This window comes from Pelophylax lessonae (genome assembly GCF_965119305.1).
Source record: "Pelophylax lessonae genome assembly, chromosome: 6".
NCBI lineage: Eukaryota > Metazoa > Chordata > Amphibia > Anura > Ranidae > Pelophylax > Pelophylax lessonae.
The window spans coordinates 2,270,961-2,327,837 of NC_138773.1; the positions used below are offsets into that span (position 1 = coordinate 2,270,961).

At 51.9% G+C, this 56,877-nt stretch overlaps 2 protein-coding genes across 2 annotated transcripts; one reads left to right on the forward strand and one right to left on the reverse strand.

Annotated features, from left to right (window-relative positions):
* Window positions 1-1,104: 1,104 nt before the first annotated feature.
* On the reverse strand, window positions 1,105-31,003 carry PELO (pelota mRNA surveillance and ribosome rescue factor). Its single transcript, XM_082262208.1, has 13 exons — window positions 30,838-31,003; window positions 22,751-22,843; window positions 22,516-22,666; window positions 17,678-17,768; window positions 12,700-12,863; window positions 9,985-10,045; window positions 9,650-9,811; window positions 8,275-8,321; window positions 8,036-8,109; window positions 4,447-4,518; window positions 4,291-4,365; window positions 3,001-3,032; window positions 1,105-1,468 (listed from the first exon to the last, which is right to left on the reverse strand). The coding sequence occupies exons 1-13, from the start codon at window positions 30,876-30,878 to the stop codon at window positions 1,380-1,382; spliced, it is 1,152 nt and encodes a 383-aa protein (XP_082118334.1). The 5' UTR covers window positions 30,879-31,003; the 3' UTR covers window positions 1,105-1,379.
* Window positions 31,004-51,372: 20,369 nt separating this feature from the next.
* LOC309559106 (claudin-4-like) lies at window positions 51,373-52,062 on the forward strand. Its single transcript, XM_082262245.1, has one exon. It carries the CDS (start codon window positions 51,391-51,393, stop codon window positions 52,033-52,035), a length of 645 nt encoding a protein of 214 aa, XP_082118371.1. The 5' UTR covers window positions 51,373-51,390; the 3' UTR covers window positions 52,036-52,062.
* Window positions 52,063-56,877: the final 4,815 nt, after the last annotated feature.

Below are 56,877 nucleotides of genomic sequence, written 5' to 3' on the forward strand. Positions count from 1 at the left end.
CAGCTGAAAATCAGTCCTAAAATATAATTTTTGATAAAAGGCTCCATGCATGGTGACGGTGATGTTCCTTAGTCTGGCTCTCTCGTAGGGTTTATGCTGTGTGCAATTTGGTTTATTTATTATGTTCTTGTTTTGTATAGTTATATTCAATTATTTTGTAAATATGTTATTTATTATGGTTTTATTGTATATAAGTTGATTGTTTGTAAGAATTTCCAATAAACAAAATTAACCCCTCACAATGGGCACAGCGGGTGTACAGACCCGGGAACTCAGCACAGGGATGGGGGGAACCCCTCATAATGGGCACAGCAGGTGTACAGACCCGGGAACTCAGCACAGGGATGGTGGGAACTCCCTCATAATGGGCACAGCAGGTGTACAGACCCAGGAACTCAGCACAGGGATGGTGGGAACCCCTCATAATGGGCACAGCAGGTGTACAGACCCGGGAACTCAGCACAGGGATGGTGGGAACCTCTCATAATGGGCACAGCAGGTGTACAGACCTGGGAACTCAGCACAGGGATGGGGGAACCCCTCACAATGGGCACAGCGGGTGTACAGACCTGGGAACTCAGCACAGGGATGGGGAGGGAACCCCTCATAATGGGCACAGCGGGTGTACAGACCCAGGAACTTAGCACAGGGATGGTGGGAACTCCTCATAATGGGCACAGCGGGTGTACAGACCTGGGAACTCAGCACAGGGATGGGGGGGGGGGGGGGGGAACACCTCATAATGGGCACAGCGGGTGTACAGACCCGGGAACTCAGCACAGGGATGGTGGGAACTCCTCATAATGGGCACAGCGGGTGTACAGACCCAGGAACTCAGCACAGGGATGGTGAGAAACCCTTCATTATGGGCACAGCGGGGGTACAGACCTGGGAACTCAGCACAGGGATGGTGGGAACCCCTTGTAAATAGATGAAGAGTCCGGGAGCTCAGCACAGGGACAGCGCCAATGAAGATATAGACTGTCAATGAGCTCATCTGGCCGGCATTCACCCAACAATGAATTATGATTTTCGGGGTGACAGAAGAACGGAGAGCGGGGCTCTCTGATGAAAGAATGACATTCAGATTACGGGGACACCGAATGCAGTCCAAACTCCACATCTTTTATTGTTGGACCATGGAAGATGACATCATGTGACTCATACACCAATGACATCACAATGAGAGCATTGATCTCCCCCAGGCACAGCGTCCGCCCCGTATCCTGTATAATAAATAACGGCCATTCAGTCAATTAGGCTTCTATTGTATCTCCGTGCAGAGCCACACAAGGACGGGGGAGGAGTCAGACATGAGAGAGGGCGGGTCTGTGTAAAGTCAGACATGGGAGGGGACAGGGTGAGTCTTCCTCAGAGCTTCAGTCTTCATCGGAGCTCGACTCTTCATCTGACCCGTCAGCCACTGGAAATCGCAGGATGGCCGCCACTCCTGTCAGCTGGTTCAGTTCTGAAAATCAGAAAACATCCCCCATTAATTGACATGAAACCCCTTAATTATACCCAGCACCCCCATATGGTTATCCCTAGTACTCCAGGTACCCCCCCCATATGGTTCAGCCTGTCCCTAGTACTCTGGGTACCCCCCTATATAGGTCAGCCTGTCCCTAGTATTCCGGGTACCCCCCTATATAGGTCAGCCTGTCCCTGGTACACAGAGAAATCCCCCCCCCCCCCATATAGGTCAGCCTGTCCCTGGTACTCCGGGTACCCCCCCTGATATGGATATGGACCCCCTATATAGGTTAGTCTGTCTCTAGTACTCCAGTGAACCCCCCCACCCATATAGGGCAGCCTGTCCCTAGTACTCTGGGAACCCCCCTATATAGGTCAGCCTGTCCCTAGTATTCCGGGTACCCCCCTATATAGGTCAGCCTGTCCCTAGTACTCCGGGTACCCCCCATATGGATCAGCCTGTCCCTAGTATTCCGGGTACCCCCCTATATAGGTCAGCCTGTCCCTAGTACTCCGGGTACCCCCCATATGGATCAGCCTGTCCCTAGTATTCCGGGTACCCCCCTATATAGGTCAGCCTGTCCCTAGTACTCTAGGTAGCCCCCATATGGATCAGCCTGTCCCTAGTATTCTAGGTACCCCCCCTATAAAGGTCAGCCTGTCACTGGTACTCAGGGTACCCCCCATATGGATCAGCCTGTCCCTAGTATTCCGGGTACCCCCTATATAGGTCAGCCTGTCCCTGGTACACAGAGAACCCCCCCATATGGGTCAGCCTGTCCCTGGTACTCCGGGTACCCACTATATGGGTCAGCCTGTCCCTAGTACTCCAGGTACCCCCCTATACAGGTCAGCCTGTCCCTGGTACTTTGGCTACCCTCCCCCCCCATATAGGTCAGCTTGTCCCTGGGTACTCAGGGTACCCCCCCATATGGGTCAGCCTGTTCCTAGTACTCGGGGTACCCTCTATATGGGTCAGCTTGTACTCCAGGTACCCCCCCCCCCCCCACACATATGGATCAACCTATCTCTAGAACTCTGATCCCCCCTATAGGGGTCTACTTGTCCCTAGTACTCGGATTACCCCCTACATGGGTGTACCTGTCCTTAGTACTCCAGTTATCCCCTTTAAGAATTGGCCTGTCCCTAGTACTCCCCTGAATTCAGCTTAATTTCTCTCCAGAAGGACAGTGCCAACTTTATTTAGGCATCATTCAGGGTCAGAGTTGACACAAGCATGTAAATTCTGCTGCCTCTGCAGTTCCTGGCGGTGTTCACAAATGTCTGACACAGATCAGCCCCGGCTGCAGCCTCTAACCTTGCAACCCTATAAGTCATTAGAAGCCCCCCTTCCCCCAACCGTGGGGCCCGTTATCACTATGAACTAATTCACGCAGCTTCTCAAAGACTTCCAACTCCTTTCCATCATTCCACAACCATCAAATCTAATCCCTTATTAACCCTCCTCACAGGTCCACTACAGACCATACCTGAAATGTTACCCCCCCCCCCCATAAGGCTACTTACGTTCTCCGGAGACGTGCAGGCTGGAGAATATCCTGAAACAAGATGGAGGAAAAGAGTAAAACTCCCAGAATTCACTGCAGTCATCTCATGTGACCAACTGCAAGCAGGCAGGCTCTAAACATCCAGCCCTGACTCAGACAACCCCCCCCCCTCCCCCAGACCATGAAATATCATGATGTACAATGATGTCACTCATCCAATACACAAAGCCCCCCCCCCATTACTGCCCCACCCCAAAGACGAACAGTGTTGCCTATTCTCCACCTACGTCATCAGCTCACCTTCTTCCTAATAGCTCCTGTGATGTTCTTTCATAACCCCCCCCCCCCCCCCCAAGACACACCCCCAAGGAGCATCTGCTCTACGATTTCCCTGCCAGCATCATCCACTCACCACCTCCTGCCCAATAGCTCCTGTGATGTCCCTACACAAAGCCCTGCCCCCCCCCCCCCCGAAAAACATATCCTAAGGAACATCTGCTCTATGGATTTCCCTGCCCGCATCATCCACTCACCACCTCCTGTGATGCAACTACACAAAGCTCCACCCCTACATTATGTACCCCACCTCCAAGACACACACCCAAGCAGCATCTGCTCTATGATTTCCCCGCCCACCTCCTACTGCCCAATAGCTCCTGTGATGTAATTACACGAAGCCCCACCTCTATGTTATTACCCCACCTCCAAGGCACACACTTGAGGAACATCTGCTGTATGATTTTTCCGCCCACCTCCTTCTGCCCAATAGTTCCTGTGTTGTAATTACACAAAGCCCGCTCAAGACACACCCCTGAGGAGCATCTAACCTATCATTACTCCACCCACGTCATCCGCTCACCTCCTTCTGCCCAATAGTTCCTGTGTTGTAATTACACAAAGCCCCGCTCAAGACACACCCCTGAGGAGCATCTAACCTATCATTACTCCACCCATGTCATCCGCTCACCTCCTTCTGCCCAATGGCTTTTGTGATGTCCCAACACAAAGCCCCGCTCCAAAGACACACACCTGAGGAACATCTACCCTATTATTACTCCACCCACGTATTCCAGTCACCTTCTGCCCAATAGCTCCTGTAATGTAAAGCCCCACCCCCAATTATCACCCCACCTCAAAGACACACCCCCGAGGAGTATCTACCATATCATTTCTCCCCCTACGCCAACTGCTCACCTCCTTTTGCCCAATGGCTTTTGTGATGTCCTTACACAAAGCCTCTCCCCCGATTATCACCCCGCCTCCAAAGGACACACCCGGGGAGGTTCTGTTCTATCATTTCCCTGCCCACCTTACGGTTCCTCCATTGTCTTTCACGCTGTCCACCAGTTTCACGTATCGGCTTCGTGTCGGCACGTCCTGATGTCTGGAGGGAAGAACACAGAGTCAGAGAAGCTGCGGCCTGCGCGACCAACAGGAGAGAACATGGGAGGTCAACCGCACTCACCTGAACAGCTCGTCCGTCACCAGCAACGTATCGATGGCCAGCGCCTCGTTAGCCCTCTCTACGTGTTTAATCCTAGAAATAAACATCAAGAGATGAGGAAGATGGCGGGAGCAGAGGCCAGGAAGGAACAATTCTACTGGTGTCACACATGACCTATGTCCTGATGGAGGGACTGGAGTTACCAAACTACGTTGATTTCCCTTGGGGCAAGACGTCCACCTCAACACTCCTGATGCCCCCTCTCCCAATGTAAGCCACAACTTTACATTTGGACCAGGTGACTGATACTGAAGAGACCAACAACCCTGAAGAGACAAGAGGGGTCAGAACTCCACTCAACCCAGAAGACTAGAATCCATCTTCCATTGTAGACCTATGTCGCTGGACTCCTCCCCTTGTGGGCGGCGCGCACGCCACCGGAGGCTCGCTCCCACTGTTTTCAGTCACAGCGGGAGTTGGGCCAGGGGAGGAGCGGCGGTGATCACCGCTGCTCTTCCCCGATTGTCGGGGATCGAGTGAGGAGATCCGCCCACTTGTGTAAACAAAGTGGGCGGATCTCCTAATTGATGGGCAGGGTCAGATTGCACTCACTCAACCCCCTCCCCCCACACACACGTCAGTAAGCACCAGGCATACATTAACCCCTTGATCACCAATAAAAAGGTAACCCCCTCCCTGCCAGTGTAATTTTTACAGTAACAGTGCATATGTATAGCAATGTCGCAGTCCTGCAAAAAAAAAAAAAAAAAAAAAAAAAAAATCGCAGATCGCCGCCATTACTAATTAAAAAAAAAAAAAAAAAAACAATAAAAATGACAGAAATTTCCCATATTTGGTACGATAATGATAGCTTTTGCGCAAACCAATCAAAATACGCTCAATGCGATTTTTTTTATTTTTTTTACCAACAATATGTAGCAGAAAACAAATTGGCCTAAAATGGCCATAAAAATACCACCAAAAGAAAGCTCTGTTTGTGGGGAAAAAAAGGACGTAAATTTAATTTGGGTACAGCGTCGCACGACTGCGCAATTGTCCGTTGATGTAACGCAGTGCTGAATCGCAAAATATAGCCTGGTCAGGAATGGGGTAAAATCTTCCAGAAAAGCGGTTAAAAATACGCTCGTTGACAATTTTTTTGTCAAAGACATGGAGATAAATACATTTTGGCCTAAATATATGACAAAAATTTAATATATTGGATATTTTTTAACTGTCAAAGTAGAAAAATATTGTTATTTTTTTCAAAATTGTCACGTTTTTTTATTAATATTGCAAAAAATGAAAATCGCAGAGGTAATAAAATACCACCAAAAGAAAGCTCTGTTTGTGGGAAAAAAAGGACGTAAATTTCGTTGGGTACGGCGTTGCATGACCGCGTAATTGTCAGTTAAAGTCGCACAGCGCCGAATCGCAAAATAGGGCCTGGACGTAAAGCAGGAAAATCCTCCGGTGGTAAAGGGGTTAAAGGGGGGACATCACCAATCCCACCACTCACATGCAGCTCCATAAGGAAACAGCGTCAGGATAGAAGTTTCTGAACCTGACCCTGCAGCTACATCAGCTTCTCCTGGGGCAGAACATCCACCTGAAGGGTATCCAGAAGCATTAAGTACTTCAATCTGATTGGACAATTGTACTTTACCAGCTACTAAATGGTGAGGTCTATCTACACAATCCATCCAATTTATGTCCAACCTGACCAATCACATGACATTGCTGTCAGTAAAGGAGATTGTACCAGAAGATGAATGAAGATCAGGAGAGAGGAGTGGTGTAATATGGACGGTCAGATGTTAGGATTCAGCCAATCAGGGAAAGGTGAGGAGATACTGGGCAGTTGCAGTGTTAGGAGGGCTATGAGGCCAGAAGGAAAGAGCGAGGATAGAGATATCAGACAAGTGCGGGGGTCTCATATCCAGTCCATGGAGGGTCAGAGCACTTATAGAGTCAATCTGGACACTCTGCTGATGGTGACAGTGCTGAGTGTTCCAGGACAGGGAAAGACTTCAGAGCAGAGCTGTGTTAGTTTTGGTGAAGCAGAGCGGGTGCAGACATGTTGGTGCTCTGGCAGGGGGTGAAGGGGGTTTTTCTCAGTACACCAGATGTTAGCTCTGCAAGGCAGGGTGGGTGCCCAGGACCAGTGCCAGGGATCAGGGTGCGGCGATATGGAGGAGCAGATAAGGATCTGCAGGTGAGAACGACTGATAACCCTGAGGGCGTCACATCTCTCATGACCCAACCTGCTCCCAAAACATGGGAAACATGAGACACAAACAAAACGCATGGATTTCCCCAACACAGTATGGCCTATTTATCATGAAGGAGATTGCTAACACATAGGACAGAGGCTGGAGGGACAGAGGGAGAAGATATAGGATGGAGGGACAGAGGGAGAGGACACAGGATGGAGGGACAGAGGGAGAGGAGATAGGATGGAGGGACAGAGGGAGAGGACACGGGCTGGAGGGACAGAGGGGAGAGGACACGGGCTGGAGGGACAGAGGGAGAGGAGATAGGATGGAGGGACAGAGGGGAGAGGACACGGGCTGGAGGGACAGAGGGTAGAGGACACAGGATGGAGGTACAGAGGGAGAGGACACAGGATGGAGGGACAGAGGGAGAGGACACGGGCTGGAGGGACAGAGGGGAGAGGACACGGGATGGAGGTACAGAAGTAGAGGACACAGGATGGAGGTACAGAAGTAGAGGACACAGGATGGAGGTACAGAAGTAGAGGACACAGGATGGAGGTACAGAAGTAGAGGACACAGGATGGAGGTACAGAGGGAAGAGGACACAGGCTGGAGGTACAGAAGTAGAGGACACAGGATGGAGGTACAGAAGTAGAGGACACAGGATGGAGGTACAGAAGTAGAGGACACAGGATGGAGGTACAGAAGTAGAGGACACAGGATGGAGGTACAGAGGGAAGAGGACACAGGCTGGAGGTACAGAAGTAGAGGACACAGGATGGAGGTACAGAGGGAGAGGACACAGGATGGAGGTACAGAGGGAGAGGACACAGGATGGAGGGACAGAGGGAGAGGACACGGGCTGGAGGGACAGAGGGGAGAGGACACGGGATGGAGGTACAGAAGTAGAGGACACAGGATGGAGGTACAGAAGTAGAGGACACAGGATGGAGGTACAGAAGTAGAGGACACAGGATGGAGGTACAGAAGTAGAGGACACAGGATGGAGGTACAGAAGTAGAGGACACAGGATGGAGGTACAGAAGTAGAGGACAAAGGATGGAGGTACAGAAGTAGAGGACACAGGATGGAGGTACAGAAGTAGAGGACACAGGATGGAGGTACAGAAGTAGAGGACAAAGGATGGAGGTACAGAAGTAGAGGACACAGGATGGAGGTACAGAGGGAAGAGGACACAGGCTGGAGGTACAGAAGTAGAGGACACAGGATGGAGGTACAGAAGTAGAGGACACAGGATGGAGGTACAGAAGTAGAGGACACAGGATGGAGGTACAGAGGGAAGAGGACACAGGATGGAGGGACAGAGGGAAGAGGACACAGGGTGGGAGATAGAAGACGGCATAGATCTATGGAGGGCAGAAGAAGGGTCTTACCCATAGAATGCCCGATCCGGCTCATGCTGCAGCATTTTGTAGAAGTCGGAGAGAGCTTTTATCTCAGCAGCTGCCTGTAATCATTAAAAAGAAAAGGCCATAAGTTGGCCAGTGTGCAGAGAAGGAAAGATGGAGGGTGACACGGGGGACACACAGCTGGAGGGTGACACGGGGGACACACAGCTGGAGGGTGACACGGGGGACACACAGCTGGAGGGTGACACAGGGGACACACTCACCTTTGTATCTGTTAGCCGCGCGGTGACAGCGGGATCGCTCAGAACCTCTGAAAATACAAATGTGAAAAGAGCGTTCGATTATCCTCCACAGAGAGAACAAAACAGACAAACTGCACCTCATGTGCCCCTAACTGCCCCCATCTTTCCTAATGCCAGGGCACCTTATATGGCATTCCACTGGGGAGGGGGGATGTTTGACACATCTGGAGTTGATGAATGAGAGTCAGCTATGAGAGAGAGGACTTGTGTCTGGAGGAGCTGTAGGAGTACCTGTGAGGGAGGACTTGTGTCCGGGGGAGCACCTGTGAGGGAGTACCTGTTAGGGAGTACCTGTGAGGGAGTACCTGTGTCTGGAGGAGTACCTGTGAGGGAGTACCTGTGAGGGAGTACTTGTGTCTGGAGGAGTACCTGTGAGGGAGTACCTGTGAGGGAGTACCTGTGAGGGAGTACCTGTGAGGGAGTACTTGTGTCTGGAGGAGTACCTGTGAGGGAGTACCTGTGAGGGAGTACTTGTGTCTGGAGGAGTACCTGTGAGGGAGTACCTGTGAGGGAGTACCTGTGAGGGAGTACCTGTGAGGGAGTACCTGTGTCTGGAGGAGTACCTGTGAGGGAGTACCTGTGAGGGAGTACCTGTGTCTGGAGGAGTACCTGTGAGGGAGTACCTGTGAGGGAGTACCTGTGAGGGAGTACCTGTGAGGGAGTACCTGTGAGGGAGTACCTGTGTCTGGAGGAGTACCTGTGAGGGAGTACCTGTGAGGGAGTACTTGTGTCTGGAGGAGTACCTGTGAGGGAGTACCTGTGAGGGAGTACCTGTGCCCGGAGGAGCTGTGAGAGTACCTGTGAGGGAGTACTTGTGTCCGGGGGAGCACCTGTTAGGGAGTACCTGTGAGGGAGTACCTGTGAGGGAGTACTTGTGTCTGGAGGAGTACCTGTGAGGGAGTACCTGTGAGGGAGTACCTGTGTCTGGAGGAGTACCTGTGAGGGAGTACCTGTGAGGGAGTACCTGTGAGGGAGTACCTGTGTCTGGAGGAGTACCTGTGAGGGAGTACCTGTGAGGGAGTACCTGTGAGGGAGTACCTGTGAGGGAGTACCTGTGTCTGGAGGAGTACCTGTGAGGGAGTACCTGTGAGGGAGTACCTGTGTCTGGAGGAGTACCTGTGAGGGAGTACTTGTGAGGGAGTACCTGTGTCTGGAGGAGTACCTGTGAGGGAGTACCTGTGTCTGGAGGAGTACCTGTGAGGGAGTACTTGTGAGGGAGTACTTGTGTCTGGAGGAGTACCTGTGAGGGAGTACCTGTGTCTGGAGGAGTACCTGTGAGGGAGTACCTGTGTCTGGAGGAGTACCTGTGAGGGAGTACCTGTGTCTGGAGGAGTACCTGTGAGGGAGTACTTGTGTCCGGAGGAGCTGTGCACTTGCAGGAACTTCCCTCTGTTTTCCAGGATTGTCTTCAGATCTTGTTTCACGGCTCGAAGGAAAAGGAACTCACAGAACTGTTCCCGGACAAATCCCGGAGACGCCACCAACACCACCTTCACCACTGAGGAGGATAAAGGGGGGGTGGGGGGAAGAGAGGGGTGAGATGGGAAAAAACAAGATGGAGGGGGGGAAACAACAGTCAGGCAGAGCTCAGACAAGATGGCGGGAGAGGGAGGAGGGGACAGACCAACAGGCGGAGCTCAGAAGAAGACTCAGGAAGTGTTGAGGACTTACCATCAAAGTTGATGTGACGGATAATTCCCTGCATGACCTGTTCATAGAACTTCTCCAGAGCCTGAGGGACAGAGAAGAGTGAGAGAGGCACAAAGATCAGATGGAGGAGCGAATCAAAGGAAGAGTCCAAGAGAGGCTCATGGGAAGACACGCTGCAAGACCAAATCAAGGGGTGATGGCCAAGGGAGGCTCCCAGAGATGTATAGTAACTTCACTACTGTACTAAGTACGGAAAGGCGGTATCTGTACTTTCCTAGAGTAGAATTATTTTCTCCTACTTCTACTTCTCTACATTTTTTCGATGATTTCAATACTTCTACTCCGATATTTTTTTCGTGCTGCATAGTTACTCGTTACTATTATAAAAATTACCACTGCCAGAACAGTAGATGGAAGTTTCATGAAGATCAGAACATTGTGTATTATCAGCGCATACGAAAATAAATGCTACTGTATGTATAAATAAAAGCTGCATTAGAAATAATAAAAAACAATATGATGTTCAAACTTTTGACTTCTTTCTTTAATAACTACATAACACAGTACTTGTACTTTTACTTTCAGTACTTCGAGTAGCAAAATTTAAAAAAAAAAAACTACTTACAAACTATTTACATAGTTACATAGTAGTTGAGGTTGAATAAAGACAATAGTCCATCCAGTTCTCCCTGTGTAGGTGTGTGTGGCTGTAATCATCTCACATACCCCTGAATGTTCTGATCCTTGAGATGTAAGTCTAATAGTCTTTTGAAAGCCACCATACTTCCCGCAGAAACCACCTCTTGTGGTAGAGAATTCCACAATCTTTGACCCCCTGCGTTGCCTGAGGTTAAATCTCTTCTCCTTTAATCGCATTGTATGCCCTCGAGTCCTCATGCAATCCCTTCGACTGAACAGCTTTTTTTCTATGCTGAGATCCCCATTGAGATATTTATAAATTGCTATCATGTCCCCTCTCAGACGTCTCTTCTCCAGGGAGAATAAATCGAGCGATTGCAGACGCTCTTCATAATCAAGGTCCTCCAATCCCCTAATCAGTTTAGTTGCCCTTCTCTGGACTCTCTCCAGCTCCAACACATCCCTCCTGAGGACTGGCGACCAGAACTGGACAGAATACTCCAGATGCGGTCGGACCAGAGTTTTATAAAGTGGAAGGATTATAGTCTTATCTCTGGAATACATCCCTTTCTTTATGCATGCTAATATTCTGCTGGCTTTGGCAGCTGCAGCTTGACATTGCATGCTGTTGCCTAATCTATTATCAACCAAGACTCCCAGATCCTTCTCCATTTTTGATTCCCCCAAGGGTTCCCCTCCTAACGTGTATTGTGCTTTTATGTTTCCGGTCCCCAAGTGCAAAACCTTCCACTTCTCCACATTAAACCTCATTTGCCATGTCGTTGCCCACTCTGTAATTTTGTCCAGGTCATTCTGTAGGATATCTGCTTCATGCTGTGCAGTTATTGCCCTGCCCAATTTTGTGTCATCTGCAAAAACTGATAACGAACTCCTGATCCCGTCCTCAATGCAGTTTATGAATAAATTGAACAAGGTTGGTCCCAGGACTGAGCCTGGGGGGACCCCGCTTACTACCTCAGACCAGTCTGAGTATGCGCTGTTTATTACCACCCTTTGGACACGCCCTTTTAAGCCAGTTCCGTATCCAAGAGCAAACCCTGCTGTCAATACCTGCAGACCTTATTTTATAAATTAAGCGCTTGTGGGGAACTGTATCAAACGCCTTAGCGAAAACCAAGTACACCACATCCACTGGTCTGCCCCTATCCAGGTACCCCACATCCACTGGTCTCCCCCTATCCAGGTACCCCACATCCACTGGTCTCCCCCTATCCAGGTACCCCACATCCACTGGTCTGCCCCTATCCAGGTACCCCACATCCACTGGTCTGCCCCTATCCAGGTACCCCACATCCACTGGTCTGCCCCTATCCAGGTACCCCACATCCACTGGTCTGCCCCTATCCAGAAACACCACATCCACTGGTCTGCCCCTATCCAGGTACACCACATCCACTGGTCTGCCCCTATCCAGGTACCCCACATCCACTGGTCTCCCCCTATCCAGGTACCCCACATCCACTGGTCTCCCCCTATCTAGGTACCCTACATCCACTGGTCTGCCTCTATCCAGGTACCCCACATCCACTGGTCTGCCCCTATCCAGGTACCCCACATCCACTGGTCTGCCCCTATCCAGGTACCCCACATCCACTGGTCTGCCCCTATCTAGGTACCCCACATCCACTGGTCTGCCCCTATCTAGGTACCCCATATCCACTGGTCTCCCCCTATCTAGCTCACAGCTCACCTCCTCGTAGAATGCTAAGAGATTGGTTTGACAAGAACGCCCATTTGTAAACCCGTGCTGATTACTGCTGATGATGTTGTTGTCTTTAGCAAACTCTACGATATAGTCCCTTATCATCCCCTCCAGAAGTTTACATACTATCGATGTCAGACTGACAGGCCTATAATTTCCCGGGATATGCCTCTGGCCCTTTTTGAATATCGGAATGACGTTAGCTTTCCTCCAATCCCCTGGTACATTTCCTGTCCAAATACTGTCAGAAAAGATGTATGTAACACGGGAGGACAGGAGACGCACGGGAGGACAGGAGACGCGCGGGAGGACAGAATAACAGGAAAGTGTTAGCAAGAGTCAGAGAAGAAAGAAAACGGCTGATCACTGGGCACCTTTTCATGTTGGGTGCAGTTGCCTCTCCTCTTGCGTGGGATGTTGGTCTCTATCTTGGCACGGAGGAGAGTCATACTTGGAGTGACGAGACATATGTGGGCGAGTCCTTCCTGCATGACCACTGCCGCAACGTCAGCGCTGAAGGCGGGGTCACAGGCCTGCTCTAAGGAAAGAGAGTTTATTAGAGGAAGGGTGGTTGGCACCCACTCATCATCTACCGGGCTCAGTACCAATGTATGCCACCCACTCATCATCTACCGGGCTCAGTACCAATGTATGCCACCTACTCATCTACCAGGCTCAGTACCAATGTATGCCACCCACTCATCTACCAGGCTCAGTACCAATGTATGCCACCCACTGATTTACCGGGCTCAGTACCAATGTATGCCACCCACTCCTCATCTACCAGGCTCAGTACTGATGCATGCCACCCACTCATCTACCAGGCTCAGTACTGATGTATGCCACCCACTCATCTACCAGACTCAGTGCCAATTTATGCCACCCACTCATCTTCTACCAGGCTCAGTACCGATGTATGCCACCCACTCATCATCTACCAGGCTCAGTACCGATGTATGCCACCTACTCATCTACCAGGCTCAGTACCAATGTATGCCACCCACTCATCATCTACCAGGCTGAATACCGATGTATGCCACCCACTCATCATATACCAGGCTCCGTACCAATGTATACCACCCACTCATCTACCAGGCTCAGTACCGATGTATGCCACCTACTCATCATCTACCAGGCTCAGTACCAATGTATGCCACCCACTCATCTACCAGGCTCAGTACCGATGTATGCCACCCACTCATCTACCAGGCTCAGTGCCAATTTATGCCACCTACTCATCTACCAGGCTCAGTACCAATGTATGCCACCCACTCATCTACCAGGCTCAGTACCAATGTATGCCACCCACTCATCTACCAGGCTCAGTACCAATGTATGCCACCCACTCATCTACCAGACTCAGTGCCAATTTATGCCACCCACTCATCATCTACCAGGCTCAGGACCAATGTATGCCACCCACTGATTTACCAGGCTCAGTACCAATGTATGCCACCTACTCATCATCTACCAGGCTCAGTACCAATGTATGCCACCTACTCATCATCTACCAGGCTCAGTACCAATGTATGCCACCCACTCATCATCTACCAGGCTCAGGACCAATGTATGCCACCCACTCATCATCTACCAGGCTCAGGACCAATGTATGCCACCCACTCATCTACCAGACTCAGTGCCAATTTATGCCACCCACTCATCATCTACCAGGCTCAGGACCAATGTATGCCACCCACTGATTTACCAGGCTCAGTACCAATGTATGCCACCCACTCATCATCTACCAGGCTCAGGACCAATGTATGCCACCCACTCATCTACCAGACTCAGGACCAATGTATGCCACCCACTCATCTACCAGACTCAGTGCCAATTTATGCCACCCACTCATCATCTACCAGGCTCAGTACCAATGTATGCCACCCACTCATCATCTACCAGGCTCAGGACCAATGTATGCCACCCACTGATTTACCAGGCTCAGTACCAATGTATGCCACCCACTCATCATCTACCAGGCTCAGTACCAATGTATGCCACCTATTCATCATCTACCAGGCTCAGTACCAATGTATGCCACCCACTCATCTACCAGACTCAGTGCCAATTTATGCCACCCACTCATCATCTACCAGGCTCAGTACCAATGTATGCCACCCACTTATCTACCATGCTCAGTACCAATGTATGCCACCCACTCATCATCTACCAGGCTCAGTACCAATGTATGCCACCCACTCATCTACCAGACTCAGTGCCAATTTATGCCACCCACTCATCATCTACCAGGCTCAGTACCAATGTATGCCACCTACTCATCATCTACCAGGCTGAATACCGATGTATGCCACCCACTCATCTACCAGGCTCAGTACCGATGTATGCCACCCACTCATCTACCAGGCTCAGTACCAATGTATGCCACCCACTGATTTACCGGGCTCAGTACCAATGTATGCCACCCACTCATCTACCAGGCTCAATACCAATGTATGCCACCAACTCATCTACCAGGCTCAGTACCAATGTATGCCACCCACTCATCATCTACCAGGCTCAGGACCAATGTATGCCACCCACTGATTTACCAGGCTCAGTACCAATGTATGCCACCCACTCATCATCTACCAGGCTCAGGACCAATGTATGCCACCTACTCATCTACCAGGCTCAGTACCGATGTATGCCACCTACTCATCATCTACCAGGCTCAGTGCCAATTTATGCCACCTACTCATCATCTACCAGGCTCAGTACCGATGTATGCCACCCACTCATCTACCAGGCTCAGTACCGATGTATGCCACCCACTCATCTACCAGGCTCAGTACCAATGTATGCCACCCACTCATCTACCAGGCTCAGTACCAATGTATGCCACCCACTCATCTACCAGGCTCAGTACCAATGTATGCCACCCACTCATCTACCAGGCTCAGTACCAATGTATGCCACCCACTCATCTACCAGGCTCAGTACCAATGTATGCCACCCACTCATCTACCAGACTCAGTGCCAATTTATGCCACCCACTCATCATCTACCAGGCTCAGTACCAATGTATGCCACCTACTCATCATCTACCAGGCTGAATACCGATGTATGCCACCCACTCATCTACCAGGCTCAGTACCGATGTATGCCACCCACTCATCTACCAGGCTCAGTACCAATGTATGCCACCCACTGATTTACCGGGCTCAGTACCAATGTATGCCACCCACTCATCTACCAGGCTCAATACCAATGTATGCCACCAACTCATCTACCAGGCTCAGTACCAATGTATGCCACCCACTCATCATCTACCAGGCTCAGGACCAATGTATGCCACCCACTGATTTACCAGGCTCAGTACCAATGTATGCCACCCACTCATCATCTACCAGGCTCAGGACCAATGTATGCCACCTACTCATCTACCAGGCTCAGTACCGATGTATGCCACCTACTCATCATCTACCAGGCTCAGTGCCAATTTATGCCACCTACTCATCATCTACCAGGCTCAGTACCGATGTATGCCACCCACTCATCTACCAGGCTCAGTACCGATGTATGCCACCCACTCATCTACCAGGCTCAGTACCAATGTATGCCACCCACTCATCTACCAGGCTCAGTACCAATGTATGCCACCCACTCATCTACCAGGCTCAGTACCAATGTATGCCACCCACTCATCTACCAGGCTCAGTACCAATGTATGCCACCCACTCATCTACCAGGCTCAGTACCAATGTATGCCACCCACTCATCTACCAGGCTCAGTACCAATGTATGCCACCTACTCATCATCTACCAGGCTCAGTACCGATGTATGCCACCCACTCATCATCTACCAGGCTCAGGACCAATGTATGCCACCCACTGATTTACCAGGCTCAGTACCAATGTATGCCACCCACTCATCATCTACCAGGCTCAGGACCAATGTATGCCACCTACTCATCTACCAGGCTCAGTACCGATGTATGCCACCTACTCATCATCTACCAGGCTCAGTGCCAATTTATGCCACCTACTCATCATCTACCAGGCTCAGTACCGATGTATGCCACCCACTCATCTACCAGGCTCAGTACCGATGTATGCCACCCACTCATCTACCAGGCTCAGTACCAATGTATGCCACCCACTCATCTACCAGGCTCAGTACCAATGTATGCCACCCACTCATCTACCAGGCTCAGTACCAATGTATGCCACCCACTCATCTACCAGGCTCAGTACCAATGTATGCCACCCACTCATCTACCAGGCTCAGTACCAATGTATGCCACCCACTCATCTACCAGACTCAGTGCCAATTTATGCCACCCACTCATCATCTACCAGGCTCAGTACCAATGTATGCCACCTACTCATCATCTACCAGGCTGAATACCGATGTATGCCACCCACTCATCTACCAGGCTCAGTACCAATGTATGCCACCCACTGATTTACCGGGCTCAGTACCAATGTATGCCACCCACTCATCTACCAGGCTCAATACCAATGTATGCCACCAACTCATCTACCAGGCTCAGTACCAATGTATGCCACCCACTCATCATCTACCAGGCTCAGGACCAATGTATGCCACCTACTCATCTACCAGGCTCAGTACCAATGTATGCCACCCACTCATCTACCAGGCTCAATACCAATGTATGCCACCAACTCATCTACCAGGCTCAGTACCAATGTATGCCACCCACTCATCATCTACCAGGCTCAGGACCAATGTATGCCACCCACTGATTTACCAGGCTCAGTACCAATGTATGCCACCCACTCATCATCTACCAGGCTCAGGACCAATGTATGCCACCTACTCATCTACCAGGCTCAGTACCGATGTATGCCACCTACTCATCATCTACCAGGCTCAGTGCCAATTTATGCCACCTACTCATCATCTACCAGGCTCAGTACCGATGTATGCCACCCACTCATCTACCAGGCTCAGTACCGATGTATGCCACCCACTCATCTACCAGGCTCAGTACCAATGTATGCCACCCACTCATCTACCAGGCTCAGTACCAATGTATGCCACCCACTCATCTACCAGGCTCAGTACCAATGTATGCCACCCACTCATCTACCAGGCTCAGTACCAATGTATGCCACCCACTCATCTACCAGGCTCAGGACCAATGTATGCCACCCACTGATTTACCAGGCTCAGTACCAATGTATGCCACCCACTCATCTACCAGACTCAGTGCCAATTTATGCCACCCACTCATCATCTACCAGGCTCAGGACCAATGTATGCCACCCACTGATTTACCAGGCTCAGTACCAATATAAGCCGTACTCATGAGCCCCAGAGTGTGAAGATCACAGGGACTATTCATAGTAACAATGTGTGCACTGTGAGTGGGGTGGGAACTCTCTTACCGATCCTCTCCAGCACAATGCTGTCCCACTGCTTCTTGGCCAGGGTGAACTTGCGGTTCAGTTCCAGCTCAATGGTGTGATAGGCCCCCATCTACAGACAAGAGGGGATGGATGAGAGACGGGGTCCAGACCCTAACAGGGGGTGGAGCACAGGGGGAGGAGTCTAATGGAGTGGAGCAAAGGAAGTGGAGTGTGAGGGGGTGGGGCACAGAGGGAAGAGGCTGAGGGGGTGGAGCACAGAGGGAGGGGGTGGAGCAAATGGGGTAGGGGTATAAGGGGTGGAGCACAGGGGCAGAAGTATGAGTAGGTGGCGCACAGTGGGAGGAGTGTGAGTGGGTGGAGAGTGAGTGGGTGGAGCACAGTGGGAGGAGTGTGAGAGGGTGGAGCACAGTGGGAGGAGTGTGAGAGGGTGGAGCACAGTGGGAGGAGTGTGAGTGGGTGAAGCACAGTGGGAGGAGTGTGAGAGGGTGGAGCACAGTGGGAGGAGTGTGCGTGGGTGGAGAGTGAGTGGGTGGAGTACAGTGGGAGGAGTGTGAGAGGGTGGAGCACAGTGGGAGGAGTGTGAGAGGGTGGAGCACAGTGGGAGGAGTGTGAGAGGGTGGAGCACAGTGGGAGGAGTGTGAGTGGGTGGAGCACAGTGGGAGGAGTGTGAGTGGGTGGAGCACAGTGGGAGGAGTGTGAGTGGGTGGAGCACAGTGGGAGGAGTGTGAGTGGGTGGAGCACAGTGGGAGGAGTGTGAGTGGGTGGAGCACAGTGGGAGGAGTGTGAGAGGGTGGAGCACAGTGGGAGGAGTGTGAGAGGGTGGAGCACTGTGGGAAGAGTGTGAAGAGGAGGAACATATTGGGCAGATTATGTGGTGGGGCCGCACAGGAGGAGTGTGAGTGGGTGGAGCATAAAGGGGTGGAGCGTAAAGGGGTGGAGAACAGGGGGAGGGGAGTAAAGGGGTGGGGCTCGGGGGGAGCACATTGGGAAGAGTGTGAAAGGGTGGAGTGGGAGGGAGAATGAAGAGGAGGAGCATATTGGGTAAATGGTGAGGGGGCAGCAAAGGAGTGTCAGTGGGTGGAGCACAGGTAGAGGAGTGGGAGGGGTGAAGCATAGGGGAGAAGTGTGAGTGGGTGGAGCACAAGGGGGAAGAGTGTGAGTGGGTGGAGCACAAGGGGGAAGAGTGTGAGTGGGTGGAGCACAGGGGGAAGAGTGTGCGTGGGTGGAGCAAAGGGGGAAGAGTGTGAGTGGGTGGAGCAAAGGGGGAAGAGTGTGAGTGGGTGGAGCACAGTGGGAAGAGTGTGAGTGGGTGGAGCACAGGGGGAGGAGTGTGAGTGGGTGGAGCAGAGGGGGAAGAGTGTGAGTGGGTGGAGCACAAGGGGGAAGAGTGTGAGTGGGTGGAGCACAAGGGGGAAGAGTGTGAGTGGGTGGAGCACAGGGGGAAAAGTGTGCGTGGGTGGAGCAAAGGGGGAAGAGTGTGAGTGGGTGGAGCAAAGGGGGAAGAGTGTGAGTGGGTGGAGCACAGTGGGAAAAGTGTGAGTGGGTGGAGCACAGGGGGAGGAGTGTGAGGGGGTGGAGCACAGGGGGAAGAGTGTGAGTGGGTGGAGCAGAGGGGGAGGAGTGTGAGTGGGTGGAGCAAAGGGGGAAGAGTGTGAGTGGGTGGAGCAAAGGGGGAAGAGTGTGAGTGGGTGGAGCAAAGGGGGAAGAGTGTGAGTGGGTGGAGCACAGTGGGAAAAGTGTGAGTGGGTGGAACACAGGGGGAGGAGTGTGAGGGGGTGGAGCACAGGGGGAAGAGTGTGAGTGGGTGGAGCAGAGGGGGAGGAGTGTGAGTGGGTGGAGCAAAGGGGGAAGAGTGTGAGTGGGTGGAGCAAAGGGGGAAGAGTGTGAGTGGGTGGAGCACAGTGGGAAGAGTGTGAGTGGGTGGAGCACAGTGGGAAGAGTGTGAGTGGGTGGAGCACAGGGGGAGGAGTGCGAGGGGGTCGAGCACAGGGGGAGGAGTGCGAGGGGGTGGAGCACAGTGGGAAGAGTGTGAGTGGGTGGAGCACAGGGGGAGGAGTGTGAGTGGGTGGAGCACAGGGGGAGGAGTGTGAGTGGGTGGAGCACAGGGGGAAGAGTGTGAGTGGGTGGAGCACAGGGGGAAGAGTGTGAGTGGGTGGAGCACAGGGGGAGGAGTGTGAGTGGGTGGAGCACAGGGGGAAGAGTGTGAGTGGGTGGAGCACAGGGGGAGGAGTGTGAGTGGGTGGAGCACAGGGGGAGGAGTGTGAGTGGGTGGAGCACAGGGGGAAGAGTGTGAGTGGGTGGAGAACAGGGGGAGGAGTGTGAGTGGGTGGAGCACAAGGGGGAAGAGTGTGAGTGGGTGGAGCACAGGGGGAAGAGTGTGCGTGGGTGGAGCACCGGGGGAAGAGTGTGCGTGGGTGGAGCACAGGGGGAAGAGTGTGAGTGGGTGGAGCAAAGGGGGAAGAGTGTGAGTGGGTGGAGCACAGGGGGAAGAGTGTGAAGGGGTGGAGCACAGGGGGAGGGATATGAAGAAAAGGGCACAGGGGGAGGAGTGTGAGTGGGTGGAGCACAGGGGGAGGAGTGTGAGTGGGTGGAGCACAGTGGGAGGAGTGTGAGTGGGTGGAGCACAGGGGGAGGGATATGAAGAAAAGGGCACAGGGGGAGGAGTGTGGGGGGTGGAGCACAGGGGGAGGAGTGTGAGTGGGTGGAGCACAGGGGGAAAGAGTGTGAGGGGGTGGAGCACAGGGGGAAGAGTGTGAGGGGGTGGAGCACAGGGGGAAGAGTGTGAGTGGGTGGAGCACAGGGGGAAGAGTGTGAGTGGGTGGAGCACAGGGGGAGGAGTGTGAGTGGGTGGAGCACAGGGGGAGGAGTGTGAGTGGGTGGAGCACAGGGGGAAGAGTGTGAGGGGGAAGAGTGTGAGGGGGTGGAGCACAGGGGGAAGAGTGTGAGTGGGTGGAGCACAGGGGTAAGAGTGTGCGTGGGTGGAGCAAAGGGGGAAGAGTGTGAGTGGGTGGAGCAAAGGGGGAAGAGTGTGAGTGGGTGGAGCACAGAGGGAAGAGTGTGAGGGGGTGGAGCACAGGGGGAAGAGTGTGAGTGGGTGGAGCACAGGGGGAAGAGTGTGAAGGGGTGGAGCACAGGGGGAGGGATATGAAGAAAAGGGCACAGGGGGAGGAGTGTAAGTGGGTGGAGCACAGGGGGAAGAGTGTGAGTGGGTGGAGCACAGGGGGAGGAGTGTGAGGGGGAAGAGTGTGAGGGGGTGGAGCACAGGGGGAAGAGTGTGAGTGGGTGGAGCACAGGGGGAAAGAGTGTGAGTGGGTGGAGCACAGGGGGAGGAGTGTGAGTGGGTGGAGCACAGGGGGAGGAGTGTGAGTGGGTGGAGCACAGGGGGAAGAGTGTGAGGGGGTGGAGCACAGGGGGAAGAGTGTGAGGGGGTGGAGCACAGGGGGAAGAGTGTGAGTGGGTGGAGCACAGGGGGAAGAGTGTGAGTGGGTGGAGCACAGGGGGAAGAGTGTGAGTGGGTGGAGCACAGGGGGAGGAGTGTGAGTGGGTGGAGCACAGGGGGAAGAGTGTGAGGGGGTGGAGCATAGGGGGAAGAGTGTGAGGGGGTGGAGCATAGGGGGAAGAGTGTGAAGGGGTGGAGCACAGGGGGAGGGATATGAAGAAAAGGGCACAGGGGGAGGAGTGTGAGTGGGTGGAGCACAGGGGGAAGAGTGTGAGGGGGTGGAGCACAGGGGGAGGAGTGTGAGTGGGTGGAGCACAGGGGGAAGAGTGTGAGGGGGTGGAGCACAGGGGGAGGGATATGAAGAAAAGGGCACAGGGGGAGGAGTGTGAGTGGGTGGAGCACAGGGGGAAGAGTGTGAGTGGGTGGAGCACAGGGGGAAGAGTGTGAGGGGGTGGAGCACAGGGGGAGGAGTGTGAGGGGGTGGAGCACAGGGGGAGGAGTGTGAAGGGGTGGAGCACAGGGGGAAGAGTGTGAAGGGGTGGAGCACAGGGGGAAGAGTGTGAAGGGGTGGAGCACAGGGGGAAGAGTGTGAAGGGGTGGAGCACAGGGGGAAGAGTGTGAAGGGGTGGAGCACAGGGGGAAGAGTGTGAAGGGGTGGAGCACAGGGGGAAGAGTGTGAAGGGGTGGAGCACAGGGGGAGGAGTGTGAGTGGGTGGAGTACAGGGGGAGGGATATGAAGAAAAGGGCACAGGGGGAGGAGTGTGAGTGGGTGGAGCACAGGGGGAAGAGTGTGAGTGGGTGGAGCACAGGGGGGAGGGATATGAAGAAAAGGGCACAGGGGGAGGAGTGTGAGTGGGTGGAGCACAGGGGGAGGGATATGAAGAAAAGGGCACAGGGGGAGGAGTGTGAGTGGGTGGAGCACAGGGGGAAGAGTGTGAGTGGGTGGAGCACAGGGGGAAGAGTGTGAGTGGGTGGAGCACAGGGGGAGGAGTGTGAGGGGGTGGAGCACAGGGGTAGGAGTGTGAAGGGGTGGAGCACAGGGGGAAGAGTGTGAAGGGGTGGAGCACAGGGGGAAGAGTGTGAAGGGGTGGAGCACAGGGGGAAGAGTGTGAAGGGGTGGAGCACAGGGGGAAGAGTGTGAAGGGGTGGAGCACAGGGGGAAGAGTGTGAAGGGGTGGAGCACAGGGGGAGGAGTGTGAGTGGGTGGAGTACAGGGGGAGGGATATGAAGAAAAGGGCACAGGGGGAGGAGTGTGAGTGGGTGGAGCACAGGGGGGAGGGATATGAAGAAAAGGGCACAGGGGGAGGAGTGTGAGTGGGTGGAGCACAGGGGGAAGAGTGTGGAGGGGTGGAGCACAGGGGGAGGGATATGTAGAAAAGGGCACAGGGGGAGGAGTATGGGGGGGTGGAGCTCTCACCTTGACATACTGGTTCTCCTGGATATTGGTGCCTTTCACCCGGAGCTGGCAGACCTGAGAGTCGAAGTCGATGGTCTCCACCCGGATGGTGAGTGTGGTCCGGACCCGGTTGCTGCCGACACTTCCTGTAGCAGACTCCGTCTGCACCTTCCTACAAGCAGACACAGTGACATCATCAACACCCCACCCAGGACCTGCCTCCAACCACAAAACTCCGCCCCCGAGGAGTACATACCTGATAGTGGAGGCTCGCAGACTATCCCCCACCTGCAGCAGGTTATAGGTGTGCCACATGTCCTCCGCCTCATCCGCCATCAACGTCACCTGACTGGGAGAAAGAGAGGGGTCACATGACACCATCCCATCCCCCAATACCGAGAATACAGGACAAGAGAAGTGGTACTGTGCAGTGAACTGTGTTATGGGAAGTTGTACTGTGGATGGGATGATGGGAAGTTGTACTGTGGATGGGATGATGGGAAGTTGTACTGTGGATGGGATGATGGGAAGTTGTACTGTGGATGGGATGATGGGAAGTTGTACTGTGGATGGGAAGTTGTACTGTGGATGGGAAGTTGTACTGTGGATGGGATGATGGGAAGTTGTACTGTGGATGGGAAGTTGTACTGTGGATGGATTATGGGAAGTTGTACTGTGGGTGGGAAGTTGTACTGTGGATGGGATGATGGGAAGTTGTACTGTGGATGGGATGATGGGAAGTTGTACTGTGGGTGGGATGATGGGAAGTTGTACTGTGGGTGGGAAGTTGTACTGTGGATAGGATTATGGGAAGTTGTACTGTGGATGGGATGATGGGAAGTTGTACTGTGGATGGATTATGGGAAGTTGTACTGTGGATGGGAAGTTGTACTGTGGATGGGAAGTTGTACTGTGGATGGGAAGTTGTACTGTGGATGGGAAGTTGTACTGTGGATGGGATGATGGGAAGTTGTACTGTGGATGGGAAGTTGTACTGTGGATGGGATGATGGGAAGTTGTACTGTGGATGGGATGATGGGAAGTTGTACTGTGGGTGGGAAGTTGTACTGTGGATGGGAAGTTGTACTGTGGATGGGATTATGGGAAGTTGTACTGTGGGTGGGATGATGGGAAGTTGTACTGTGGATGGGATGATGGGAAATTGTACTGTGGATGGATTGATGGGAAGTTGTACTGTGGATGGGATGATGGGAAGTTGTACTGTGGATGGGATGATGGGAAGTTGTACTGTGGATGGGATGATGGGAAGTTGTACTGTGGATGGGATGATGGGAAGTTGTACTGTGGATGGGATGATGGGAAGTTGTACTGTGGATGGGATTATGGGAAGTTGTACTGTGGATGGGATGATGGGAAATTGTACTGTGGATGGATTGATGGGAAGTTGTACTGTGGATGGGATGATGGGAAGTTGTACTGTGGATGGGATGATGGGAAGTTGTACTGTGGATGGGATGATGGGAAGTTGTACTGTGGATGGGATGATGGGAAGTTGTACTGTGGATGGGAAGTTGTACTGTGGATGGGAAGTTGTACTGTGGGTGGGAAGTTGTACTGTGGATGGGAAGTTGTACTGTGGGTGGGAAGTTGTACTGTGGGTGGGAAGTTGTACTGTGGGTGGGAAGTTGTACTGTGGGTGGGAAGTTGTACTGTGGATGGGAAGTTGTACTGTGGGTGGGAAGTTGTACTGTGGGTGGGAAGTTGTACTGTGGATGGGAAGTTGTACTGTGGATGGGAAGTTGTACTGTGGATGGGATTATGGGAAGTTGTACTGTGGATGGGAAGTTGTACTGTGGATGGGAAGTTGTACTGTGGGTGGGAAGTTGTACTGTGGGTGGGAAGTTGTACTGTGGGTGGGAAGTTGTACTGTGGGTGGGAAGTTGTACTGTGGGTGGGAAGTTGTACTGTGGGTGAGAAGTTGTACTGTGGGTGGGAAGTTGTACTGTGGATGGGAAGTTGTACTGTGGATGGGATTATGGGAAGTTGTACTGTGGGTGGGAAGTTGTACTGTGGATGGGAAGTTGTACTGTGGATGGGAAGTTGTACTGTGGATGGGATGATGGGAAGTTGTACTGTGGATGGGATGATGGGAAGTTGTACTGTGGATGGGATGATGGGAAGTTGTACTGTGGATGGGATGATGGGAAGTTGTACTGTGGATGGATTATGGGAAGTTGTACTGTGGATGGGATGATGGGAAGTTGTACTGTGGGTGGGAAGTTGTACTGTGGATGGGATGATGGGAAGTTGTACTGTGGGTGGGATGATGGGAAGTTGTACTGTGGATGGGATGATGGGAAGTTGTACTGTGGGTGGGAAGTTGTACTGTGGATGGGAAGTTGTACTGTGGATGGGAAGTTGTACTGTGGATGGGAAGTTGTACTGTGGGTGGGAAGTTGTACTGTGGGTGGGAAGTTGTACTGTGGATGGGATGATGGGAAGTTGTACTGTGGGTGGGAAGTTGTACTGTGGATGGGATGATGGGAAGTTGTACTGTGGGTGGGATTATGGGAAGTTGTACTGTGGGTGGGATGATGGGAAGTTGTACTGTGGATGGGATGATGGGAAGTTGTACTGTGGATGGGATGATGGGAAGTTGTACTGTGGATGGGATGATGGGAAGTTGTACTGTGGGTGGGAAGTTGTACTGTGGGTGGGAAGTTGTACTGTGGATGGGAAGTTGTACTGTGGATGGGAAGTTGTACTGTGGGTGGGAAGTTGTACTGTGGGTGGGAAGTTGTACTGTGGGTGGGAAGTTGTACTGTGGGTGGGAAGTTGTACTGTGGATGGGAAGATGTACTGTGGATGGGAAGTTGTACTGTGGATGGGAAGTTGTACTGTGGATGGGAAGATGTACTGTGGGTGGGAAGTTGTACTGTGGATGGGAAGTTGTACTGTGGGTGGGAAGTTGTACTGTGGGTGGGAAGTTGTACTGTGGGTGGGAAGTTGTACTGTGGGTGGGAAGTTGTACTGTGGGTGGGAAGTTGTACTGTGGGTGGGAAGTTGTACTGTGGATGGGAAGTTGTACTGTGGATGGGATGATGGGAAGTTGTACTGTGGATGGGATGATGGGAAGTTGTACTGTGGATGGGATGATGGGAAGTTGTACTGTGGATGGATTATGGGAAGTTGTACTGTGGATGGGATGATGGGAAGTTGTACTGTGGATGGGAAGTTGTACTGTGGATGGGAAGTTGTACTGTGGGTGGGAAGTTGTACTGTGGATGGGATGATGGGAAGTTGTACTGTGGGTGGGATTATGGGAAGTTGTACTGTGGATGGGATGATGGGAAGTTGTACTGTGGATGGGATGATGGGAAGTTGTACTGTGGATGGGATGATGGGAAGTTGTACTGTGGATGGGAAGTTGTACTGTGGGTGGGAAGTTGTACTGTGGATGGGAAGATGTACTGTGGATGGGAAGTTGTACTGTGGATGGGAAGTTGTACTGTGGATGGGAAGTTGTACTGTGGGTGGGAAGTTGTACTGTGGATGGGATGATGGGAAGTTGTACTGTGGATGGGATGATGGGAAGTTGTACTGTGGATGGGATGATGGGAAGTTGTACTGTGGATGGATTATGGGAAGTTGTACTGTGGATGGGATGATGGGAAGTTGTACTGTGGATGGGAAGTTGTACTGTGGATGGGAAGTTGTACTGTGGGTGGGAAGTTGTACTGTGGATGGGATGATGGGAAGTTGTACTGTGGGTGGGATTATGGGAAGTTGTACTGTGGATGGGATGATGGGAAGTTGTACTGTGGATGGGATGATGGGAAGTTGTACTGTGGATGGGATGATGGGAAGTTGTACTGTGGATGGGAAGTTGTACTGTGGGTGGGAAGTTGTACTGTGGATGGGAAGATGTACTGTGGATGGGAAGTTGTACTGTGGATGGGAAGTTGTACTGTGGATGGGAAGTTGTACTGTGGGTGGGAAGTTGTACTGTGGGTGGGAAGTTGTACTGTGGGTGGGAAGTTGTACTGTGGATGGGAAGTTGTACTGTGGATGGGAAGTTGTACTGTGGGTGGGAAGTTGTACTGTGGATGGGATGATGGGAAGTTGTACTGTGGATGGGATTATGGGAAGTTGTACTGTGGGTGGGAAGTTGTACTGTGGATGGGAAGTTGTACTGTGGGTGGGAAGTTGTACTGTGGGTGGGAAGTTGTACTGTGGGTGGGATGATGGGAAGTTGTACTGTGGGTGGGAAGTTGTACTGTGGACGGGAAGTTGTACTGTGGACGGGAAGTTGTACTGTGGACGGGAAGTTGTACTGTGGACGGGAAGTTGTACTGTGGGTGGGAAGTTGTACTGTGGGTGGGAAGTTGTACTGTGGACGGGAAGTTGTACTGTGGACGGGAAGTTGTACTGTGGACGGGAAGTTGTACTGTGGGTGGGAAGTTGTACTGTGGATGGGAAGTTGTACTGTGGATGGGAAGTTGTACTGTGGATGGGAAGTTGTACTGTGGGTGGGAAGTTGTACTGTGGATGGGAAGTTGTACTGTGGATGGGAAGTTGTACTGTGGGTGGGAAGTTGTACTGTGGGTGGGAAGTTGTACTGTGGGTGGGAAGTTGTACTGTGGGTGGGAAGTTGTACTGTGGATGGGAAGTTGTACTGTGAGTGGGAAGTTGTACTGTGGATGGGAAGTTGTACTGTGGATGGGAAGTTGTACTGTGGGTGGGAAGTTGTACTGTGGATGGGATGATGGGAAGTTGTACTGTGGATGGGAAGTTGTACTGTGGATGGGAAGTTGTACTGTGGATGGGAAGTTGTACTGTGGGTGGGAAGTTGTACTGTGGGTGGGAAGTTGTACTGTGGGTGGGAAGTTGTACTGTGGACGGGAAGTTGTACTGTGGACGGGAAGTTGTACTGTGGGTGGGAAGTTGTACTGTGGGTGGGAAGTTGTACTGTGGATGGGATGATGGGAAGTTGTACTGTGGATGGGAAGTTGTACTGTGGATGGGAAGTTGTACTGTGGGTGGGAAGTTGTACTGTGGATGGGAAGTTGTACTGTGGGTGGGAAGTTGTACTGTGGATGGGAAGTTGTACTGTGAGTGGGAAGTTGTACTGTGGATGGGAAGTTGTACTGTGGATGGGAAGTTGTACTGTGGGTGGGAAGTTGTACTGTGGGTGGGAAGTTGTACTGTGGGTGGGAAGTTGTACTGTGGATGGGATGATGGGAAGTTGTACTGTGGGTGGGAAGTTGTACTGTGGGTGGGAAGTTGTACTGTGGATGGGAAGTTGTACTGTGGATGGGAAGTTGTACTGTGGGTGGGAAGTTGTACTGTGGGTGGGAAGTTGTACTGTGGACGGGAAGTTGTACTGTGGACGGGAAGTTGTACTGTGGGTGGGAAGTTGTACTGTGGATGGGATGATGGGAAGTTGTACTGTGGATGGGAAGTTGTACTGTGGATGGGAAGTTGTACTGTGGATGGGAAGTTGTACTGTGGGTGGGAAGTTGTACTGTGGGTGGGAAGTTGTACTGTGGGTGGGAAGTTGTACTGTGGACGGGAAGTTGTACTGTGGACGGGAAGTTGTACTGTGGGTGGGAAGTTGTACTGTGGGTGGGAAGTTGTACTGTGGATGGGATGATGGGAAGTTGTACTGTGGATGGGAAGTTGTACTGTGGATGGGAAGTTGTACTGTGGGTGGGAAGTTGTACTGTGGATGGGAAGTTGTACTGTGAGTGGGAAGTTGTACTGTGGATGGGAAGTTGTACTGTGGGTGGGAAGTTGTACTGTGGGTGGGAAGTTGTACTGTGGGTGGGAAGTTGTACTGTGGATGGGAAGTTGTACTGTGGATGGGAAGTTGTACTGTGGATGGGAAGTTGTACTGTGGGTGGGAAGTTGTACTGTGGATGGGATGATGGGAAGTTGTACTGTGGATGGGAAGTTGTACTGTGGATGGGAAGTTGTACTGTGGATGGGAAGTTGTACTGTGGGTGGGAAGTTGTACTGTGGGTGGGAAGTTGTACTGTGGATGGGAAGTTGTACTGTGGATGGGAAGTTGTACTGTGGATGGGAAGTTGTACTGTGGGTGGGAAGTTGTACTGTGGGTGGGATGATGGGAAGTTGTACTGTGGATGGGAAGTTGTACTGTGGATGGGAAGTTGTACTGTGGATGGGAAGTTGTACTGTGGGTGGGAAGTTGTACTGTGGGTGGGAAGTTGTACTGTGGGTGGGAAGTTGTACTGTGGACGGGAAGTTGTACTGTGGACGGGAAGTTGTACTGTGGGTGGGAAGTTGTACTGTGGGTGGGAAGTTGTACTGTGGATGGGATGATGGGAAGTTGTACTGTGGATGGGAAGTTGTACTGTGGATGGGAAGTTGTACTGTGGGTGGGAAGTTGTACTGTGGGTGGGAAGTTGTACTGTGGATGGGAAGTTGTACTGTGAGTGGGAAGTTGTACTGTGGATGGGAAGTTGTACTGTGGATGGGAAGTTGTACTGTGGGTGGGAAGTTGTACTGTGGATGGGAAGTTGTACTGTGGATGGGAAGTTGTACTGTGGGTGGGAAGTTGTACTGTGGGTGGGAAGTTGTACTGTGGACGGGAAGTTGTACTGTGGACGGGAAGTTGTACTGTGGGTGGGAAGTTGTACTGTGGATGGGATGATGGGAAGTTGTACTGTGGATGGGAAGTTGTACTGTGGATGGGAAGTTGTACTGTGGATGGGAAGTTGTACTGTGGGTGGGAAGTTGTACTGTGGGTGGGAAGTTGTACTGTGGGTGGGAAGTTGTACTGTGGACGGGAAGTTGTACTGTGGACGGGAAGTTGTACTGTGGGTGGGAAGTTGTACTGTGGGTGGGAAGTTGTACTGTGGATGGGATGATGGGAAGTTGTACTGTGGATGGGAAGTTGTACTGTGGATGGGAAGTTGTACTGTGGATGGGAAGTTGTACTGTGGGTGGGAAGTTGTACTGTGGGTGGGAAGTTGTACTGTGGATGGGAAGTTGTACTGTGAGTGGGAAGTTGTACTGTGGATGGGAAGTTGTACTGTGGGTGGGAAGTTGTACTGTGGGTGGGAAGTTGTACTGTGGGTGGGAAGTTGTACTGTGGGTGGGAAGTTGTACTGTGGATGGGAAGTTGTACTGTGGATGGGAAGTTGTACTGTGGGTGGGAAGTTGTACTGTGGACGGGAAGTTGTACTGTGGGTGGGAAGTTGTACTGTGGATGGGATGATGGGAAGTTGTACTGTGGACGGGAAGTTGTACTGTGGATGGGAAGTTGTAGTGTGGATGGGAAGTTGTACTGTGGATGGGAAGTTGTACTGTGGGTGGGAAGTTGTACTGTGGGTGGGAAGTTGTACTGTGGATGGGATGATGGGAAGTTGTACTGTGGATGGGATGATGGGAAGTTGTACTGTGGGTGGGAAGTTGTACTGTGGATGGACTCAGTAATGGAATGGATGATCCAAGCGGCACATCATAAAATAATGGTGGAAAAGAATAAAACTTTCCTGTCTGGCCTGAGAGTCAGAAAGGTGGAGGGACAGTAATGGTGCACCCCTCCCCCACCTCCACCCCTCCCCCACCAATACAATGACAGATGTATAAATATAACCCAAAACTCTGCAATCCCCTCCATAGACCAACACTTCTACACACAGCACCACACAGACTCCGCCCACTGGGTGTGTCCTGATCCACTCTTTCCTATTGTATACACAGCAGAGAAGACAGTTGTAGGCTGTGGTTTCTCTACGCGTTTCACAGATGTGCTTCTTATTTCCATCATCCAGAACGCCCCTCCCCTGAGGAAGCACATCTGTGAAACGCGTAGAGACACCGCAGCCTACAACTGTCTTCTCTGCTGAGTATACTATAGGAGAGAGCAGTGTGGGACACACCCAGTGGGCGGAGTCTGTGTAGCGCAGTGCAGGGAAGTATTCAGTGACTGATATGTCCCCTCCCCTGAGTCCCCTCCCCTGAGGAAGCACATCTGTGAAACGCGTAGAGACACCGCAGCCTACAACTGTCTTCTCTGCGGAGTATACTATAGGACAGAGCAGTGTGGGACACACCCAGTGGGCGGAGTCTGTGTAGCGAGGTGCGGAGAAGTGTCCAGTGATTGATATTTCCTCTATGGATGGGGAATATAGATCAATGTGCGGCACCATGGCAACTGCAGATCAAACAGAGGCCAAGATGGCGGCCTCCTTGTCTGTAAGGGAGGGGAGGGTTTAGTTCTAACAATCCTCCTGTCTATGGAGGGAACTTCATACAAATAAAGTTTTGTATTATTGTATTGGAGGGGAGGGCGCTGTGACCCCCCCCCCCGCCTCTCTTCTGTCTGCGATGGAAGTTGTACTGTGTATGGCTCACCCCGCGTTGTCTTTCTCGATGTCTTTGCTGATCAGCTTCATGTTTGCAGTCTCCTCTCTTCTCACTCATTGGAGGAATATGGCGCATGAAGTCACGGCGCCGCCATTTTCCTACACCCACTGTTTAGAATTATAATTCGATAATATGAAAGGTTAGGAAGTCGGGATTCCGGAGATCGAGTAAAGAGATTCCAGTGATGGAAGTCACCGTCTGAACTTCCCAGCGAGGCGCCGAACCGATCAACTCTACACAGGGAGTACCAATATGGCCGCCACAGCACTTCCTGATTACCGCACTCATCCCTGTACTGTGCCGCGTGTAACTTCCTGTGCCCCGCCTCTTCCGGGAAACACTAAGGTGGCCATATTAACTGAGGGCAAAAGGGGATGGGCTGTTTACTGATACCACAGGGGGCGCTGTGATATTATTATTATACATGTCTATAGCTCAGTCCCTGCACCCTAGGAGCTTACACTTCATACATTGCAGTATAGAGTCTCAGTGACGGTAAAGGCGGGTGCCATCATCATATATATGGGAGGGGAGGACACCAATGGACCCCAGAAAGTGACAATGTGTATCCCAATCATAGAGCTCCACCCCCAATCATAGAGCTCCACCCCAATCATAGAGCTCCACCCCCAATCATAGCACTGCATCCCAATCATAGAGCTCCACCCCAATCATAGAGCTCCACCCCAATCATAGCACTACAACCCAATCATAGAGCTCCACCCCCAATCATAGAGCTCCACCCCCAATCATAGAGCTCCACCCCCAATCATAGCACTGCATCCCAAACATAGAGCTCCACCCCCAATCATAGAGCTCCACCCCCAATCATAGAGCTCCACCCCCAATTATAGAGCTCCACCCCCAATCATACCACTGCATCCCAATAATAGAGCCCCTCCCCCAATCATAGAGCTCCACCCCCAATCATAGCACTGCATCCCAATCATAGAGCTCCACCCCCAATCATAGAGCTCCACCCCCAATCATAGCACTGCACCCCAATCATAGCACTGCATCCCAATCATAGAGCTCCACCCCCAATCATAGAGCCCCACCCCAAATCATACCACTGCACCCCAATCATAGAGTTCCACCCACAATCATAGCACTACACCCCCAATCATAGAGCTCCACTAGGGTTGCCACCTCATCCCTTTAAACCAGGACACATATTACCTACACAGGTTCTGGGGCTGATATAATGCACATAAGGCACTAAGTGAGTTTAATTACCACCTTAATCTGCCACAGAACCTGTGTATTTAATTTGTGTCCTGCTTTAAAGGGATGAGGTGGTAACCCTAAGCTCCACCCCCAATCATAGCACTGCATCCCAATCATAGAGCTCCACCCCCTATCATAGCACTGCATCCCAACCATAAAGCTCCACCCCCAATCATAGCACTGCATCCCAATCATAGAGCTCCACCCCCTATCATAGCACTGCATCCCAACCATAAAGCTCCACCCCCAATCATAGCACTGCATCCCAATCATAGCACTGCACCCCCAATCATAGCACTGCATCCCAATCATAGAGCTCCACCCCCTATCATAGCACTGCATCCCAACCATAAAGCTCCACCCCCAATCATAGCACTGCATCCCAATCATAGAGCTCCACCCCCAATCATAGCACTGCATCCCAATCATAGCACTGCATCCCAATCATAGCACCGCATCCTAATCATAGCACTGCATCCCAATCATAGAGCTCCACCCCCAATCATAGCACTGCATCCCAATCATAGAGCTCCACCCCCAATCATAGCACTGCATCCCAATCATAGCACTGCACCCCCAATCATAGCACTGCATCCCAATCATAGAGCTCCACCCCCTATCATAGCACTGCATCCCAACCATAAAGCTCCACCCCCAATCATAGCACTGCATCCCAATCATAGCACTGCACTCCCAATCATAGCACTGCATCCCAATCATAGAGCTCCACCCCCTATCATAGCACTGCATCCCAATCATAGAGCTCCACCCCCTATCATAGCACTGCATCCCAATCATAGAGCTCCACCCCCTATCATAGCACTGCATCCCAATCATAGAGCTCCACCCCCTATCATAGCACTGCATCCCAACCATAAAGCTCCACCCCCCAATCATAGCACTGCATCCCAATCATAGCACTGCACCCCCAATCATAGCACTGCATCCCAATCATAGCACCGCATCCTAATCATAGCACTGCATCCCAATCAAAGAGCTCCACCCCCAATCATAGCACTGCATCCCAATCATAGAGCTCCACCCCCAATCATAGCACTGCATCCCAATCATAGCACTGCACCCCCAATCATAGCACTGCATCCCAATCATAGAGCTCCACCCCCTATCATAGCACTGCATCCCAACCATAAAGCTCCACCCCCAATCATAGCACTGCATCCCAATCATAGCACTGCACTCCCAATCATAGCACTGCACCCCAATCATAGAGCTCCACCCCCAATCATAGCACTGCATCCCAATCATAGCACTGCACCCCCAATCATAGCACTGCATCCCAATCATAGAGCTCCACCCCCAATCATAGCACTGCATCCCAATAATAGCACTGCACTCCCAATCATAGCACTGCACCCCAATCATAGAGCTCCACCCCCAATCATAGAGCTCCACCCCAATCATAGCACTGTATCCCAATCATAGAGCTCCACCCCCAATCATAGCACTGCACCCCAAACATAGAGCTCCACCCCCAATCATAGCACTGCATCCCAATCATAGCACTGCATCCCAATCATAGAGCTCCACCCCAATCATAGCACTGTATCCCAAACATAAAGCTCCACCCCCAATCATAGCACTGCATCCCAATCATAGAGCTTCACCCCCAATCATAGCACTGCATCCCAATCATAGCACTGCATCCCAATCATAGCACTGCATCCCAATCATAGAGCTCCACCCCAATCATAGCACTGCATCCCAATCATAGAGCTCCACCCCCAATCATAGCACTGCATCCCAATCATAGCACTGCATCCCAATCATAGAGCTCCACCCCCAATCATAGAGCTCCACCCCCAATCATAGCACTGCACCCCAATCATTGCACTGCATCCCAATCATAGAGCTCCACCACCAATCATAGCACTGCACCCCAATCATAGCACTGCATCCCAATCATAGAGCTCCACCCCCAATCATAGAGCCCCACCCCAAATCATACCACTGCACCCCAATCATAGAGTTCCACCCACAATCATAGCACTACACCCCCAATCATAGAGCTCCACTAGGGTTGCCACCTCATCCCTTTAAACCAGGACACATATTACCTACACAGGTTCTGGGGCTGATATAATGCACATAAGGCACTAAGTGAGTTTAATTACCACCTTAATCTGCCACAGAACCTGTGTATTTAATTTGTGTCCTGCTTTAAAGGGATGAGGTGGTAACCCTAAGCTCCACCCCCAATCATAGCACTGCATCCCAATCATAGAGCTCCACCCCCTATCATAGCACTGCATCCCAACCATAGAGCTCCACCCCCTATCATAGCACTGCATCCCAACCATAAAGCTCCACCCCCAATCATAGCACTGCATCACAACCATAAAGCTCCACCCCCAATCATAGCACTGCATCCCAATCATAGAGCTCCACCCCCTATCATAGCACTGCATCCCAACCATAAAGTTCCACCCCCAATCATAGCACTGCATCCCAATCATAGAGCTCCACCCCCAATCATAGCACTGCATCCCAATCATAGCACTGCATCCCAATCATAGCACCGCATCCTAATCATAGCACTGCATCCCAATCATAGAGCTCCACCCCCAATCATAGCACTGCATCCCAATCATAGAGCTCCACCCCCAATCATAGCACTGCATCCCAATCATAGCACTGCACCCCCAATCATAGCACTGCATCCCAATCATAGAGCTCCACCCCCTATCATAGCACTGCATCCCAATCATAGCACTGCACCCCCAATCATAGCACTGCATCCCAATCATAGAGCTCCACCCCCTATCATAGCACTGCATCCCAACCATAAAGCTCCACCCCCAATCATAGCACTGCATCCCAATCATAGCACTGCACTCCCAATCATAGCACTGCATCCCAATCATAGAGCTCCACCCCCTATCATAGCACTGCATCCCAATCATAGAGCTCCACCCCCTATCATAGCACTGCATCCCAATCATAGAGCTCCACCCCCTATCATAGCACTGCATCCCAACCATAAAGCTCCACCCCCCAATCATAGCACTGCATCCCAATCATAGCACTGCACCCCCAATCATAGCACTGCATCCCAACCATAGCACCGCATCCTAATCATAGCACTGCATCCCAATCAAAGAGCTCCACCCCCAATCATAGCACTGCATCCCAATCATAGAGCTCCACCCCCAATCATAGCACTGCATCCCAATCATAGCACTGCACCCCCAATCATAGCACTGCATCCCAATCATAGAGCTCCACCCCCTATCATAGCACTGCATCCCAACCATAAAGCTCCACCCCCAATCATAGCACTGCATCCCAATCATAGCACTGCACTCCCAATCATAGCACTGCACCCCAATCATAGAGCTCCACCCCCAATCATAGCACTGCATCCCAATCATAGCACTGCACCCCCAATCATAGCACTGCATCCCAATCATAGAGCTCCACCCCCAATCATAGCACTGCATCCCAATAATAGCACTGCACTCCCAATCATAGCACTGCACCCCAATCATAGAGCTCCACCCCCAATCATAGAGCTCCACCCCAATCATAGCACTGTATCCCAATCATAGAGCTCCACCCCCAATCATAACACTGCACCCCAAACATAGAGCTCCACCCCCAATCATAGCACTGCATCCCAATCATAGCACTGCATCCCAATCATAGAGCTCCACCCCAATCATAGCACTGTATCCCAAACATAAAGCTCCACCCCCAATCATAGCACTGCATCCCAATCATAGAGCTTCACCCCCAATCATAGCACTGCATCCCAATCATAGCACTGCATCCCAATCATAGAGCTCCACCCCAATCATAGCACTGCATCCCAATTATAGAGCTCCACCCCCAATCATAGCACTGCATCCCAATCATAGCACTGCATCCCAATCATAGAGCTCCACCCCAATCATAGCACTGCATCCCAATCATAGAGCTTCACCCACAATTATACCACTGCACCCTCAGTCATACCACTGCACCCCAATAATTCCACTGCACCCCCAATCATTCCACTGCATCCCCATTAATAGAGCTCCACCCCCAATCATAGCACTGCACCCCAATCATAGAGCTCCACCCCCAATCATAGAGCTCCCCCCCAAACATAGAGCTCCACCCCCAATCATAGCACTGCACCCCAATCATAGAGCTCCACCCCCAATCATAGAGCTCCACCCCAAACATAAAGCTCCACCCCAATCATACCAATGCATCACAATCATAGAGCTCCACCCCAAATTTAGAACTCCGCACATTCATTGAACTCTTCCCCATCATAGAGCTTCACCCACAATTATACCACTGCACCCCCAATCATACCACTGCACCCCAATCACACCACTGCACCCCAATCATAGAGCTCCACCCCAATCATAGAGTTTCACCCCAATTATACCACTGCACCCCCAATAATACCACTGCACCCTAATCATAGCACTACTTCCCAGATCATAGAGCTCCACCCCAATCATAGCACTGCACCCCAATCATAGAGCTCCGCACCTCGTGCCTCATATTATATCACCAAAATATCTGCATGGAGTCTGCGTTCTCTCCCTGTGCATGCGTGGGGTACCTGGGGTACTCTGCTTTCCTCCCACAATCCAAAGACATGCTGGGAGGGACTCCGGTCTACATTGGCCCTAGTATGTGTATGTATGAATGTGAGTTAGGGGCCATAGATTGTAAGCTCCTGGGGGGGAGGACTGATGGGAATGTACAAATTGTGCCTGTACTGATATTATTAATAGAAATAAGGAGGCAACAATTCCAACCGTCTAGACAAGGCCTCACATTCCGCTGTGATGGTGAATATGGAAGACGGTATATCAGACATGGGTGGGGGTGGGGGGACACTCAGGGCAGATATAGAGGGTGATATTCATCTCAGCGTCATTGGACGGTCATTGGGGGTCATTGGACGGTCATTGGGGGTCATTGGACGGTCAGGTTGTTGTTAATGAATGACCAGAACTTCCTGTGTGGCTGTCCGGAGGGGTCAGAAGAATAAAACACCATGGGGGATGGGAAATCTTCAAATATTTCCAGAGTCTGGCATACATATACCAACCACCTACATATACAGACAAACGTCCCCCGATCCCCCAATTTCCAGTCTGCCACCATATCCGAGACTACTGCCAGACCCAACAACCACCCATCCAATCTCCAGACTACTGCCAGACCCAACAATCACCCATCCAATCCCCAGACTACTGCCAGACCCAACAATCACCCATCCAATCCCCAGATTACTGACAGACCCAACAATCACCCATCCAATCCCCAGACTACTGCCAGACCCAACAACCACCCATCCAATCTCCAGACTACTGCCAGACCCAACAATCACCCATCCAATCTCCAGATCACTGCCAGACCCAACAATCACCCATCCAATCTCCAGACTACTGCCAGACCCAACAATTTCCCATCCAATCTCCAGACTACTGCCAGACCCAACAACCACCCATCCAATCTCCAGACTACTGCCAGACCCAACAACCACCCATCCAATCTCCAGACTACTGCCAGACCCAACAATCACCCATCCAATCTCCAGACTACTGCCAGACCCAACAACCACCCATCCAATCCCCAGATTACTGACAGACCCAACAACCACCCATCCAATCCCCAGACTACTGCCAGACCCAACAATTTCCCATCCAAACCCCAGATTACTGCCAGACCCAACAACCACCCATCCAATCTCCAGACTACTGCCAGACCCAACAACCACCCATCCAATCTCCAGACTACTGACAGACCCAACAATCACCCATCCAATCTCCAGACTACTGCCAGACCCAACAATCACCCATCCAATCCCCAGACTGCTGCCAGACCCAACAATCACCCATCCAATCTCCAGACTACTGCCAGACCCAACAATCACCCATCCAATCCACAGATTACTGACAGACCCAACAATCACCCATCCAATCCCCAGACTACTGCCAGACCCAACAATCACCCATCCAATCCCCAGACTACTGCCAGACCCAACAATCACCCATCCAATCCCCAGACTACTGCCAGACCCAACAATCACCCATCCAATCCCCAGACTACTGCCAGACCCAACAATCACCCATCCAATCCCCAGACTACTGCCAGACCCAACAATCACCCATCCAATCCCCAGACTACTGCCAGACCCAACAATCACCCATCCAATCTCCAGTCTACTGCCAGACCCAACAATCACCCATCCAATCTCCAGACTACTGCCAGACCTAACAATCACCCATCCAATCTCCAGACTACTGCCAGACCCAACAATCACCCATCCAATCCCCAGATTACTGACAGACCCAACAATCACCCATCCAATCCCCAGACTACTGCCAGACCCAACAATCACCCATCCAATCCCCAGACTACTGCCAGACCCAACAATCACCCATCCAATCCCCAGACTAATGCCAGACCCAACAATCACCCATCCAATCCCCAGACTACTGCCAGACCCAACAATCACCCATCCAATCCCCAGACTACTGCCAGACCCAACAATCACCCATCCAATCTCCAGTCTACTGCCAGACCCAACAATCACCCATCCAATCTCCAGACTACTGCCAGACCTAACAATCACCCATCCAATCTCCAGACTACTGCCAGACCCAACAATCACCCATCCAATCCCCAGATTACTGACAGACCCAACAATCACCCATCCAATCCCCAGACTACTGCCAGACCCAACAATCACCCATCCAATCCCCAGACTACTGCCAGACCCAACAATCACCCATCCAATCCCCAGACTACTGCCAGACCCAACAATCACCCATCCAATCCCCAGACTACTGCCAGACCCAACAACCACCCATCCAATCTCCAGACTACTGCCGGACCCAACAAATACCCATCCAATCCCCAGACTACTGCCAGACCCAACAATCACCCATCCAATCCCCAGACTACTGCCAGACCCAACAATCACCCATCCAATCCCCAGACTAATGCCAGACCCAACAATCACCCATCCAATCCCCAGACTACTGCCAGACCCAACAATCACCCATCCAATCTCCAGACTACTGCCAGACCCAACAACCACCCATCCAATCCCCAGACTACTGCCAGACCCAACAACCACCCATCCAATCTCCAGACTACTGCCGGACCCAACAAATACCCATCCAATCTCCAGACTACTGCCAGACGCAACAATCACCCATCCAATCCCCAGACTACTGCCAGACCCAACAACCACCCATCCAATCCCCAGACTACTGCCAGACCCAACAATCACCCATCCACTCTCCAGACTACTGATAGACCCAACAATCACCCATCCAATCTCCAGACTACTGCCAGACCCAACAATCACCTATCCAATCCCCAGACTACTGCCAGACCCAACAATCACCCATCCAATCCCCAGACTACTGCCAGACCCAACAATCACCCATCCAATCCCCAGACTACTGCCAGACCCAACAATCACCCATCCAATCTCCAGATTACTGCCAGACCCAACAATTACCCATCCAATCTCCAGACTACTGCCAGACCCAACAACCACCCATCCAATCTCCAGATTACTGCCAGACCCAACAATCACCCATCCAATCTCCAGACTACTGCCAGACCCAACAATCGCCCATCCAATCTCCAGATTACTGCCAGACCCAACAATTACCCATCCAATCTCCAGACTACTGCCAGACCCAACAACCACCCATCCAATCTCCAGATTACTCCCAGACCCAACAATCACCCATCCAATCTCCAGACTACTGCCAGACCCAACAATCACCCATCCAATCCCCAGACTACTGCCAGACCAAACAATCACCCATCCAATCTCCAGACTACTGCCAGACCCAACAATCACCCATCCAATCTCCAGATTACTGCCAGACCCAACAATTACCCATCCAATCTCCAGACTATTGCCAGACCCAACAATCACCCATCCAATCTCCAGATTACTGCCAGACCCAACAATCACCCATCCAATCTCCAGACTACTGCCAGACCCAACAATCACCCATCCAATCTCCAGTCTACTGCCAGACCCAACAATCACCCATCCAATCTCCAGTCTACTGCCAGACCCAACAATCACCCATCCAATCCCCAGACTACTGCCAGACCCAACAATCACCCATCCAATCTCCAGACTACTGCCAGACCCAACAACCACCCATCCAATCCCCAGACTACTGCCAGACCCAACAATCACCCATCCAATCTCCAGTCTACTGCCAGACCCAACAATCACCCATCCAATCCCCAGACTACTGCCAGACCCAACAATCACCCATCCAATCTCCAGACTACTGCCAGACCCAACAACCACCCATCCAATCTCCAGACTACTGACAGACCTAGCAATCACCCATCCAATCTCCAGACTACTGCGAGATCCAACAAATACCCATCCAATCTCCAGACTACTGCCAGACGCAACAAATACCCATCCAATCCCCAGACTACTGCCAGACCCAACAGTCACCCATCCAATCTCCAGACTACTGCCAGACCCAACAATCACCCATCCAATCTCCAGACTACTGCCAGACCCAACAATCACCCATCCAATCTCCAGTATACTGCCAGACCCAACAATCACCCATCCAATCCCCAGACTACTGCCAGACCCAACAACCACCCATCCAATCTCCAGACCACTGCCAGACCCAACAATCACCCATCCAATCCCCATACTACTGCCAGACCCAACAATTACCCATCCAATCCCCAGACTACTACTGCCAGACCCAACAATCACCCATCCAATCTCCAGATTACTGCCAGACCCAACAATCACCCATCCAATCTCCAGACTACTGCCAGACCCAACAACCACCCATCCAATCTCCAGATTACTGCCAGACCCAACAATCACCCATCCAATCTCCATACTACTGCCAGACCCAACAATTACCCATCCAATCTCCAGACTACTGCCAGACCCAACAATCACCCATCCAATCTCCAGACTACTGCCAGACCCAACAATCACCCATCCAATCTCCAGACTACTGCCAGACCCAACAATCACCCATCCAATCCCCATACTACTGCCAGACCCAACAATCACCCATCCAATCTCCAGACTACTGCCAGACCCAACAACCACCCATCCAATCTCCAGACTACTGCCAGACCCAACAATCACCCATCCAATCCCCAGACTACTGCCAGACCCAACAATCACCCATCGAATCTCCAGATTACTGCCAGACCCAACAATCACCCATCCAATCTCCAGACTACTACCAGACCCAACAATCACCTATCCAATCCCCAGACTACTGCCAGACCCAACAATCACCCATCCAATCTCCAGACTACTGCCAGACCCAACAATCACCCATCCAATCTCCAGACTACTGCCAGACCCAGCAAACACCCATCCAATCTCCAGACTACTGCCAGACCCAACAATCACCCATCCAATCCCCAGACTACTGCCAGACCCAACAATCACCTATCCAATCCCCAGACTACTGCCAGACCCAACAACCACCCATCCAATCTCCAGACTACTGCCAGACCCAACAAATACCCATCCAATCTCCAGTCTACTGCCAGACCCAACAACCACCCATCCAATCCCCAGACTACTGCCAGACCCAACAACCACCCATCCAATCTCCAGACTACTGCCAGACCCAACAACCACCCATCCAATCTCCAGACTACTGCCAGACCCAACAATCACCCATCCAATCTCCAGACTACTGCCAGACCCAACAATCACCCATCCAATCTCCAGACTACTGCCAGACCCAACAATCACCCATCCAATCCCCAGACTACTGCCAGACCCAACAATCACCCATCCAATCTCCAGACTACTGCCAGACCCAACAATCACCCATCCAATCTCCAGACTACTGCCAGACCCAGCAAACACCTATCCAATCTCCAGACTACTGCCAGACCCAACAATCACCCATCCAATCCCCAGACTACTGCTAGACCCAACAATCACCCATCCAATCCCCAGACTACTGCCAGACCCAACAACCACCCATCCAATCTCCAGACTACTGCCAGACCCATCAAATACCCATCCAATCTCCAGTCTACTGCCAGACCCAACAACCACCTATCCAATCCCCAGACTACTGCCAGACCCAACAACCACCCATCCAATCTCCAGACTACTGCCAGACCCAACAAATACCCATCCAATCTCCAGTCTACTGCCAGACCCAACAATCACCCATCCAATCTCCAGACTACTGCCAGACCCAACAATCACCCATCCAATCTCCAGACTACTGCCAGACCCAACAATCACCCATCCAATCCCCAGACTACTGCCAGACCCAACAATCACCCATCCAATCTCCAGACTACTGCCAGACCCAACAATCACCCATCCAATCTCCAGACTACTGCCAGACCCAGCAAACACCCATCCAATCTCCAGACTACTGCCAGACCCAACAATCAACCATCCAATCCCCAGACTACTGCCAGACCCAACAATCAACCATCCAATCCCCAGACTACTGCCAGACCCAACAACCACCCATCCAATCTCCAGACTACTGCCAGACCCAACAATCACCCATCCAATCCCCAGACTACTGCCAGACCCAACAACCACCCATCCAATCTCCAGACTACTGCCAGACCCTACAACCACCCATCCAATCTCCAGACTACTGCCAGACCCAACAACCACCCATCCAATCTCCAGACTACTGCCAGACCCAACAATCACCCATCCAATCCCCAGACTACTGCCAGACCCAACAACCACCCATCCAATCTCCAGTCTACTGCCAGACCCAACAACCACCCATCCAATCTCTAGACTACTGCCAGACCCAACAAATACCCATCCAATCTCCAGTCTACTGCCAGACCCAACAATCACCCATCCAATCCCCAGACTACTGCCAGACCCAACAATCACCCATCCAATCCCCAGACTACTGCCAGACCCAACAATCACCCATCCAATCTCCAGACTACTGCCAGACCCAACAATCACCCATCCAATCTCCAGACTACTGCCAGACCCAACAATCACCCATCCAATCCCCAGACTGCTGCCAGACCCAACAACCACCCATCCAATCTCCAGACTACTGCCAGACCCAACAATCACCCATCCAATCTCCAGATTACTGACAGACCCAACAACCACCCATCCAATCTCCAGACTACTGCCAGACCCAACAACCACCCATCCAATCTCCAGACTACTGACAGACCCAACAATCACCCATCCAATCTCCAGACTACTGCGAGATCCAACAAATACCCATCCAATCTCCAGACTACTGCCAGACGCAACAAATACCCATCCAATCCCCAGACTACTGCCAGACCCAACAGTCACCCATCCAATCTCCAGACTACTGCCAGACCCAACAATCACCCATCCAATCTCCAGACTACTGCCAGACCCAACAATCACCCATCCAATCTCCAGTATACTGCCAGACCCAACAATCACCCATCCAATCCCCAGACTACTGCCAGACCCAACAACCACCCATCCAATCTCCAGACCACTGCCAGACCCAACAATCACCCATCCAATCCCCATACTACTGCCAGACCCAACAATTACCCATCCAATCCCCAGACTACTACTGCCAGACCCAACAATCACCCATCCAATACCCAGACTACTGCCAGACCCAACAACCACCCATCCAATCTCCAGATTACTGCCAGACCCAACAATCACCCATCCAATCTCCATACTACTGCCAGACCCAACAATTACCCATCCAATCTCCAGACTACTGCCAGACCCAACAATCACCCATCCAATCTCCAGACTACTGCCAGACCCAACAATCACCCATCCAATCTCCAGACTACTGCCAGACCCAACAATCACCCATCCAATCCCCATACTACTGCGAGACCCAACAATCACCCATCCAATCTCCAGACTACTGCCAGACCCAACAACCACCCATCCAATCTCCAGACTACTGCCAGACCCAACAATCACCCATCCAATCCCCAGACTACTGCCAGACCCAACAATCACCCATCGAATCTCCAGATTACTGCCAGACCCAACAATCACCCATCCAATCTCCAGACTACTGCCAGACCCAACAATCACCTATCCAATCCCCAGACTACTGCCAGACCCAACAATCACCCATCCAATCTCCAGACTACTGCCAGACCCAACAATCACCCATCCAATCTCCAGACTACTGCCAGACCCAGCAAACACCCATCCAATCTCCAGACTACTGCCAGACCCAACAATCACCCATCCAATCCCCAGACTACTGCCAGACCCAACAATCACCTATCCAATCCCCAGACTACTGCCAGACCCAACAACCACCCATCCAATCTCCAGACTACTGCCAGACCCAACAAATACCCATCCAATCTCCAGTCTACTGCCAGACCCAACAACCACCCATCCAATCCCCAGACTACTGCCAGACCCAACAACCACCCATCCAATCTCCAGACTACTGCCAGACCCAACAACCACCCATCCAATCTCCAGACTACTGCAAGACCCAACAATCACCCATCCAATCTCCAGACTACTGCCAGACCCAACAATCACCCATCCAATCTCCAGACTACTGCCAGACCCAACAATCACCCATCCAATCCCCAGACTACTGCCAGACCCAACAATCACCCATCCAATCTCCAGACTACTGCCAGACCCAACAATCACCCATCCAATCTCCAGACTACTGCCAGACCCAGCAAACACCTATCCAATCTCCAGACTACTGCCAGACCCAACAATCACCCATCCAATCCCCAGACTACTGCTAGACCCAACAATCACCCATCCAATCCCCAGACTACTGCCAGACCCAACAACCACCCATCCAATCTCCAGACTACTGCCAGACCCAACAAATACCCATCCAATCTCCAGTCTACTGCCAGACCCAACAACCACCTATCCAATCCCCAGACTACTGCCAGAACCAACAACAACCCATCCAATCTTCAGACTACTGCCAGACCCAACAAATACCCATCCAATCTCCAGTCTACTGCCAGACCCAACAATCACCCATCCAATCTCCAGACTACTGCCAGACCCAACAATCACCCATCCAATCTCCAGACTACTGCCAGACCCAACAATCACCCATCCAATCCCCAGACTACTGCCAGACCCAACAATCACCCATCCAATCTCCAGACTACTGCCAGACCCAACAATCACCCATCCAATCTCCAGACTACTGCCAGACCCAGCAAACACCCATCCAATCCCCAGACTACTGCCAGACCCAACAACCACCCATCCAATCTCCAGACTACTGCCAGACCCAACAACCACCCATCCAATCTCCAGACTACTGCCAGACCCAACAATCACCCATCCAATCTCCAGACTACTGCCAGACCCAACAATCACCCATCCAATCTCCAGACTACTGCCAGACCCAACAATCACCCATCCAATCTCCAGTCTACTGCCAGACCCAACAATCACCCATCCAATCTCCAGACTACTGCCAGACCCAACAATCACCCATCCAATCTCCAGACTACTGCCAGACCCAACAATCACCCATCCAATCCCCAGACTACTGCCAGACCCAACAATCACCCATCCAATCTCCAGACTACTGCCAGACCCAACAATCACCCATCCAATCTCCAGACTACTGCCAGACCCAGCAAACACCCATCCAATCTCCAGACTACTGCCAGACCCAACAATCAACCATCCAATCCCCAGACTACTGCCAGACCCAACAATCAACCATCCAATCCCCAGACTACTGCCAGACCCAACAACCACCCATCCAATCTCCAGACTACTGCCAGACCCAACAATCACCCATCCAATCCCCAGACTACTGCCAGACCCAACAACCACCCATCCAATCTCCAGACTACTGCCAGACCCTACAACCACCCATCCAATCTCCAGACTACTGCCAGACCCAACAACCACCCATCCAATCTCCAGACTACTGCCAGACCCAACAATCACCCATCCAATCCCCAGACTACTGCCAGACCCAACAACCACCCATCCAATCTCCAGTCTACTGCCAGACCCAACAACCACCCATCCAATCTCCAGACTACTGCCAGACCCAACAAATACCCATCCAATCTCCAGTCTACTGCCAGACCCAACAATCACCCATCCAATCCCCAGACTACTGCCAGACCCAACAATCACCCATCCAATCCCCAGACTACTGCCAGACCCAACAATCACCCATCCAATCTCCAGACTACTGCCAGACCCAACAATCACCCATCCAATCTCCAGACTACTGCCAGACCCAACAATCACCCATCCAATCCCCAGACTGCTGCCAGACCCAACAACCACCCATCCAATCTCCAGACTACTGCCAGACCCAACAATCACCCATCCAATCTCCAGATTACTGACAGACCCAACAATCACCCATCCAATCTCTAGACTACTGCCAGACCCAACAATCACCCATCCAATCTCCAGATTACTGACAGACCCAACAATCACCCATCCAATCTCCAGATTACTGCCAGACCCAATAATCACCCATCCAATCCCCAAACTACTGCCAGACCCAACAATCACCCATCCAATCTCCAGACTACTGCCGGACTCAACATCCAATCTCCAGACTACTGCCAGACTCAACAATTGTTCATTCGTTCTCCAGACTGCTTCCAGACCTGATAAACACTCGTCCATCCCTAGTTTATTGTCAAACCTGATCAGTGCCATCTTAAGAGCATTAAAGGGCCCCGGGCAATGCAGTGCACTGGGGCCCCGCCTACACAATCACCCACAAGAATAAAAATGTAAATTATGGATAAGGCGATATTTATTGGTACAGCAGTGCCAGGCTAATGACAGATTCTAAGTTCGGCCGCTGGGCCCGATGAACACGCACACAGACGGGAGTCAGACTGGACTGTCCTGTGTGTTCCCATGGAAGCAGACAGGCATTCCTGCAGTTGGGGGCTCCCCCTGCATGGCCCAAGTGACCTGACAGCAGCACAGGGCCGACAGGCGCTTGCCACCTGCTAAGTTTGGCGCTGGGATGCACACGGGAATCAGGACTAATGCTTGGCTGGGTCGCTGGGCAGGTTGGCCCCCCCCCCCCCCCCGGCAAGTGGGACCTCAGAGCAACTGCCCAGCGTGCCCATTCGGTAAGATGGCCCTGAACCTGACAACTTCCCACCCCAACTCCAGACCGTTGCCACCCATCCACTCTCCAGACCCATCTACCCAGTCTCTGTGATTGTCTATTTAAGATCTCACAGTGGGGGATTGTCACTTTGTGAAATATGACAATATGGAGTTTCATGTCAGAGAACTCCCCCACGGAGAATTTAATACCCCACAACCTGCTGACATTTATCTGGAGCCAATAAAATGCCAAGAGAATTCTTCTATACAACAGCACTGTGAGCAATGGGGGGGGGGGGGGTCCATGAGCTGTAAACTAATCAGTAGGATAGGTTTCTGGTCCTGTCCATTCTGCCCCCAGCCCCCCTCCTTTCTGCCTAAGCGCCCAAGGCGGTCGCCTCTTCGGCCAAACCCTGGGACCAGACCTCAACCAATCAGAGTTCAGTTTACCAAAGTCAGACAGTGTCAAGTCAGTCACCCTGGGGCCACCCTGGGGCCACCCTGCCATCAAACCTCCGATACTGACAGATGGAGGCCCTCTACTTATCTCATTGGAGTCCCTTCCATTTCAGAAGCACAAAGTAGTGCATGATGATACATTATACATATATATATATATATACACACTGATGATATATGGATACATTTTATATATATATTTGCACACAGATGAGAAATTGCATATGGAAACATTAATTGATGATATATTATCTATAGAAACACTAATGATACATAGTATATATATATATGTACACTGATATTATGATACATTTTATAAATATATAACCCTGTTTATGTTGTGAGTTTCACTTTGCATTGTGATGAGGGTTAAGTATTTTGGTCCCAGGAGCTGACACTCCAGACCTCCTCCCCTCCCCCCTGGTGAGGATGATGATGAAGGGGTTTCAGTGAAACTTCCCTCCCAGGTGAGGACACTTCCCTCATTGTTCCTCCTCCACCTGATTCCTCTCTCCCTGTGATGTCATCAGGGGGGTATATAACTCAGGGAGGGGGGCAGGTAATCAGCATTCCTCTCTGCACTGCAGCAGGTAAGTAGAGCTGGCTGGGTTTGTGATGGTGGAGGGAGATTTGTGGGTTCAGGGGACTGGCTGGGATGGGTCTTTGGGGGGGTTGTCTGACCATTGGCTCCTGGGGGTATTGGTTGGGCCCCTGTATGTATAGGCGCTCCCTCACTTCCTAGGCTCTTTGGTTTTCTCCCTGCTATTCCAATGTATGGAGGGAAATGCATTTTATTATGATGTCCCCCCTGCATAGTGTGGGGTCCCTCCTAATTGCTCAGTGTGTGTGTGTGTGTGTGTGGTATGGAGGTGTTTCCCCCCCCCCCCCCAGGATGTGATATGGGGGGGGGGGGGGTTTACTATATCCTTGTGTTGGGAGACTCCTGTATTGTCTGGAGGATGGGATAAAGGAGGGGGGATGTGTGGGGTCTTTAGGTTGTGATTTGGGGGTGAGTACTTTTGTGATGGTGTGGGGTTCCTCTCACTGTGCAGTATGGAAGGGGCCCTATATCTTAGAGATAGAGATGGGGTGAAGATTGTGTCTTGGGAGATGTGTACCCTTGTGATGCCCCCCCCCCTCACTACAGGGGTGCAGTACCCCCCCCCCCCCCCAGCTCTCCAAGCTGTACATCCTATAGACTCCAAGCAGGTTCCCTCCACCTTATTGGAGGGCTGGGGGTCCTGTGTCCCTATAGGGAAGGAGGGTTCCCTCCACCTGGCTCCTATGTAGTCCATGCATGGTGTAAATTTGGGGTGATGCTCTGTATAGTTGGGGTGTTGTGCCTTTGTGGTATAGAGCTGTCTATTATGTTGTGGTTAATGGGGGGGGGGGGGGGTTCTCTACCTGCACACTAGGTTGAGGGGTTCTGTATGGTAGGGGTCCTTCACATTAGAATGGTTCAGGGTCTCTTGTGTAGTATTGGGGGGCTCTGTATGGCGTGGAGGTCTATAGGAGGCTGTAAGTGTTGGGGTTCTTTGTTTGGCCTATAGCAGGTGAACTGGGGTGGGGGAGAGTTCGGTTTGCTGTGGGTCATCTATAGGAATGTGGTGGGGGAAGGGTTCTGGGCATTTTTAGGTCTCTGCATAGTGTTTGGGTCTATAGCATGTGAATGGGGGGGTTACCCTGGTCTTTGTATACAGGATAAATGTGTAGTCTCCTTCCACCTGCTGCATCCTCCAGTTCTCAGTGGGGGGTTTCTGGGTGGAGGGAATTCCCAGCTTCCTCCATAAACTTCATTCTTTTGTGTGGAGGAATCTCAGTTCATTGTCAAACCTCCCACCCCCACCTCTTTACCTACAAAGAGAGAACCAGTCCTAAACTGAATACAATGGTGGTGGGGGATGGTAAGTGGGGCTCAGGGTTACCAATTGTCTGCCTGTGTATGGTGGTGTCCATGCTGGAGATTTTATTGTTTGCCTTGTTTGATTGTTGTGTTGGTAATTGTACAATCTGATTACTGACTACTGATGTTGCCAAAGATCTGACCCAATCTTGTTAAGGCTGGACTATGGTAACCTGGCTGAGGTTTCATATTATAATGCAACCTGCACCTTAGCTGAACCGCTGGAGCTTCAGGGAAAAACAAATGGTTTGGGTGAGATGTAATTGTCCGATAACCTGATCCAATATGGCTGCCCCATAACCTGATCCAATATGGCTGCCCCATGTGAAGACTTTCTTTTTTTCCCCTGGAGATATTGCAGTATATCAGTCCTTAGATGGGGGGTTTTGGTTTCATTGGATTTTGGGCTGAGAACTCTTCAGGAAGTACCAGAGATGCGGTGTCCCAACACATGACCCAATCTTTATCTTCTGTACTACTAATCCCTGCACCCCTCATGTAATGGGAGGTGAAGAGTCCACCCTGGTTGGTAACCTACTGTAGCTCCCTCATGGATGCGGTGGAGGTGTTTTTTGCTGCCCCCCCCCCATGGCAGGGATTGATTAAAGGAGGGGGGGGGGGGGCTACAAATTGATACCATTAAAAAGGATGGTTATCTGCAATATTCCATTTTTTGGGGTTAGATGCAAGTTGAAGGCTGAGATTCCTCTTGGCATTATTGCAGATGGGAAGGTTTAGTTGGTGAACATCCAGGTGTGAACTCTCTATCTGATTTATGAGCGTTGGGATCTACAAGGGTTGCACCATCAGGAATGGGTGGTTGGGACTGCAGTGGTTGAGCCCCATACCTCAGCTGAATGGCCTATAGCTGTCTTCTATCTGAAGACCATCAAACCTTGGTTAATGGAGAGGCCTTACTTTGGTGCCTTGTAGCTTGCAGGGCTGAAGCAAAGTCTCCTAACTGGCCAAGTCTTGTACTGGGTCCAGAGGAGCTATAGTTGGCCAACTAAGAATCCTGACCGAGCACCAGAGCTTTTTTCAGGGGGAACAGTTCCAGCACCTCCAGGGGGTGCTGGAAGGTCTATTGATGCAGGCTGCTGGGGATCTATTGTTGCTGGTGGAGGATCTTTTGATACTGGAGGTTAATAGTTGCTGGAAGGGATCTACTGTTTAGGGAGGGGTCTACTGTTGCTGTCTGCTAGAGTATATTGATGCTGGCTGCTGTGAGATCTTTTGCTGCTGCTGGGGGGGTCTATTGCTGCTGGCGGGGGCAATCTATTTAATTTTCTTATCATACCCAAATTCCATACATTCCAATACAAAATTATACTTGGCTCTATATTCTCTACAAGGGGCTGTACTGGAAGCTGAGTAGGGGGTGGAACCAAGGGTTAGTGCTCGGAGGTGGGTAGGGGGTGGGACCAAGGGTCAGTGCTCAGAGGTGGGACCAAGGGTTGGTGCTTGGAGGTGGGTAGGGGGTGGGACCAAGGATTAGTGCTCAGAGGTGGGACCAAGGGTTGGTGCTTGGAGGTGGGTAGGGGGGCAGAGACCTAAAGTAACTTGTAAGCACCTATTCTCTAGGAAAAAAAAGCCCTGCAGAGCACCTAAAGACAATGGGCATCCAATTCTAGACCGTTAAGGAAATCGTAGTCTTTGGGGGGGGTTTGGTGACCCAACTCATGGGGTTTATTGTGTGGCCTGACTAAACCAATTTAGTTGCTGTCGAAGGCAAAAAACGGGAGGCCTAGACTAAAAGATGGCGGTAGTGTCCATCAGTCCTGAAAAACGTGACCTACTTAAGAACTGTTGGACTTGCTGGAATGTAGTTCTGTAACCTCTATGCTTCCTCTCTTGCAGATTTCAGTCAAACATGGCTTCTACTGGTCTTCAGCTTCTTGGGATGATCATGGCCTTGATTGGCTGGGTGGGATCCATCATTACCTGTGCTCTGCCAATGTGGAAGGTGACCGCTTTCATTGGGAACAACATTGTGGTGGCGCAGATCATCTGGGAAGGACTGTGGATGAATTGCATCGTTCAAAGCACCGGCCAGATGCAATGCAAGGTCTACGATTCCATGTTGGCGCTGCCCCAAGATCTTCAGGCTGCCCGAGCCCTCACTGTTATCTGTGTCCTTGTAGCCATCCTGGGCCTCCTCATTGGCATTGTGGGGGCCAAATGTACCAACTGTGTGGAAAATGAGAACACCAAGGCGAGGGTCAGTGTGGTGTCCGGTGTGATCTTTGTGGTGGCCGGGGTCCTAATGCTCATTCCTGTCTGCTGGTCGGCCAACACCATCATCCGTGACTTCTACAACCCGCTGGTGACGGAAGCCCAGAAGAGGGAGTTGGGGGCTTCTCTATACATTGGCTGGGCTTCCTCTGCTCTGATGCTGCTGGGTGGGGGGCTTCTGTGCTGCTCCTGCCCCAAGAAAGAAGATGCCCCATACACTGCCCGCTATACTGCTGCCACCTCCGGGGCTCGCAGCGAGTACACCACCAAGAACTACGTGTGAGGACTAATGGGGTGCCCTGTTATGGCATGAAGACACTCTGGGAAGGGGGGTGGGGGGGCTTGTGCTGGATTTTATACAAGTTTAATGTTTAATAAAATTTAATCTTTTGTAGAAGTGAGCTGTGTGGCCTAACATGTCTGTCACCTGAAGATGGATGAGTGACTGGGGTGGGGGTCCTGAAGATGGATGGATGACTGGGGTGGGGGTCCTGAAGATGGATGAATGACTGGGGTGGGGGTCCTGAAGATGGATGAATGACTGGGGTCGGGGTCTTTCTCAAATTCTAACAGCCTTGTGATGGTTTTCCTAGATGGTAGAGATCTCAGATCTACCAATCCACATAAGATTTATGGGTGTGGGGGGGTCTGTGTTGGGTTTTTCATTGGTGAGGCAAGGATCAAAATGAGTTGTCCCTGGAACTGAGATGGGGGGGGGGGGCAGCAATAATATAGGCAGCCCAGGAATGGAGTGGTGTTGCTATTGTCAGACATCCTATTCTTGGAGACCCCCCCTCCATTGGCAACTATTCAGCAATGGGGGTGTTCAAAATTGTGGTGGTGAACAATGGATACTAATCTTCAGGTATGGGGGGGGGGGGGTTACTTCAGTGACTATTTCACACACAGATGTTTTCCTTTAATAGGAAGGGAAGTCTTCCCCCCCCCCCCCCCCCCCCCCCATGGGACTTGTCTTCCCCCCCCCCCCATGGGACTTGTCTTCCCCCCCCCCCCCCCATGGGACTTGTCTTCCCCCCCCCCCCCCCCCATGGGACTTGTCTTCCCCCCCCCCCCCCATGGGACTTGTCTTCCCCCCCCCCCCCCCATGGGACTTGTCTTCCCCCCCCCCCCCCCATGGGACTTGTCTTCCCCCCCCCCCCCATGGGACTTGTCTTCCCCCCCCCCCCCCCATGGGACTTGTCTTCCCCCCCCCCCCCCATGGGACTTGTCTTCCCCCCCCCCCCCATGGGACTTGTCTTCCCCCCCCCCCCCATGGGACTTGTCTTCCCCCCCCCCCCCATGGGACTTGTCTTCCCCCCCCCCCCATGGGACTTGTCTTCCCCCCCCCCCCCATGGGACTTGTCTTCCCCCCCCCCCCCCCATGGGACTTGTCTTCCCCCCCCCCCCCCATGGGACTTGTCTTCCCCCCCCCCCCCCCATGGGACTTGTCTTCCCCCCCCCCCCCCCCATGGGACTTGTCTTCCCCCCCCCATGGGACTTGTCTTCCCCCCCCCCCCATGGGACTTGTCTTCCCCCCCCCCATGGGACTTGTCTTCCCCCCCCCCCCCATGGGACTTGTCTCCCCCCCCCATGGGACTTGTCTCCCCCCCCCCATGGGACTTGTCTCCCCCCCCCATGGGACTTGTCTCCCCCCCCCATGGGACTTGTCTCCCCCCCCCCCCCATGGGACTTGTCTTCCCCCCCCCCCCATGGGACTTGTCTTCCCCCCCCCCCCCCATGGGACTTGTCTTCCCCCCCCCCATGGGACTTGTCTTCCCCCCCCCCCATGGGACTTGTCTTCCCCCCCCCCCCCATGGGACTTGTCTTCCCCCCCCACCCAATGGGACTTGTCTTCCCCCCCCCACCCAATGGGACTTGTCTCTCCCCCCCCCACCCAATGGGACTTGTCTCTCCCCCCCCCCCCCACCCAATGGGACTTGTCTCTCCCCCCCCCCCCCACCCAATGGGACTTGTCTCTCCCCCCCCCCCCACCCAATGGGACTTGTCTCTCCCCCCCCCACCCAATGGGACTTGTCTCTCCCCCCCCACCCAATGGGACTTGTCTCTCCCCCCCCACCCAATGGGACTTGTCTTCCCCCCCCCCCCCCCCAATGGGACTTGTCTTCCCCCCCCCCCCCCCAATGGGACTTGTCTTTCCCCCCCCCCCAATGGGACTTGTCTTTCCCCCCCCCAATGGGACTTGTCTTTCCCCCCCCCAATGGGACTTGTCTTCCCCCCCCCCCCCCCAATGGGACTTGTCTTCCCCCCCCCCCCCAATGGGACTTGTCTTCTCCCCCCCCCCCCAATGGGACTTGTCTTTCCCCCCCCCCCAATGGGACTTGTCTTTCCCCCCCCCCCCAATGGGACTTGTCTTTCCCCCCCCCCCCAATGGGACTTGTCTTTCCCCCCCCCCCCCAATGGGACTTGTCTTTCCCCCCCCCCCCCAATGGGACTTGTCTTTCCCCCCCCCCCCCCCCCCCCAATGGGACTTGTCTTCCCCCCCCCCCCCCCCCCAATGGGACTTGTCTTTCCCCCCCCCCCCCCAATGGGACTTGTCTTTCCCCCCCCCCCCCAATGGGACTTGTCTTTCCCCCCCCCCCCCCCAATGGGACTTGTCTTTCCCCCCCCCCCCCCCCAATGGGACTTGTCTTTCCCCCCCCCCCCCCAATGGGACTTGTCTTTCCCCCCCCCCCCCCCCCAATGGGACTTGTCTTTCCCCCCCCCCCCCAATGGGACTTGTCTTTCCCCCCCCCCCCCCCCCAATGGGACTTGTCTTCCCCCCCTCCCCATGGGACTTGTCTTCCCCCCTTCATCCAATTTGTTGGATATGAAAGACTAGCTCCAAAAGGGGAATGGAAGTATCACTCGGGTACCCAATTTGTTGGATAGATAATCTGCATGTAATTGGGCACCGGTCACATCACCCCAGACAGAGATTTGGGTCATTTACAGATTGGCATTTTGCCCCCCACCCCAGATCTTGTGTCCAAACGTGGGTGAGGTGGGCAGGATCTGTTATGGAATTGTCCCATGTGTAGAGGATTGGGGGTGACGTACGACCATAAAGCTGTCCTGCGTAGGAGTGGACGGATATTTATCAATGTTGGAGGAAGAAATTCCTTGGAGTTGTCCTGTGTGGCCGGAGGGCAGGGCTGACACCACTGTAATTATCAGTCATGTATATCTAATGGTCAGGAAATTGGAATACAAAGACCCCCCCCCCCCCCTCTGTACAATGAGGAGACTGAGAGCACTCAGGACAATGGAGCCATTCACCAACCTGAGACTTCAGAGGAGGGGGGGGGGGGGGGGTTGCATGGAGATCAAACCTGATCATCCCACTCCGAGACTGCACTCCGGCCAACAATCACTCTGCTATGTACATTATTTCCACATTCCGAGTATCTGTCCTGTATGCCGGGTGTAATTCTCGGTATCTGTTCTTATTCTGTATGTATGGACTCTGCACAGTACCACTTCTCCTGTCCTGTATGCCCGGGTGTAATTCTCAGTATCTGTTCTTATTCTGTATGTATGGACTCTGCACAGTACTACTTCTCCTGTCCTGTATGCCGGGTGTAATTCTCAGTATCTGTTCTTATTCTGTATGTATGGACTCTGCACAGTACTACTTCTCCTGTCCTGTATGCCGGGTGTAATTCTCAGTATCTGTTCTTATTCTGTATGTATGGACTCTGCACAGTACCACTTCTCCTGTCCTGTATGCCGGGTGTAATTCTCGGTATCTGTTCTTATTCTGTATGTATGGACTCTGCACAGTACCACTTCTCCTGTCCTGTATGCCGGGTGTAATTCTCGGTATCTGTTCTTATTCTGTATGTATGGACTCTGCACAGTACCACTTCTCCTGTCCTGTATGCCGGGTGTAATTCTCGGTATCTGTTCTTATTCTGTATGTATGGACTCTGCACAGTACCACTTCTCCTGTCCTGTATGCCGGGTGTAATTCTCGGTATCTGTTCTTATTCTGTATGTATGGACTCTGCACAGTACCACTTCTCCTGTCCTGTATGCCGGGTGTAATTCTCGGTATCTGTTTCTTATTCTGTATGTATGGACTCTGCACAGTACCACTTCTCCTGTCCTGTATGCTGGGTGTAATTCTCAGTATCTGTTCTTATTCTGTATGTATGGACTCTGCACAGTACCACTTCTCCTGTCCTGTATATTGGGTGTAATTCTCAGTATCTGTTCTTATTCTGTATGTATGGACTCTGCACAGTACCACTTCTCCTGTCCTGTATGCCGGGTGTAATTCTCAGTATCTGTTCTCATTCTGTATGTATGGACTCTGCACAGTACCACTTCTCCTGTCCTGTATGCCGGGTGTAATTCTCAGTATCTGTTCTTATTCTGTATGTATGGACTCTGCACAGTACTACTTCTCCTGTCCTGTATGCCGGGTGTAATTCTCGGTATCTGTTCTTATTCTGTATGTATGGACTCTGCACAGTACCACTTCTCCTGTCCTGTATGCCGGGTGTAATTCTCGGTATCTGTTCTTATTCTGTATGTATGGACTCTGCACAGTACCACTTCTCCTGTCCTGTATGCCGGGTGTAATTCTCAGTATCTGTTCTTATTCTGTATGTATGGACTCTGCACAGTACTACTTCTCCTGTCCTGTATGCCGGGTGTAATTCTCGGTATCTGTTCTTATTCTGTATGTATGGACTCTGCACAGTACCACTTCTCCTGTCCTGTATGCCGGGTGTAATTCTCGGTATCTGTTCTTATTCTGTATGTATGGACTCTGCACAGTACCACTTCTCCTGTCCTGTATGCCGGGTGTAATTCTCGGTATCTGTTCTTATTCTGTATGTATGGACTCTGCACAGTACTACTTCTCCTGTCCTGTATGCCGGGTGTAATTCTCGGTATCTGTTCTTATTCTGTATGTATGGACTCTGCACAGTACCACTTCTCCTGTCCTGTATATTGGGTGTAATTCTCAGTATCTGTTCTTATTCTGTATGTATGGACTCTGCACAGTACCACTTCTCCTGTCCTGTATGCCGGGTGTAATTCTCAGTATCTGTTCTTATTCTGTATGTATGGACTCTGCACAGTACCACTTCTCCTGTCCTGTATGCCGGGTGTAATT

Coding starts and splice junctions, on each gene's coding strand:
- PELO (XM_082262208.1), bottom strand. CDS start 30,878: ATGAAGCTGATCAGCAAAGACATCGAGAAAGACAACGCGGG. Junction 4,366..4,446: donor GTGACGGACGAGCTGTTCAG/GTGAGTGCGGTT, acceptor TCTTCCCTCCAG/ACATCAGGACGTGCCGACAC. Junction 3,033..4,290: donor GACAATGGAGGAACCGTAAG/GTGGGCAGGGAA, acceptor ATCTTGTTTCAG/GATATTCTCCAGCCTGCACG.
- LOC309559106 (XM_082262245.1), top strand. CDS start 51,391: ATGGCTTCTACTGGTCTTCAGCTTCTTGGGATGATCATGGCCTTGATT.